This window comes from Primulina tabacum, chromosome 17 (assembly GCF_025594145.1).
Source record: "Primulina tabacum isolate GXHZ01 chromosome 17, ASM2559414v2, whole genome shotgun sequence".
Taxonomy (NCBI): Eukaryota; Viridiplantae; Streptophyta; class Magnoliopsida; order Lamiales; family Gesneriaceae; genus Primulina; species Primulina tabacum.
Window position 1 is genome coordinate 1,724,483 of NC_134566.1, and position 72,089 is coordinate 1,796,571.

Consider the following 72,089-nt stretch of genomic DNA (forward strand, 5'->3'; position numbering starts at 1 on the left):
AGCTTATCAGCTACATCCTATCAGTTGATCTTTCAGCAGTACACGTCATCAGTTAAGGAAAAGGACGTTCAACCGACAACTATACAAAAGCTGACTGCAACAAGTAGTGGGATCGCCGTATTTCAGAAAAGCTGTAGTGTACGAGTGTCAGAAGAATGTTGACGTGGCAAACAACGGATAAAAAGTTTCAAATCGTATTCAATATCACCGTTGGAGGCAAAGCCTATAAAATAGCAGAGAAGGGCAGCTGAGAAACACTCCGAATCTGAATCAACCCGATCGATATACTATTCTATCAACTGAGCTGTTACTCTGCTGAAATCTTTGCAAATTTCAAAGCTCACGCTTATTGTATACATTCATAGCATTCAAGGCTATACTTCGAGCTTACAAGTACAAACTGTTATTATTATAATACTTGATCTTGAAGAGATCAGTTGTGCTAAATTGTATCAGTCCAATTGAGTACTGTAAACTGGTTCGTAACTAAAAGTTTTAGTTTGGCATTGTTAAGTCCAAAACTGAAGTGGGTTTGTATAACTCTTTCTATCGATCAAAGTCTTTTAGTGAATATCATATCTTTGTGATAGAAGGGGTGATGTAGGAATGTTTGAAATCTCTGAACATCCATAAAATATTGTATCTTCTTATTTCAGTTTTATTCCATCTATCAATCGGTTTATTTTCGAACTTTTATTGTTAACTGATTGATATCGAGATTCCCGAGTATCAGTTTATCACTACACTGACTCATAAAAAGAGAAAAGGTTGTGAAAATTGTTAGTGTTTATTCAACCCCTCTTCTAAACACTCTTTCATATTTACCCGATCATATCAATATATCATTGAACCGATAGTTTTTCGAACATTGAAAAAAGATTGCTACCATATAGATTACATACGACACAAAATATTTTTCAACTTATATTTGTTATTTTATAAGAATATGATTTAACTTCTCAAATTTTTTCAATTTGTTTTAATAATGCTAGTGCAAATATTTCTAGTGTTATTGGGCTTATTAAAATGTTGAAACCATCACTATGTCATAACTTTTTCATAATAGGTGAACATGTCATATTTTAAATTTTTATGTTTAAGATGAACTAAAAAACTTAGAATCATATATTAAATCAATGGTATGAGGCCTAAGCTGTTTGCACAGGACGTCCAACACGTTGTAATTCAATAAAAAAATTTTATTATCATCTTTTGAATATAAAATATTTATTATTTTTATTTTTCATCAACATGTTCAAGCTCGTGATATTTATTTGTTTGCAAATGAATGAAATATATGCTCCAGTATTTGTAAAATTTTAATGTGTTTAATGACGCTAATGACCAATTATTTGTTGTTTGTTATCCAAATTCTCATTTAGTGTTATCACATTATTATAATATTGTATATATTTTTAGTGAATATATTAAATTTGGTGATGATGCTTTAGTTCAATATATTTATGTCGTGAAATCAAAACGAGACAATTAGTTTTTGAAATCCATGAAATCTTTTTATGTGCTTTTGTTTTAGATCCTAAACTTAAATTAGGTGGTGTTTGCAAGAATTACTAATATTATACTATAATTATTTAGGCCATACCACATAAACTGTTCCATATGTCTCATTGATTTTGTTTAACATTAGAATTCATTTATATGATATTTATAATGAATATAACATCTAATATGATTGACAAATTGTTTCACATGAATCACAATCTATTATCACTAGTCCGAACCATACTAGGAATGGACCCAGGCCCATGGCCAAGTCTATCGTAGGCCCTTCTATTTTTTAAAATCGTATGTTTTATCATAAAAATTATTTGAAAAGATTATAGAATTAACTTGCTCTATAGAAAATTCTCTTAGAACATACTATATTAGAACAATATATAATAATTTAAATTGACTTTATTCTATACAATAACGATATACATAAAATTAATTTATACTATTTGTTATATTTTTTTAAATAATGACGATAGTAGCAATAATAGTAAAAAAATTAAAGCAACATATTTCATAAAATATTTTATATCCAAATAAAATAAAGGGCTCAACATCTTGAAATAATATATGAATGTTTGGGGTATTTTTAATTTGACGGCAAAAAAATTTAATTAAAAACATAAATAAATATCTTTTGAATAATTAGTCATAAAATACTTTTTATTATATAAAATCACTGGAAAACATAGTTTTTTCATTTATTATATTTTTAAAATTAAACAAAACTAGCTAATAATATATTTAGCATAACAAAGGCGGTGATATTTTTACTAATAAACATATAATTACAAATAGGAAAAAATATCTAAAATAATATGTTTTTAAAAGGCATAAAATTTGATAATGTAATTTTTGAAGACTATATTTGTATATTTATTGCAAGATTTTCGCTTGCAATTGGACGATATCAAGTTTTAATATATGATGAGTAAAATATCGTCCAATCGAGGATTGAAATTTATACTCGCATTAAATACTATAATTAGAATAATACTAATTTTATTTAGAGAATCGAATACTGAGTGTGACAACCACTTTATAAGTAAAAACAACTAACAAGATGATAAATAAAGATGGATAAATTAATAGGAGACCATTTCAAGATATTCGATTTCATTTGATCATTCACTATATCTTGTTTATCTTAATTTCCATATAATGAATATTTCTAGTTTATCAGTCAGGAATCCGTATTTATTTTCTACTATATCTCCTAAGTTTTGAGTAAAAGTTATTATTCAATATCAATCTCGATATTTCTACCAAAGATCAATGATCAAATAATTTAGTTGACATAATGATTTTTCAAATGAATTCAATGGAATGACAGACCTCCTAAACTCTATTTTATGGATTTATTGAGGGCATTCTTTATTTCTCACTTTGAACATGACTCTTTTACCTCAAATATTATTTGTTTGGGAATCCAATATATTTTCATAATTTTCTTCATATTCCTCTCATTTTTTGTATGTTTAACTAGGGATGATATTTTTCAAAGCACCCTATCGAATATCTGTTGGTCAACTCTTCTTCCATCGTTCATTGCTTTAGCAAACAAACTTCTTCCAAGGTACTGGTTCACCAGACTTTTGGCCATGGATCTCTCATTATACCTTGTATTCCTCCAACTGTCAGGTGTCATCCCCCTACAATAATGATGATCCTCCATCTTTAATCATTCCCCCTTTCTCTCTATGGCTTCAAAAATCATATTACTGGATACCTAACACTTGTTTATGACTCCTGGATATGATTCTTGTTTTGTACCTTTAGGAACGAGTGTTTCACATCAAATATCACTTCTTTGGTAATCCAATACTTTTTCATCGCATTTTTCTTCATTTTTTCTTTATTTCCTTTATTAATAAATAGTTTGTGTTCCCCTATTTTGCCCCCGAGCTATCCATATCACCCAATAATGTTTTGAAAACATAAAACTCTTCGTCTTTATTCATCAAACCATATTTCTGGCCAAAATCTTCTTTCATATGAACACATTCTGAATTTTGGATATCGTCCTCCACGTTTGAGTGACCTGGAAATGCATCAAAATAGTGGTGATGAGAATTCTCCGATGATTATCCAACCTCGGCATTTTCTTTGTGGTCACTATTTTGGCTTTACCCCTCGGCCAGAATTATGCTGATATCCTACGACTTCTATCGATCCCCTCACTGTGGTCGACATGATCTTGTCACATTTTCTTTCATACAACTCATGACTTTTTCTATACACCTTATGACACTTGACATCATAAAATTCAAATTTTCTTCCTCATAATCCATGTCTGAAGTAACCTGAGGAACCAAGGGTTCCTCATAAATGTATTTGGGGTGCCCTTTTTAGTTTTTCCGCGTTTTATGAAAGAATCTTCCACTTTCTTGTTTTTCAAATCATTGCTCTATTCCTTCACGTGAAACTCGTGTTACTTCTTTTGAAACATAATCTATGGATATAGAAAATCATATATCATTATTCCCCGGTGTCAAATAATGCATTCCATTTTTGTGAATGCATCCCTCTGCTGTAGCTTTTACGTACATCTTGCATTGTTTTCTCTGAAAAAAATACTTGAGGAATTTGCTTTTCATGTGCAGAAACACCATCAGATAAATATGAAGTGTAACGTTCGAAAAATCAACTTACGTAAACCGCGTGCATGCAAATTATTTTAATTGCTTAATTTCTTTATTTAATTTGTTTTAAATGCTTGCATGATATTTATTACATGATTAAATATATGATTGCATGATTAAATGATAATATGACATGATTTCATGAATTAAGGATTTTATCCGAATATTCGATACTAGGCATGGAAAAGGAGACCGGGGACGACCAAGACAAGAATATTTATTTTTCATTAAATAATGGCAGGGCTTCCTAATATGATTAAAATGATTTAATTTTTCTAAAAATGTTTGAGTTCGAATTATTTTACAAATCGAGCTCGATTTTTTCCGAGAAGCCGATTTTGGGCAAACAAAGAGTTTTAAAATATCAAAAATATTATTATTGGGAAATTATTTTATAAAATTTTATTATTTAATTAAATAAGTGTTATTGGGCTCATTTTAATTAATTTAAGTAGGCCCAATTAACATTAAACTTGCAAGCCCAAAACCAAAGCCCATTTAACTTGTTAATTAAATTATAAATAAGTATCATAGGTCTTTTAAACACCTTATTCCACACCAATCAGTTGTGAAACACACCACACTGAAAATTCAGATTTTCGAAAATATTGGGGAAGAAAAAAGGCATGTGTTCTTCGTCGTCCGGTCGTCCAACGTCGCACCCTCTCCGAAGATCGTATATTCGAGCGTTATAAATGCAAAAGGCACGTTCCTAAACTCTTTTAAAACATCATACAAATCATAATATGTTTGATTTAATTGTTTATGCATGAAAAATATTGGGTTCGATTATTTTACGGTATGACACCGATTTTCAACGTTTTTACGATTTTACGCTTGTTTCAAAAGAATCGTTATGAACCCAACGGATACGCTGCCAAAACATGATAAAATATGATTTATTATGAACAAAACATGACAAAATTTAAAGGAAATAAGCTGAAACAATGGAGAGAAAAGAAACGTAGGAACAATGGGTTTTATTTTGGTTGCACAAGAGTCATGTGGCTCGTTTCTTTGCATGGGGACATGGGGCTCGACCAGGTCTCGAGGAGGGCTCGTGCTGGACGTGGGTCAGGGTCAGGAATGGTCCTAGCATGGCTAGGACCCCTCGTGCACAGCTTTGGAGGAGTGCCATGGAGCAGGGACTCCTCGCACGGCCTGGTGGAAGTGACATCAGCCAAGGGGGCTTGCTGAAGAGGATGGGTGGCTAAGGGTAGGTTCATCAGGGTCCTAGGGTCATGGGAAAGGGTCGGGCCAGGGGCTGGAACTGCTGGGCTCGCTGCTGGCTCGAGAGAGTAGTAGCATGCAGGTTTCTGGTGTGGCTGAGAAAGGGGGCTCGCGGCTGGCCTGGTGGCGAGCCAAGTGTGTCCTATAGGGTCTAAGGAAGTTGGGTAAGGGCTGGGCTAGAGGCTGGTGCGGCTGGGTCGCTACTGGATCGAGGAAAAAGATGAAACCGTGAGAGAGCTTAGAACGCGCAGCTTGTGTCTTCTGAATTCAGGTGTTTCGTGCTTGGGTTCAAGGGCCTGGGCTGGTCTGGGTTGGGTGTGGGACTGGTCTAGGGATGGTTAGGGTCGTGTGGGCTCGGTGGTTAAGGGCTGGAAGTGTCCTAGGTTTGCTAGGAGTCTTGTAGCGTGGAACATCTAGTGCACAGAATTGTAGGGCTCGTTGCTGGGCTTGTGTGCGACTTAGGGGCTGGTTCTATGTGCTGGGCTTGGTCAGGAGGGTGCCTAGATGGGTTGGCTCAGGTTTGGCTTGAGGTGGATCGGCCGTGGCTCGAACAATTAAGGAGATGGCTCGGGTGGTTCGATCAAGAGTCAAATTCGAGATTTAAAGGAAGAAAATTGGAACCATGGGTCCAGGGTTGTGGTTCATAGCTCACAAGGGTAGAATAAATAATAAAAATTTTATGTTTAAAATTTGGGATCAAAATAATGAGTTTTGGATTTATCCGGGATTTAATCGCCTCATGAGACGTTAATTAAATAATTAATTGAAAAGCCTAGTTTAAGGCTTTATAAAATTATGAAAAAATTATATTTAAGCTTAAATAATTATTTATAATAATCCCACGTCATTAAAAGTAATAAAAAGATAAATTCGAGAATTTTTACGTCCAGGGGCAAAATGATAATTTTACACTTAGGAAAATACGTAAAAGCTTGGCAGCATCCCGAAGGATCATAATGCATGTAAAATGATATTCTATGATTTAAAATGATGATTTTGATGATAATATGTATTTTTATGATTTCTGGTAAAGCTGTTCAATTTATACTTTTTAAAATGATATTTTTGGAAAGCTGTCTTATTTTATGATTTTTTAAAGAAAATGAATAATATTTTTGAGGGATATGAATTGACTATGACAAAAGATATGATATATGATATATGATTTTGTGGGGATGACATGAAGGCCCCAAAGGGAACCCATATACTGGCCAAGGCCCCAGAGGGACCCCGTGTATGGGAAAAGGCCTCAGAGGGACTCTGACGATCGTATTTCCACGGTGGAACCTAGTGCACACCCCCATGGACCATGTGGAGCTAAGACTGCATTCGACCAAATGATAAAATTTAGTCACTTTAAAGGATCAAACTTCACCCAAAATGATATATGATTGAAAGTTTATGATAAAAATGATTCTTATGATATATGATTTATGACGAGGATTAAAGCTATTTTTAAAATGAATTATTTATGTTTAAAGCTTATTTTAAATTATTTTTGAAGGATTTATTTATACTTAAAGTTATTTTAAAATGATGTTACGATTTATGATTTAATTATGCTTAAATGATTTTAAATGGTTTATTTATGTTTAAAAGATATTTTAAATAAAAATAAGATTTTAATGCATGTGAATGTATATGTATTATTTGCTATCCATGTTTAGAACGTGTTGAGTCTTTAGACTCATTATATTTGTATGATGCAGGTTTGGATGATTTGTGGGAGGTGCTGACGCTTGAGTGGATCGAGTGCAGCAGTACACACCCGAGGGTTTTTATGTTTCCGCACTAACTTATTAGATTAAGGATTTAAAGATTATGTTAATGATTTTTATTAGAGATATTTTATGCATTATTTTATTGTTAGTTGATCTTCTAAAGGCCAATTTATGAAGTTTTGGTTAGGTGATGATTTAGGATTTATTTTATGCACTTGAGATTTCATATGTTAATTTATTATGAATGGTTGGAAATGTTAAGTTTATTTATTTGGTATTTTTGAGTTATGATTTATGCTTTAGTATAAAAAAATCGAGGTCGTTTCATGAAGAATTAAGATTAACATATTCTCCATGTTTCCAATGATTTATTTATGCCTTCAGTTAATGCAATAAACCTCTCCAATAGTACTCATAATCTAATTTCTTCAATCTTTTAACGAATAAAGTTGCTTGAGAAATCCAAAGCTTATTTTTATTGAAATATTATCATATGAATCAGAAAAATCAGAAGTCATATGTTTTTCATTCCATGTATCCACTTAGCACATTCCTTTCAAGTGGTTCATAAACCTATTGGACTTAACCGCATTCTTTTGTTATTCTCACTATTTCCTTGCTTCCTTGATGGCATGGTCCCATTGGATGTGTCAATTTGTTTATTACGAAATTTTTTTGGCGTGCACAGACACATAGTCGTTCCAAATGTGAAATCTGTTTTCTAAACCAAATGATGTGAGCCTCAAATCAGTCGTTAGTTATGACTCCCTCTGTAAAGCATAAAAAACCGGAAACTAATTTAGAAAAACAAAATAAATTAAAAAAATATCTATAAACATCAACAAAACAAATTATGCTTTCATGGGTCGACATTTTTATAATAAAAATTGAAAATAAAAGCTGAAGTAATATGAAAAAGTTAAGGAAAACTAAATTCATAAAAACTGAAAATGAACTAGAATTAACGAAATTTTCACGACATTTTTGATGTTGTTTATTAATGAATTGATGTGACAGTTCTCTTCTGATCCTTGTTGTTGGCTTTTTGTTCAACTTCTCTGAGTAGTTCCAGCCACCTTCAACGATTATCAATCATGGATCAGCTCCTTCAATCGTGCAAACTAACTGACTTTTTTACGAGTTTGTGGAATGAGATTTTCACATTTAATAGACTTTTATTGCTGGTGGACTTTGCAAAATTTGGGTTTTTTTAGAATTTGAGCTCAATAATAATAATAAATACGTGTTCGAACCACTTCCAGCCTGCCCTGATACTATTTTTTAAACGAAGACGAGCTGGAAATGGGGATTTGTTCCTCGTTCGATTCGAGCTTCAAACCCGAAAACATGAATGTCGGCAAGTCAACAAAGGTGGGCAGCTGAATTTTAAACGTGGTGATTGGCAATTGATTTGTCAAAGTTGGTGCAGCAGAAGGAAATTCAGACTGAAATATGAATACGCGTTTTTAACGCGTATTTACACTGACAAGGGGCTCTATAAATAGAGCTCCCCCTTCATTCTGAAATCATCCCTTCTTCGAGTTTTCTCTCATCTTATAAGCATTTGAGTGCTTAGTTCTATAATATTGTGAGGTGTTTTGTTCTCCTGTATTAAGAGAGTGTGTGTTCTCTTTGGAAACACAGTGAATGAGTTGTACACCACAAAATATTATAGTGGAAATCTTTTCATCTTGTCCGTGGTTTTTACCCTAATAATTTTTAGGGGTTTTCCACGTAAATCTCGGTGTCCAGTTTATTCTTTATTTTCGGATTTTATTATCTCAAATTCCGCACGTGGGACCAACAAGTGGTATCAGAGACTTGGTTTAAAATTTCTTAAAATTCTGAGTATGCTCTGTGGTTGCAGCCTAGACTGATCTTCCACATCAGAAAAGATTTTTTGAGATTTTTTATTTAAGGCGGTATTATTTTGTCCAGTCTACTAAAATTATTGTAGACATAATGGCGGGAAGGCACGAGATAGCAAAGTTCAACGGAAGCAATTTAATGCTGTGGAAAATAAAGATACAAGCAGTTTTAAGAAAGTAAAATTGCTTGACGGCTATTGGAGATAGATCTATGGAAATTACGGACGATGGAAAGTGGAACGAGATGAATGATAATGATGTTGCCAATTTACACTTGGCTATAGCTGACGAAGTTTTGTCAAGTATCTCTGAGATAAAAACAGCCAAAGTTATCTGGGATACTCTGACAAAGATGTACGAGGTAAGTCGCTACACAACATGATTTTCATAAAGAGAAGGCTTTATACTCTTCGGATGGCGGAATCCTCATCATTGACCGACCATATCAACATATTAAATACTCTATTTGCCCAACTCACTTCCATGGGGCATAAAATAGGGGAAAATGAACGTGCGGAGCTTCTACTTCAAAGTCTATCAGATTCATATGATCAACTTATAATCAACATTACCAACAATATTCTTTTGGGATTTCTAAGATTCGACGATGTCTTAACTGCGGTTCTCGGAGAAGAAAGCCGGCGCAAGAATAAGGAAGACAGGTTGGTAACATCGAAACAAGCAGAGGCTTTGCTGATGATAAGAGAAAGATTTATGGACCGTGACTCCAGTGGGAGCCAATGGCGAGGTAGATCAAAGTCGAGAAGTAAGAAGAAAAATATTTACTGCTTTAAATGTGGCGGTAAAGGGCACTTCAAGAAAGAGTGTACGAGTATCGATAAAAGTTCTCAAGGAAAGGTGGCCAATACTTCAGGCAGTGGTGAAATATTATTCAGCGAAGCAGCAACTGTTACAGAAGGCAGACACAAATTTTGTGACACATGGATTATGGATTCAGGAGCGACGTGGCACATGACGTCTCGGAGATAATGGTTTTATCATTATGAACCAGTCTCAGGAGGATCTGTATTAATGGGAAAAGATCATGCCTTGGAAATCGCTGGGGTCGGTACTATCAAAATTAAAATGTTTGATGGCACTATTCGCACCATACAGGAGGTACGACATGTGAAGGGACTGACGAAAAATCTTTTGTCCTTGGGGCAATTGGATGACATCGGGTGCAAAACCCGTATCGAAAATGTGATCATGAAAATTGTGAAAGGCGCGCTTGTGGTTATGAAGGCAGAAAAGGTTGCTGCAAATCTGTATGTACTTTTAGGAGAAACGCACAAAGAGGCAGGACTAGCTGTTGCATCAATTGGTTCAGGAGAAGAATTAACATTGTTATGGCATAGAAAGCTCGGGCATATGTCAGAACGAGGGTTGAAAATTCTCTCAGAACGGAAGCTGCTGCCAGGACTTACAAAAGTGTCACTACCCTTTTGTGGGCACTGTGTTACCAGTAAACAACACAGATTAAAGTTTGGCACTTCAACTACCAGGAGCAAAAGTATATTGGAGCTTATTCATTTGGATGTTTGGCAAGCACCAGTTGTATCCCTAGGAGGAGCGAGATACTTTGTCTCGTTCATTGATGATTTCTCTAGGAGATGTTGGGTGTATCCAATCAAGAAAAAATCAGATGTTTTTCAGATCTTCAAAGATTTCAAAGCGCGGGTTGAACTTGATTCTGAAAAGAAATCAAGTGTTTGAGGACTGACAATAGAGGAGAATATACCAGTGATGAGTTTGATGCATATTGTCAACATGAAGGCATCAAAAGACAATTCACGACGTCTTACACACCTCAACAGAATGGAGTGGCGGAGCAGATGAACAGAACCTTGTTGGACAGAACAAGAGCTATGTTGAGGACTGCAGGTCTAAAAAAGTCATTTTGGGCGGAAGCAGTCAAAACCGCTTGTTATATTATCAATCGTTCTCCTTCAGTGGCGATTGATCTGAAGACTCTGATGGAAATGTGGACTGGAAAGCCGACAGATTATTCTCATTTTCATGCATTTGGAAGTCCTGTGTACGTTCTATACAATGAGCAAGAAAGATCGAAGTTGGATTCGAAATCCAGAAAATGTATCTTCTTGGGTTATGCTGATGGAGTAAAGGGGTTTCGCTTGTGGGATCCTACTGTTCACAAGCTTGTCATCAGCAAGGATGTTATCTTCGAGGAAGATAAATTAAAGGGAGACAAAGGCACATTGAATTCATAAACTACTATATTTCAGGTAGAAAATAAGACGGACGAAGGTCAAGTTTCTTGTGAAGCAGTACCAGGGCACGAAGAACAAGAACATGTTGAGTCTGAGATTTTCAATGTGAGGCAGTCAACTCGAGACAGAAGACCACCAATTTGGATTTCAGATTATGTCACTGAAAGCAATATTGCATATTGTCTATTATCAGAGGATAGTGAGCCATCGAGTTTCCACGAGGCTACTCAAAGCTCGGATATATCCCTGTGGATGATAGCAATGCAAGAAGAGTTGGAGGCATTAGACATGAATAAAACATGGGATCTTGTTACATTACCACGAGGGAGGAAAGCCATTGGTAACAGATGGGTCTATAAGATCAAGCGTGACGGCAATAACCAAGTGGAGCGGTATCGTGCTATATTGGTGGTAAAAGGGTATGCTCAGAAAGAAGGCATTGACTTCAATGAGATATTTTCTCCTGTGGTTCGGCTTACAACAGTCAGAGTAGTGTTGGCATTGTATGCGGTGTTTGACCTACATCTAGAACAGTTAGATGTGAAAACAGCATTTCTTCATGGAGATCTTGAAGAAGAAATCTATATGCTCCAGCCATAAGGTTTTGTAGAAAAAAGCAAAGAGAACTTGGTCTGCAGGTTGAACAAATCTCTGTACGGTCTCAAACAGGCGCCGAGATATTGGTACAAGAGATTTGATTCCTATATCATGAATCTTGGATACAACAGACTGAGTGCAGACCCTTATACATATTTCAAGAGGTCTGGTGATGATTATATCATTTTGCTGTTGTATGTGGACGACATGTTGATAGCAGGCCCCAACAAAGATCATGTCCAATGATTGAAGGCACAGTTGGCCAGGGAATTTGATATGAAGGACTTGGGACCAGCAAACAATATTCTAGGGATGCAAGTTCACCGAGACAGAAGTAACAAAAAGATTTGGCTTTCCCGGAAAAATTATTTGAAAAAAGTCTTGCAACGCTTCAACATGCAAGATAACAAGCCAATATCGACCCCTCTTCCTGTTAACTTCAAATTATCCTCCGAGATGTGTCCTAGCAGTGAAGCAGAGAGGATGAACATGTCTCGAGTATCATATGCATTAGCAGTGGGAAGCTTGATGTTCGTCATGATCTGTACAAGACCGGACATTGCTCAAGCAATGGGAGCAGATAGTCGGTATATGGCGAATCCTGGACGAGGGCATTTGAGCACTGTTAAGAGGATCCTTAGATACATTAAAGGTACCTCGAATGCTGCATTATGTTATGGAGGATCAGAATTTTCACTCAGGGATTATGTCGATTCAGATTATGCATGTGATCCTGATAAGAGAAAATATACTACTGATTATGTGTTTACAATTGCGAGGGGAGCAGTAAGCTGGGTTTCAAAACTGCAGACAGTTGTGGCGTTATCTACAACAGAGGCAGAATATATGGCAGATACTCAAGGTTGCAAGGAGGCAATATGGATTAAAAGGTTATTGCAGGAGATCGGACACAAACAAGAGAATGTTCCTTTGTTTTGTGATAGTCAGAGTGCATTGCACATCGCAAAAAATCCAGTCTTTCATTCCAGGACTAAACACATTGGAGTACAATTTCACTTTGTGCGGGAAGTAGTACAAGAAGGAAGTGTGGATATGCAAAAGATTCCTACAAAAGATAACATAGCTGATTTTCTGACCAAGCCAGTGAACACTGAAAAGTTTGAGTGGTGTAGATCCTCAAGTGTTCTAGCAGAAACGTAAGCAGCAGGTAATGGCAAGATTGAAAGGATGTGTGAAGATGTGCTTGATTCTCAATCAAATCTTCAAGTGGGAGAAATGTCGGCAAGTCAACAAAGGTGGGCAGCTGAATTTTAAACGTGGTGATTGACAATTGATTTGTCAAAGTTGGTGCAGCAGAAGGAAATTCAGACTGAAATATGAATACGCGTTTTTAACGTGTATTCACACTTACAAGGGGCTCTATAAATAGAGCTCCCCCTTCATTCTGAAATCATCACTTCTTCGAGTTTTCTCTCATCTTATAAGCATTTGAGTGCTTAGTTCTATAATATTTGTGAGGTATTTTGTTCTCCTGTATTAAGAGAGTATGTGTTCTCTTTGTAAACACAGTGAGTGAGTTGTACACCACAAAATATTATGTGGAAATCTTTTCATCTTGGCCGTGGTTTTTACCCTAATAATTTTTAGGAATTTTCCACGTAAATCTCCATGTTTAGTTTATTTTTTATTTTCGAATTTTATTATCTCAAATTTTGCAAGTGGAATCAACAACGATGATCAAGACATATATGAAGCCGCGAATAGAATTCGAGAAGAGAGATGGACAGGACAAAGCAGGCCCGCCCGTCGCATCCCTAACCTCTAGCTATCCAAGATAATTTTCAGTTTTCTACGGCGTTAGCCTGAAAATTATGCAGGCAAGGCTTTTCATTTTCCGATTCCGATGGTACGAGAAGACAAAATCACAGTGCAACACCAAGAGCATCGTCTTGGCCTTTTGAAATGATCGAAATAAGGGTGTGTAAGAATCGGACATGCAGAAATTAAGGCTCGTTGGATGCGTTGCAGGTGCTTTCAGGAATTGCCTCTCCGTCTGTTGTGGTGAACCCTTGCGGGTGTCTGGGGAAGTGCGGGATGTGCCCGAATATCGTAATCTTGCCGGAGGGAGTTTTTGTTGGGCACAGCAGGATCCCCGAGTAGGCGGCGAAAACGATGTACTATGTTTGCGGGATTGGCGATGATGAGGTGGATAGTAGCGTGAACAAGTGTTTAGAAGCTTTGGCGTTGAGGAAGAGAGCGGAGGCTGAGATGGAACGGGGCGATTTCTATCAGGCTCATACTTTGCTCACACAGGTTCCATTTATAGCACACATGTATTGCTTTGTACAAGTTGGGATTTTCTTTGGTATGAAGATTAAAACTTTATCTGTTTTGCAACATGATGCTTGTTCTACGGTCCTTGATACTCCTACGTTTAAATTTGCAAATATAATAACTAAGGAATGAGGGTGGACTGTCTATTCGAGTAAGATAAGTAAGATAAGTTTATGATGTATTAACAGCTCAAATTTTCTAGTTGGTTGGTTCTTGGTTCTGTGTCATTGTCACAATCAATGGTGTATTTCCTTTCGAAAATACAGACTGAAAATTCAAACATATATATGTTTGAAAATCAATGGTTGATTTGATAATAAATTTTCGGTGCTGGAGTTGGTGGAATAAACAAAGATGATATGTCACTGCTCAATAAACTGCTGTGCTGATATCACAGTTGGCAAGTCTGTGATATGATACTCTCTTTTCATAACTAATTGCTTGTATGTTTTGTTTTGGTGATACACACTTGATATAGAACCTTAAGTTTGTGTGGGGATATGTTTTTCTGTTATCATTGGTTTTTATAGGATTATAAAGTGAATACTTAGGCTGTAGATCTATTTGATGGTTCCCATGTCCTTTACAAGAACAGGTATGTGTAGCTTTCATTTCGATCCAAAGAATGATGGAAAATATATCATTTTCGGAAATGCTTTTATTGGCATCATTGTTGCAGCCAACGAGTTCCATCAGAAGAGCTTTAAATTCAAACACCTTGTTTTTCTTATTTTCGATTGATTCCTGCATCATGACGTTAACCTGTTGAAACTTACTACACATTTCAACTTACTGGAAGAGTATTTTGAATGCATTAGAAAACTCATATGACAATGTGTTCTTCTCCAGGTCTGCAGCAAGGCTGGCAACAGGAGAAAAATCTGGAGCACTTGAGGATGCTGAAGAGGCTTCGACTCTTGCATCCCACTACCCTCAGGTTTGTGTAAATTTTAAAGATATTATCAGAGTTGAGTAATCATTGCTTCAGTTTCGAAATTTCCATCAGGATCTCACTGCCTGTATTTCTTTGCTGTACCCATTGAAAATGTCGAACTTAACAATTTTCTGCTGCTGCGCTGATTGATGGAATTTACCCAAAAAAATTCCTGCATTACCTTGTCTTAACAGCTCCTCGAGAAAAGAACGGCAAGAAATTTACTCGATTTTATCACCCTCAATTTTCTACCCAGTTTTTTAACATCCAGCTTGGCCCCCAAGTTATACGTGAATGAACCTGTTAGTCTTTCTCTCGTTTTGCTTTATACTTGTCTTCTCTTCAATATGATCATATTGTCATTTGAAATCTTAGTGACCATTTTGTTATTTAACATGTACATGCATATATTTGTGAAGGTGATGTTTTCATTGCCAGGACAGATTTTACGCAGCTGAGGAATCCTACTCAATTGCTTAGAGTTAGACCCTCTATTCGTTGTTCCAAATCATTCAAGGTACTATCGACATCTACATTCCTCTGACGTGATATGCTACCTGCCACCTGAAACTAACCGCTGCACTTGAAGCTTTAGTAATAATCTCTATTAGCATCCTATTAATCTCACCTCTTCGAAGCATTCTATTTTTATTATTTTTCTATTAAAGTTCTCTTTGGATTGGTTGAGTTTGAATTTTTAGTTTCCGACATACTTCGTCTTCTGTCTTTTATTATTTTGAGTTACTTATTCACCGCTTCAGTTGCCAATAGGACATTTAGGAATTTGCTAATCTTGTAGATTATGACATGCTGACATATATTCCATTATTTTGATGTCAGGCTAAAATTGCAAAACTTCAAGTGAAACTATCTCCTGCAAATTCGGGATGATATCTATCTTGATGACATAGATAGCTTTAACACACTAATGGTAGGCTTCTCTTGTATCTCTGTATTACTAATTTTCCATTTGTTTTGGCCTGTATAGATGTTTTATGTGACCAGCTAGTGCGTCTCTCTTGTATTCGATGCAGCCACTGTTTTAAAAAATTTCAAGGATGGGACTCCCATTGCACCTCTTTCATATGTAACCTAAGACCTGATGTTAATATTTTCCATCAGTTGTTGGCCTTCTCGTTCTGGTATATTAAGTATCCATACCTGAGCTTTTGTCACATAATATATTATGAAGAGTAAAGACTTGTGTTGTGTAATCAATAATTGCCCATGCAGGAGAATAACCGACGCATGCTACTTAGAACCACCAATCATAATCACATATTTAATTTTCACGAGCTATAAGGTATCAAAATGTGATGTTAAATTGTTGTCTCATTGAAACAAATCAGAGAGATCAATTGAAATCTTCACTCTTTTCTTCTATGTTTGTTTTCTACTATATTTGTAGACATCGAAGAGATATATCGAAAATTATTGAGTTGCATAGTTAATACCACTTGCATATTTTTAGTAGAATACAATTTTGCTCAATCTACATAACTTTGGTGTAGAATAGGCATGTGAGAGATTTATTCAGGTAGTACCTGCTGCCCTATCAGAATGAGAATTAATATTCAATATGTATGTATTAGCATCAGATTACTGCTGAAATTGGTAATATGTTATATTTGATTAAAGAAAAATAGCAGATACTTTACTAATATTTGGATCTTAAATTTTTTTGACATGGTTAAATTTTCCTCAGCAAGTAGCAGAATTGAAGCGAGGACCACAGAGAAAGGAGTCAAACTTCTTGACCTTATCCCACAACTTAGAAACCCTGCCACCGCCACCTTCACCTTCAACCCCAGGATTTTGATTCTGATCACCAACCTTTTTCACATTTACAGGAAAACAATTCATGAAACCCGCAACACCGATACCTCCAACATGAGCTTCGAAGAAGTCTTCCAAAGTCACCTGTTCCCCCTCCTTATTTTTTGTTGTCTTCACCTCGCTTTTCTTTTCTTGTTTCATAATCCTCTCATAATAGTCCTTGTTCCTCTTCTCCAACCCGTAAATCTGCCCCTGTAGATCCTCGATTTTCCGGCTCAGCATGCAAACCCTGTTATCCTCCCTTGACTTCAATACACACCTTGCAAGCTCAGCAGCCTTCCTTTTCAAAAAGAGTGATTCAGAAGCCAATCCTTTGTTCTCTTCCACCAATGCAGCCACTCTATACCCCAACATAGCATTGTCGTTCAGCAGAATCAACCGTTCTGAATCCAGCACATCCAACAGGTTCTTCTGCAGATCCATTTTCCTCATTGTCTCACCAGACCTCTTCTCTGCTAATGCAAGTTCACTCAAAACAATCTCATATTCCACCGTCTTTATTACCAAGTCTGCAATCATCAAATCAGCATCATTCTCTTTTGCTTGTACGACGGATACACTCGGAGGCTGGAACGACAGCGAACTTTCAGCATCTGAATCAATGACTTCTCCGGTATCTCCTTCATCAATCAACGAAGTTCCATCAAGTTTCAGTGAAGGAGCTGGGGACGAGCCTCGGCTGTGCTGGTGTTTCTGTTGGTTCTTGGCAAGTGCCTGACAGTATCGGTCGGCCAACGAGAGGTAACCATTATACAAATCCTGCAGTAAAGCCAGTAACTGTGGGCGTTCATGGTAGTAAGAATTGGCTCTTGCCGCAAAACTGTCACCAGCAGCAGCACTGTTTTCTTTTGGTGTTTTGCGTGTCAGCATCAGCTTCATCCGATCGTCAAAGTCTGTAAAAGTTGAAAATGAAATGCATTAAATGTAGATATCGGCATTATTTGGTTCACTAAGAAGTTTCAAATTTGAACTGTGCAAAAGAAATTTGAATGCCAAATGGACCACTGCAGGATGCTGCTGCCTATCCTTCCAAATTCAAAAGTATCATCAACACATTTGTATCGTTTACCAACTTGTTTGACACTAATTTATTACAGCATACGTATATATATCTGAATTTTAATGCCAGTCAAATTTAAATAATACGAAACATCATTTTATCCATTTGCAACTGTATAATATATTTATCGGGTTGATTACTGGATTACACAACGTAGCTATAACTGGTTGAAACTTAATTGGGGTAGTTGACAAAATAACATTGGTCAAAAAAAATATTTTGATAACTGGATTACGGAATGTACTACTGGTTGAAACTTAATTGGAGTAGTTGGCGAAATAACATTGGTCAAATATATTTTTTTTAAAAATGATATTCTTACGTGTATTTGAAAACACTCATACATTTAGAAATGAAGTTTGACTAAGATTATTATACCAAATATAACTTAAACTTAAGTATACATACATTTATACTGTAGACAAGGTTCTAGTGTAGAAATTATATAAAATTATTACGTATTAATCAATCTATGGTACACAAAAATGTTAACCAATAAATGGAAAGAAGGTGAATTCCTGAATCAATCAAGAAAACAAAAGATAAAAGTGTACTTTGTGCAGAAGAGAAGACAGAAGAACCATGTGAGTATCACCAGTTTTCTCAAAACGTGAAATCAGAATCAAATCAAAATACATCTATGACACTCCAAAAATCAGGGCAGAATTTTTTGACTTTTAACAGATTTTTGTTTAAATTTTGAACGTAAATAAAAAATAAGTATGCAAGAAAATAGTAAAAAATACAGCTTTTTCGAGGAAAAAAATTAGTGGGTCCCCTAATTATAAAGGATTGAAAATGACTTGTCATTGGATTCTTCACTCAAAGCCAAGGAAGGGGAAATAATGTGAGGTCTCAATCTAAATTCATACCTCAGTCATGGTCCCACATAACAATCGAATTTCAAAACTTGGGTCTCTTTTAAATTTTGTATAGGAATCGAGTCCCACTCGAGTTCAATAAAGAAAAAAAAATTGTGTAGGAATCTGTATAAATGATACACACAACCAAAAAAAAGAGAGAATTTTTAATAGCTTGAAACTAATTTTCGAACTGGCCATTCTTGAAATAATGAATTCAGAGAAAAGATGTGAAAAATGATCGCAGCAGTGGGGAGTTTATGGTTTATACCAGCAATGGAGCAAAGAAGCCAAGAGGGCTTGTTGTTGAAACTTCTGGTCCGCCGTGGCCCCGCAGCAGCACTAGCGACCGCGTCTCTGCCGCCGCCGCCAGTTTTCTCAGCCTTTGCTACCATTTTCGCGGACAAGGAATACCCTACATCACCGCAAGTTCAAAGAAGCATTAACAAGGGCAGGTGACCATTCATTAACTGCGGCATAATTCAAAATTTGACACAAATTCATGTGATAAAACAGTGTATTTAGTGGGACATCACCAATAAATAGATGGAGATAAAGCTACAGAATGCTACAATTCCACACAAATAACCAAATTGGAAAACAAAGAGTATGCCTATCTCATGTAATAAATACAACCGAAAACAAATAGAGAAACCAAACACACAATAATTATTAGCTTCAAAATCCATACCAAATCGACAAATCTCTCACAGACACTAACATAACCATCTCTTGACACTTAACAGCCACATTATTCTATAACTCCCACTCCTCAGAAAAATGGTCTTTTTTTTTGGCAGACAAAACATAGTCATCACAGCTCTTTTGAAGGAACTGCTCAAGAATTTGGTGTTTTTCTTACATGGGTTATGATTTTAAGAATGTAGTAAGTAGTGAAGAAGACAACAAGACAAAAAGAACAGCAGGGGAAGAAACTGACAGCTGCAAGAAAAAAAAAGAAGGAGAAGTACCTCAAGTTTTCAGCTCAGGATCTGGAAGTCTTCCTTCACAATGAAGCATGAAAAGGGTGAAAAAACACAGTGTGTGTGTGTGTGTGTGTGAAATTCGAACATGGGATTGTGTCAATTTAGAGGGATGATATGTTGAGAATGGAGTAGATTATTGTAATAAAACCAACCAGGCTCGTCGAAGGGAAGGTGAACCCCCGCTAAGAATGATTTGAGTTTGGCCAATGAATGAACGACATGTGTCTCCAAGGAAGTTACAGCATTTAATGCTGCAGGGCTATGCTTTTTCTTTGGGAAATGGAAATTTAAGTAAAAGTTATTAATATTAAATTTAGTTTATTTAATTTTCTAAATTTATATTGATTTTTTTTTATTTGTCCTGAATTATAATAGAGAGATCAGTTTAAATTAACAAAATAATTTTTTCGAAAACTTTTATTTAATAAATTTAAAATTATAATTATTATGTCTCTTAAATATTATGTTACTTAATATTTCTAATTTATTTTTCTTCTAGAATTGGTTTCCCAAAGTATGATAATAATAAAATTTATTAAATATTGTAAATGATGAGTGTTTATTTGTGCATCAAAAGATTCGAAGCTGCGACCACTTAGTGCAGATTGAAGTTAGGCATGGTTAATATTTTGATAATTTATCTTATTCAATCTCATTATTATTTTGGTCATATTATTTATTTATATTAGTAAACAATGTACACGTGTGATGCGTGTATAAAATAACACTTATTACGTACATGAATAATGAACATTAATAAATTGAGTTGATTTATAAAATTTTATTATAATTTTTAATTATTATTTGGATAAGAATAATAAAATTTTCTTAAATATGTAGTGTTTAAATATAATATGTGAATTTTTGAATATTAAAATTAATTAGATATTGTATTTATAAGTAAATTATATGAAAAAAATTAATATTTAAATAGATAAGTTATTTTCATAAAAATTAATTGATCTAACAAAGTTAGATCATTAAACGTTTCAATCATTATATATAGTATAGATATTAATTATTATTCTTATATCAATAAAATCATTAATTATTTATTTTAAATCAATAAAATCATTGAATTTAAATTACAATATTACCCTAAACAACTAATATTATTGATATTTTATTAATTAATTAAAAAAATGGTAAATTATCAACTTATCTTAAATTTAATCAATCAAACTAAACAAATTATTAGTCATCAATCAAAGTAAATATTATATTAACATTAATTTTTTAATTTTTTTTCCTTATTACATTATATTATTTATCTACACATTATTGTCTTATCTTTAACTTAAAAGAGTATCTTAGTGACAAAGAATATCATCTGGTGTCATAAACATATCCCGATAGATCAAATGTGTGAAGAAACGTGAATTCAAACTCACATTAAAAACTAACTTATAATTAATTTTTTTGAAAAAAAAGTTGTATTTTTTCAAATCTTTAATTACTATTATATCTTATTTATTTACTCATTATAAATATTAAAAAATATCTTTTCATTTTACTCAATTCATTTGTTTGATTCATAATTAAAGCATTTTGGGGATAGCAACGGGATGAGACGGAGGTGGGTTTGTCACCCTCATTTTCATACACCGAAATATATATATACTCGTCCCAATACCTGTTTTTTTCGGGTTCGAGGAATCCCCGAACCCGAACCTGCGGGGATCAAATACCCATCTCCCTCTTTGTTTTCTTCGTTGTTTCAAAAATGTTAATGAGACGACCTGAACCCAAACTTATGTTTAATATCAATATTATTATTAATAATATTATTATTACTATTATTATTGTTAGGTTTAGAAACTCTAACAATCTTGATTTTGATGATATAATAAAACTTATTATTGTGTTTCTAACATATTTATTCAAATGTGAAATTGTTAACTCAAGATGGAAACTGAAACTTGAATTTAACCAAAATGAAAACTTGGCAAGCTTCGTTTTTTTGATGATATCTCACAGCTCCTTAATCCAAATGACCAACAACTAAGACAAATGAATATAAAACTCAAATTCAGGATTAGTCTTACTTCACATCAGTTGGACTAAATAGGATGTTATCTAGGCAAACTGATGGTCGCAATATCAAATTGGTTGCACGAAAACAGCTATCAGTTGAGTGAGGAATTTTGGTCAACCTGATCAGCTCGGTTATCCAAATAAAACGATTCAGTATATGTTACGAAGCTAAGACAATGATCTACAAATCATATTCACTGGTCAAAGTCTGAATTGGAGTGTAAGATATTGATAAACGATGATGAAAGTACTGGTTCTTCACATGATGAAACCAGCAAGGTTAATTTGAGTATATTTCATCAGTTTGGTTCAATTGAGCAAGTTCAATTAAGCAGATTCAGTTGACCAGATCAGAACTAAACCAATTGACCAGAAACGAACTAAACCAATTGACAAGGAGCAAAACAGAATGAGTTGTTTAGGCTCGGGAAAATGTCAAGCAGGGAAGAATTGACTGTTTTAATATCAGAAACAGTACAAAAACTTTCCAATCAGCGAGATTATTGTATCTATTGTATATATCATTGTTGGAACCTATAAAAACAACATCTTGAAGATCAAATGCAAGCTTTTGAAGGGGATTCAAAGCATGAGCAACCTACATGAAGAAATGAGTTAGAATGAGAGCAAGTCCAATGTGTGGAGATATATTTGAGAGATAAATGTACTGTAAAGAATTAAATCCTCACAAACAATCACTCACACATATACATGAGACTTGAGCTCCAAATTTTAGTCGAGTTACTCTTCACACAAATAAATTAAAGATTGTATTTGTAGTCTTGACATAAAAGACGTTGAATATTCTGCAGATTGTGAGGTAGTGGCCTACAATCGAGTGTGCTAGGAGTTTCAATTAGTAATGAATAAGTCCTAACTTGAAATGATTTTGTAGAAGGTGTTGTATAAATCAAAGTCTTCTAGTGGATCTTTCCCAATGAGAAGAAAGATTGACGTAGGAGTTATTAATTTTCGAACATCCATAAACAAATTGTGTCTATTTATTTATTGCATTTACTTATCATTTCTATTGTTTTAAAGATGCATTGTTGAAGAATTTTATGTGTTATTCAAATATCAAAATATTTCTTATCAAGTGTTTGATAAAATACCTCAACCAAAATGTTTTTACTCGTTTACCTTGCATATATTTTAAATGCTTTACAAAAATGTATAATCGATTTCTACGAATGATTATTTTGATTGTCTTCCGCTTGATTTGAAAATCGAACTCGATTTAATTCATCGATGTTCAATATTTCAAAAATCAAGTTATTGTAGCTCAACGACTATCCCCCAAATAGATCAAATCAATTATTATCGGGGATGAGAATGGAGAAATAACACCACACCGTCCTAAAACTATTTCGGGATTCAAAAAAAAAACTATGAACTAGAAAATTAGTCCACAAACCCGCCCCGTTTCAGTTTTTTCGTTGGGTCCCGAACCTGCGGGAAAGATTGTCGTCCCTATTAACACTTATTCATATTTAACTAATTAAATCGCTAAAAAAACACATGAAAATTGAGTTGACTAATAGTATAAAAATTGAATCTTAAATTCACTTTATATCACAGTAAGTTATTAATCTACCCGATTAATAATTCATGATCTTTAATTGATAGAATTTATCTGGTCCAAATATTTTGAATTTTAGGATTTTTTTTATCGATTTTAAAACTTTAAAATTACAATTTACTGTATATGTATGTAATATATAATATAACAAGGAAAGCCCTTCCGACAAAAATGTGTAAATAAAAGTTGCAAAATTAAAGAGAAACAAGTTTTGCACTTCGGAGGTTCGGAAATTTTCCAAAAAAGGAAACTGAACACTGCCTGATTTTTTTAAGAAATTAATTATTTTATTAAATGCTGAAAAAATAAGAACGGAGATTTTTAAAATTTTAAAATCAAGATAATTTATTTTAAGAAATTAGGTAATTATAATAATGAACGAAAATATACATAAATAAAAGCATATATCACTTTCCTTTGTCATTCTAAATTGGATATGTGGGTATAAAGTTCTGTTTTCATTTGAAAATGGTAATCCATAGAATAAAAAGAATAGTGACTTTAATGTTCGTATTCAAATTTTAGCGCTTTTTTTAAAGATTCTCTCGTTATTACTTTTCTTTACTCTTTTATTTTGAATTGCGGTCTCTTCTGGGTTTTCTTCCTAATCCACAAAGAAACCCTGACAAGGGTTGGTTCCCTGTTGGTTTGTAGGTCTTCATCACCTCGTCGGTTCTCGGGCCTAGGCTTAGGTGGTTACATATATACTTTTTTTTAGAGTAGTATCCAGCTCGTCAACTTGTGGCTTGAACTTTATTGACTATTATGTAATAATAATCTTTATTTTCATTTTTTTTATAGTTTTATCGAATTATGACATTTACTCTATCTATATACCAATGCAAGCTGCATTGATAAAGTTTTTGAACATGCAATAGGTGCCATGAGGTCTGTCTTGCAACGTAAAATCATGAAATTCATTAAGAAATATGTCGTATATTCTAAATTGGTTCATAGTCGAATTGACCGCCTAAAATAAGGATAAATGACATTTGAGCTTGAGACTAAAATCTGTGATGTAAACACCATGTTTAATTGGTAAGAGCATGAAGATGTCCATTCATACAGATTGGTGAACATATGATGATGCGCTAAACAACCCTCCCTTGGACAGTCCAAGTGGTTATCACTTATCGAGTGAAATAGTCCGCGGTTATGATTGTATAACATTAGTCCTTAGGCCCGTGGCAACGTAGAAGGTCTACATACTAACATGCACTTTGATCCGTTTACCGACTTCATTGAGGGTCATCAGGTGACGAGGTTCGGTGTAGTTTCGAAATATATAAGAGTCAATACTTTGTAGTTAGATATTCACGGTTTGCCTAGGAGTGAAGATATCCTATGTGATTTGATGAGTTAATAGTGCAAGAGGTCTCTGGCTAGAGAAAGACATGTGCTTTAAAGAAATGTGTTTTCCTAGTTGCACATATCATGTCACTATTATTACTCAAAGATACATCACATTGTTGTCGTATTCATTTGCAACTCCTGATATACCAGTGGATAAAATTTTACAATTTTAAAATTTTATCAAATTATGAAATTTACCCTATCTATATCCTCATATAAGCTGCATAGATAAAGTCTTTAAACATGCAATAGGTACTATGAGGTCTGCCTCGTGAGATAAATTTTACGGTTTTATTGATATAATATTTGAAGTTAAATAAATTTATTTATTTCTAATTATGTCAGTTAATGATAATTTACAAGAAATGTGATTTGTTGATAATATATGATATTATATATTTAAATATAATATCTGATATTATATGGTAAAATGATGATCGAGAGCCGTGAAAAATTTGCTTTGTATATGTTAGGATGTTTTACATGTTATTTTTTTAAAATTATTTGATAATTATTTAAAAGGATCTTGGTTTATGGCTCGTTCTCATCCCTAAATTTGTACCACAATGTGCCATGGAAGTTTAATTTAAATGTTACATTTAGTGGGAGAACAAAATTTGAAGATGGTGAGCCCAGATCCTCGAGAGTTTTGAAGATAGAAGATATGTAAAATATAGAAAGCTTATGTAATATTGCATTTACATCTCTGAAGGATCGATTGCTCAGCATCTTTGGGATGCTTCAAACAAAATATTCTCCAATGAGATGCAATAGCTCTATTATAAGAATATTAACACCGATGAATTAAATCGAGTTTGGATTTAGAACCAAGCGGAAGAAACTCGAAGTAATCCTTCGTGAAGAATACTGATATATTTAGAAAATATTTTAACTTATGTAAACTGACTAACTGAAATAAGACAGATTAGTTTTTGCATTCTTCAGTTCAGTTACGATGACAACTGAACTGACGAATACTCCAACTGATCAAAACAGTTTGAAAACAATAGTTAAGCAGTTAACTACACAAGATATGTTTATGGATGTTCGGAGACTTCAAATGCTCCTACGTCACCCCTTATATCTCCACGGATAGGATTCACTAGAAGACTTTTGTAATGCCCGGTTACTCGTAAAAATGATAATAATACGTTTATATCATTATTAGATAGTTATTTAGCTCATTATGTTTTACATATTGATTGAGGTATCAATATTGAGATTGAACATGATTTTTATCTTGTCCATGGTATAGTGAGAATCAATTTGTGTATAAATAGTGATAGTAAGATGTGTAGGCAGAAGTAGTGTAATGAAGTTGATAGGAAATGAGATGAAATTGTGGTAGTTTTGAAGGGTTTTAGCATAATGATTAGAATATGCATCCAAATTATGTGAGACTATGACCATTAGAAAGCTAAGATACAATACTACAACTTTCATGTTTTGAGTTTTGTTCAAATCATTAGGGAAGATGAGCCAAAAGTGGCCCGAAGTGTGTCGTGTGTATCGTTGTTCCTGCACTGACATTGGGAGAATGAGCATAAATTTTTACTCAGACCTTCAAATGACATGAGGCCAATTGGAGATGCAAGAAAACATATAGGGCTACAACTTAACTGACGAATACTCCAACTGATCAAAACAGTTTGAAAACAATAGTTAATCAGTTAACTACACAAGATATGTTTATGGATGTTCGGAGACTTCAAATGCTCCTACGTCACCCCTTCTATCTCCACGGATAGGATCCACTAGAAGAATTTTGTAATGCCCGGTTACTCGTACAAATGATAATAATACGTTTATGTCATTTTTAGATAGTTATTTAGCTCATTATGTTTTACATATTGATTGAGGTATCAATATTGGGATTGAACATGATTTTTATATTGTCCATGGTGTAGTGAGAATCAATTTGTGTATAAATAGTGATAGTAAGATGTGTAGGTAGAAGTAGTGTAATGAAGTTGATAAGAAATGAGATGAAATTGTGGTAGTTTTGAAGGGTTTTAGCATAATGATTAGAATATGCATCCAAATTATGTGAGGCTATGACCATTAGAAAGCTAAGATATAATACTACAACTTTCATGTTTTGAGTTTTGTTCAAATCATTAGGGAAGATGAGCCAAAAGTGGCCCGAAGTGTGTCATGTGTATCGTTGTTCCTGCACTGACACATGTTAGGAGAATGAGCATGTAGTGCTCAAATTTAGTACACGTATAACCCTTGCATTTATTTAATTATTAAAGCATTTATTTAAGTTAAATTGAGTTTTAGCCATGCATGATTTATTTAAATGCCTTATTTTAAATTAATTATGTTTATGTGATGCACCTTAAAATGTTTTTTCGAGTTTCATGTTTCAGGCGATTATTCGAGGCGGGATCGAGGAAAAGACCGGTGACGATTTTGGCAATTTAAAACATGGTATTTTTATTTTAAGATTGAGGATGATGCATTTTAAAGGATTTACTAAGTTTTAGTATTTTAAAGTCTTATTCATGTAATTAGCGATTTAAGAGTTTAAAACTTTTAAAGTCTAGCACTTGTACCTCTTTATTTTTAATTAGAGATTGTGTTAAAGTTAAAGGAGAGTTAGTATTTTAAATTAGTTGTTAATTATTAATTAAGCAAATTTTACTCTCCCTAATTTACTAAAAAACACGCACACACACACTTTTACACACACCTGTACATGACTAAACACACACACTCACTTCACATTCAGATTTTTGTTATTTTGAGAGTGTAAACCTAGGGTTCTTCATCTAGGAAGCGGCCGCCCCTCCCCTTCGAACTTTCCAGCAACTTTTCTTTAATTTCGTTGCATGATTTTAGCGCCACGTTCGTCCCGGATCAACCCTCACTCCGTCTCCGCTTCAGTATCGTCGTTACGGTATTTAAAATTATCAAAAGGCACGTATAATCTGTTATTCCTGTGTCGATCTTGTCATAGTATAAATTTTGATGCGTTTTGTATGAAAACATGTGAATGTTAAGTAGTAGTTTGAGCAGAAATTTTATTGGATGTGCTTTGAAGAGAATTTTAGATCTGAAATTTCGAATCCTTCTGTATTTTGAATTACTGGGATTTTTCGGTACATATTTTGGCAAAACTTTCAACACAAAAAACGTAGAATTTTTTGATAGCTTCGATTTGATAAAAAATTCGAAATTTTTGGATGAAAAATGAGTGAGTTATAACGTTTTTCGTGGAACTGCTCAAGCTGCGACTTTTACGAAAAATTGTGTTTTTGAGGTTATTTGTTTCAGGCTTCGTTGGGAATCAATGGGTGATCGCTGCTGCATTTAGGTAAGTCAAGATTGATATTGGGAGTATTATGTGGTGTCTTACTTTGTGTCGTTAGGCACCAAGTTGAATCAATAGTCGTAGGAAGAAAAATGGTGTCGAATTTCGGGTTGTATCGTTGGTTGTTGCTTGTCGCTCTTGGGAACAATTTTAATGATTTACTTGGGTTTGGTACAATGTCGTAGCATCCTAGGATGTGTCTCGAGGTGTCGATTCATAGCCATTTGGGTTGGTTGGAAGAAAGAAATGTCATGTTAAGTTTTTCACGCAGGTTCGTCATACAGTGCCTTGCCGGACCCCTACACGGACCCAATCACGGGGTCCGTGCCTTTATTTCTTCTTGGTGCCATTTTTGACCGAGGCTACACGGACCTCCAGACAGACCAGGGCACGGGGTCCGTGTCTTCCCCCTTCCGTACGACAAAGTTTACCGAGTCTACATGGACTCGGAGCCGGACCTGGGCACGGGGTTCGTGTCCTTACTTCTTCCGAGTGTTCCTTTTTGCGAGCCTACACGGACCCATACCCGGACCCATGCACGGGGTCCGTGTGCACGATATATGTTTGGGAAATGTTATTGTGTCTTGGAGTTTCATGTCTTGGGTTAGTACGATGATTAAAATGAGGTCAAGTCCCGAGCGTTTTAGGATGCCTTAAGCTATTTAATTGATTCGGGTGAGTACGATTACCTACGTCTAGGTTATGTAAGTTAAGCTTAAATTCATGTTAGCATGTGCATCAGTGGCCCCAATCGAAGTCCAACGAATCCCTCAACGCCAAGTAAGTATGTTGACGTGCAAGAAAATATTTTCAAGTTTTGAGGTATGCTAAATGTCTTATGACCAATGTATGTATGAGGTTGGAAAGGGTTAAATCATGAACGGGGACCAACCCACCCCGTTAAAGCATGAACGGGTTTAGATCAGGATTGGAAAGCGTTAAAGCATGAACGGGGACAATCCACCCGTTAAAGCATGAACGGAGATCTCATGTATGTGGCAGTGGGTTCGCCCCTGTCATCCCAGTACTGTGGTTTAGTCTGATCAGGCTATTATGTTATGGGTCACTTGCATTGAAACATATATCTACGCAAAATAATGAAGTTCATGTATGTTTATGTATGTACAAGTATGCAAGTATGTTTATGAAAGTTTTCACGTTATGGAACGTCTAAGTTAAGTACGTAAGTTCAAGTTTAAGTGTAAGTTCAGGTTTCAAGTATGTATGTTCTATTTCAAAGTTGCATGTGATTTTATTACGTATTATTCGTTACTCCCAATTTATACGTGTTGAGTCTTTAGACTCACTAGACTTGATTGATACAGGCGTGGATGATCATGAGGAGACGGGAGGTGGTGACCAAGGGGTAGGCTTGGACTGAGTAGGAGGCTAGACCCGAGGACCGCCAAGTTTTAGTTTTATGAAAATGTTTAATTACTCTGATTTTGTGTTACCGTTTGAGGTTCGAGCAAATACTTTTGGTAAACATCATTTTGAGATTTTTCTGTTGCAACAATTTTGAGGACGAACAATTGTTTTATCAAACTTTGAAGGTTCACGATTTATTTAAGAAAATTTTTAATTTTTCCGCAAATTTTAAGTAATAAAAGTACGGTACGTTACAGTTGGTATCAGAGCGGTGTTCTTGTAAAGGGTTACGCCTACTGCTAGCCGCAAGAAGCTCACGAAGTCACACCTCAAGTCTGTAAGTTTTAAAGTTTCAATTTTGAGTTATGTAGTAAGCATTGAGTTCTGATTTCAGCATGTGCTGTAATGACCCTAAAACTCCTTGCTTGAAAATTTGCGGAAAATAAAAAATTTTCTTTTTTAAAATAAACGGAGTGCCTCATTCATAAAATCAACTGATAACTCAAGTTCAATGTTTAAAATATAGCAGCGGAAGAAAATAAAGTTTGCCGAAAATAACAATTTAAAAATATTCAACAGCTGATAAAATGTCTGAGCATAAAAAAAGTGGCAAGTGCTGAAACTGAGGTCCTCGGGTGCCACTACTGCCGACCCAAGCTGGCTCACTGGTCCCCGCCCTCGGCCCTGGCCTTATCAGTACCTACAACAATCAAGTCTAGTGAGCCTAAAGACTCAGCATGCAAATATCGTAGGTAACGAGTAAATACTGAAGTAAAATGTGCATGGGATAAAATATCATGTCATGAGGCATACTGAAAATAACTTGTACTGAGCAATTATAATACGTGCATAAATGAACTGAAATCACAGTAAAAATGTTTGCTCCTTGGAGCCCTGTACTGAAATAACTGGTAAAAATTTTCTGTTGAGATTATGGTCTACGCCTGTGGCCCCTGCACTGAACTGAACTGATCGGTAACTGGCTACCGGGGAGTATCAAACTGAACTGAGCTGACCGGTCACTGGCGACCGGGTGGTACCAAACTGAACTGATCGGTCACTGGCGACCGTATAAAATAATGCTCCCAAAATAGTGAATTGACCACAAGCCATATCGCATAAATCTCAAAAATAAGTATTTTCTATTTTCATGCACGTAATATAATTAAATGGCATAATGAAAATATCCTGTATATTTTACCAACTGGATTGGATCGCTCCCAGGCTCGCTGCAACCTAAATATGCCATGAAAAATATGCAATAGCTTATACTTGACCAAACTATGCAATTAAGTTTGAAAATGCGACAATTACGTCTAACGACTTCGTATTTAATCATGACTCCGAACCAACCCGAACCGACACTGAACCGACGTATAGTCATGATTAAAATACGCTTAAAATTATGAACTAATGCTCCTAAAATGATGAGGGTCGAAATCTAGGTGAAATGGAGGCCAAAACAAGAAACGCTCTTTCGAGAGTTAATTTGGCACATCGCACCGTAAATTCTCGTACGACCTCAAAAATGATCCGAATCACGAACGGTCAAAAACACAACCTTCCTAACTCGATGAGGCACTGTCTAGTCCAAGGCCACAGGCTAAAAGCCAACCAAGAACTCAAACAAGCCTCCGAACCAACACAGCAACTTGCTGTAAATTTCCAGCAGCTATACCATCGCGTATCTTGTGTTGTTTTCGAGACTACCGGCCATTGGTGCGTGAACCACCTACCAGAGACTCTTAACAACATCCCAAGGAATGATTTGAACCATGGCTAAGGGCCCTAGGCCAGCCACAATCCTCACCATTCCAGCAACCAACCAAAAGCTCTTACCGAGGGCCCTCATGCGTGCGTGTGTGGTGTTGTGCTTCGCTTGCTGTCTCGACTCGTTCCAGTGGCCATTGATTGACCATGGCACAATCTAGACATCTAGGGGCATGGTATGAACCGTGGCTAAGGGCCATAGGCCAAACAAGATCCACACCAAACCAACCAACTCGAAGTATATGTGTTGTCAAAACCGAAGGGGCCGAGAGGGGAGGGGGCTGTTCTTGATGTTTTATGTAAAAACCGATGAGCCATGGACCAAGCCACCAAAAGGGCGACTTAGTCACGTCTTAGAAATGCTAGGGGAGTGATCTAACCATGGCTATAGACCCTTGGGGTAGCCAAGATCATATTCAATCCCTTGACAGAAAAATATGAAATTTCGAAGCACAAAATGGCAGTGGAGGAATGCTGCTGTCATTTTCGGTTCCATCATGCATGGGGCTGATTTGAATGGACCAACATGGTCCTAATGCACCCTATTACGTGTCTAGATGTCGCCTTGGGAGCCTGGAGTCGAACCATCCACCTGAAACCACTAAACAAGAGGAAACGTGAAGCTTGCCAAGGAAAGTAAAAAAAAATCTGCACCATGGTTTCGAAAATATTTGGACATGCATCTCGATTTTTTCTTGATAAAACATGATCACATACTGAAAAATAATTGCTAATATGACTTGATTGAGGTTTGAAAGAATCTAGACATGCCTTGGCTATCGTTTGAAATAAAAACGAAAAGAAGAGACGATGCGGCGCGGAGGAGTGGATCGCTTCTCTTGTTTCCTTGCTCTCGATTCTTTCCTCTTTTTTTTTTTTTTTTTGGCTATGAAACTCACGTTTTTCACTCTGAAAAGGGCTCTGATTTTCGAAATAATGGAGGGGGGAGTGATGGTTAGGATAGTGAGGGGGAGATCCAATAATAAAGGGATGCAAAGGTATGACCAAGTCTCCCTCAAATTCAAAATTTGAATTGTGGTTTGATATCAAATGGGTTGATGGATGCATCTAGAAGGTGATGGCCGATTTTTAGCTTGCTAATGTAGACTAGGATAAGCTCTAATAATTAATTAATTAAAGTTGATTACCAATAGAAAAGGTTAGCATGCTAAAAGATGACAAAGAATTGGTCAAATGATGAGTTGGCAAATGAATTATTTGATCAACAAAAAGGGGTGGCCGAAATTTAACAATTAAAAGGGAAGGGAAAAATGTTATCTAGCTAGTAAATTTATAATCCTTAAAAGCCTCACTAATCCCTAATTAATTTAGTGAATTAACCCTTAATTATTGGAACTTAAATGAACTTATTTCTTAATCACCTCAAGTAATTAAATTAAATCCTCAAAACATCCTTTTTAACTTAAATGAACTTACTTGCTAGCTAAATTAACTTCTGGAAATATTTCTCGAATCTTAAATTCTATCTCAAAACTCCAACTCCAGTCCGGCCTCACTGAAATAACTGAAATGCTAAAAATCAAACTACTGCATGAAATAATAAAATAATTAACTTCAAAGAAATGCCTTTAAAATAATCATGCAATGAAGTCAATTAAATTTTAAAAATTTAGAATTATGCATGGCTTATACGTAGACTGATTTATGGGTTCTACAATCCTTCCCCCCTTAAAAGAAATTTCGTCCTCGAAATTAGAACTCACCGAATAACTCGGGGTATCGACTTCTCATCTCCGGCTCAGACTCCCACGTAGCTTCCTCCTCTGAATGGTTGAGCCATTTGACTTTGACTCGCTTAACCAACTTGTTCCGAAGTTTCTTCTCCTGCCGGTCTAGGATCTGCACTGGTCTCTCCTCATAAGACAGGTTCGGAGTAAGTTGCAACGGCTCAAAGTTCAGCACATGCGAAGGGTTCGCCATGTACTTTCTCAGCATGGGGACGTGAAAGACATTGTGTACTCCGGCCAGATTCGGCGGAAGAGCCACACGATAGGCAAGCGTCCCAACTCTGTCGAGGATCTCAAACGGTCCAATGAATCTCGGACTGAGCTTCCCTTTCTTCCCAAATCTCATGACACCCTTCATAGGTGCCACTTTCACAAATACATGATCGCCCACTGCAAACTCTAAATCTCTCCTCCGCTGATCGGCATAACTCTTCTGTCGGCTCTGAGCAGTCCTCATCCTATCATGGATCTTGACTACTACATCGGCTGCCTGCTGAACAATCTCTGGACCCAACTCTGCTCTCTCTCCTACTTCATCCCAATGGACAGGAGATCTGCACTTGCGGCCATACAGTGCTTCATACGGAGCCATACCAATAGAAGACTGGAAGCTGTTGTTATAGGTGAACTCAACCAATGGCAAGTTCGACTCCCAACTCCCTGAGAAATCAATGACGCAAGCACGGAGAAGATCCTCTAAGATCTGAATAACTCGCTCTGACTGCCCATCTGTCTGCGGATGGAAAGCTGTGCTAAACAGCAACTTCGTACCCAAAGTCGAATGCAAACTCTTCCAAAATGAGGAAGTAAATCTGGGATCTCTGTCAGATACGATCGAAAGTGGAATACCATGGAGTCGGACTATCTCTCGGATATACAGCTCTGCATACTGAACCATGGTGAAAGTCGTCTTAATAGGCAAGAAGTGCGCTGATTTGGTAAGACGATCTACAATCACCCAGATAGCATTCGATCCTCTGGCTGACCTCGGCAATCCGGTCACAAAGTCCATGGTAACATTCTCCCACTTCCACTCGGGAATAGGGAGAGGCTTGAGAACCTGCTGGTCTCTGATGCTCGGCCTTCACTAACTGGCAGGTCAGACACTCGGACACAAATCGTCTGATGTCCTTCTTCATACCAGGCCACCAATACAATAGCTGCAGATCTTTGTACATCTTCGTACTCCCTGGATGAATAGAGTACGGCGACGTATGGGCTTCTGATAAGATATCTGCTCGGATAGAATCACTGCTAGGAACCCATATCCTGTCTCGGTATCTCACAATACCATCACTGACCGAATACAAGACACTGCCCTTGGCTTCATCTCTCTTCTTCCACTGTGCCAATTGCTCATCTGCTGACTGACCACTGCGAATACGGTCCATAAGGGAAGACTGAATGGTAAAGGTAGATAGACGAGGAACTCTACCTCGAGGATAAGTCTCGAGATCAAACCTCTGTATCTCAAACTGAAGAGGTTTCTGAATCGTCAAATGAGCCATCACTGCGACTTTTCTGCTCAATGCATCTGCAACTACATTAGCTTTACTTGGGTGGTAGCTAATGTCACAATCGTAGTCTTTCACAAGCTCCAACCAACGCCTCTGACGCATGTTCAGCTCCTTCTGCGTAAAGAAATACTTGAGGCTCTTGTGGTCGGTAAAGATCTGGCATTTCTCTCCATACAGATAGTGCCTCCAAATCTTCAAGGCGAAAACTACGGCCGCTAACTCCAGATCATGGGTGGGGTAGTTCTTCTCGTGGATTTTCAGCTGTCGAGAAGCATAAGCTATCACTCTCCCATGCTGCATCAAAACTGCACCTAAACCGAGCTTTGAAGCATCGGTATAAAGGACAAACTCGCCGGGCCCTGATAGCATGGCCAAAACTGGTGCTGAAATAAGAGCTTGCTTCAAAGTATCGAAGCTCTTCTGGCACTCATCGCTCCACACAAACTTCACATTCTTCTTTGTCAGTGCTGTGAGTGGAACGGCGATAGAGGAGAATCCCTGGATGAACTTCCTATAATATCCTGCCAGCCCAAGAAAACTGCAGATCTCGGATGCATTCTGAGGCACAACCCAATCTCTGACTGCTGCAACTTTTGCTGGGTCTACCTCAATACCACTGCTAGAAACGATGTGGCCTAAGAACGCCACCTTCTCTAACCAGAATTCGCATTTACTGAACTTTGCGAATAATTTGTGCTTCTGCAATGTCGGCAACACTGTGGTCAGATGTCTGCTGTGCTCTCCCGACTCTTGGAGTAGACGAGAATGTCATCTATGAACACTATCACAAACTGGTCAAGATACGGCTGAAATACGCGATTCATGAGATCCATGAAGATCTCTGGCGCATTCGTCAGTCCGAACGGCATCACAAGGAACTCATAGTGGCCATAACGAGTCCTAAAAGCAGTCTTGGAAACATCAGGATCTCTCACCCTCAATTGGTGATAACCAGAGCGCAGATCAATCTTGGAGAAAATCGAAGCTCCCTGCAACTGGTCAAACAGATCCTCAATCCTCGGAAGTGGGTATTTATTCTTCACTGTAACCCTGTTCAACTCCCGATAGTCAATACAAAGTCTCATAGAGCCTTCTTTTTCACAAATAAGACCGGCGCGCCCCATGGTGAAAAGCTCGGGCGAATGAACTCCTTGTCGAGAAGTTCCTGAATCTTCTTCTTAAGCTCTGCCATCTCTATCGGTGCTAGTCGGTACGGCGCTTTAGATATCGGAGCCGTACCTGGCATAAGCTCAATGGAAAACTCCACCTCTCTCTCGGGTGGCATACCAGAGACATCTTCGGGAAAAACGTCTAAGAAATCTCTGACAATTGGAACATCTGAGGCTGACTGGCAGGGTTCCTCGGGGACAGATAATAAGGTCGCTAGAAATGCCCGACACCCTCTATGCACGAGCTTCCTGGCCTGAACATAAGGAATAATGCGCGGTAAAGAAAAGTACCTGTCCGGCTCAAATAAGAACTGCTCCATTCCAGGCGGTCGGACAAGAACAGATCTCCGCTGGAAGTCTATCAACACCCTGTTCCTCAATAGCCAGTCCATCCCTAGGATAATGTCAAATTCCGGCATCGGTAGCACAATCAGATCCGCATAAACAAGATTACCGTGCAGCTCAAGGTCTATATCTCGGATAACATTGGTGGCTGCCATCTCCTCGCCTGACGGCAACACTACTGAAAATGCTATGTCTAGCCCAATGGTCTTGATCTTGAGAAAGTTTGCAAAGACCTCCGAAATAAACGAGTGAGTGGCCCCTGAATCTATCAAGGCCTTGGTAGCGGAACCAGATATAAAAATTCTCCCTGAAAGAGCGGAGCTCTAAGTTGAATCCAGTAGCTACAAGAACTAAACTTATAGACATGCAATGGTCAAAGTTCTTCTAACTTAAATCTCCAAAATACTACTGAGTAGAGCATGCAATCCTATCACAGTTCTAAGTTCAATCTTAATCCTTATTCCCAAAACACGGAAATTCAAATAATAACTTAAAGTTTAAAGGTACCTGTCAACAACATAGTCTCCGGGTTGGTTTCCGCGGCATGGAGAGCAAAAACTCTGCCTTGGGTAGGCAGATTCCTCTGAGGGCACTGCAGCAACATGTGGTCTGGACTGCCACACTTAAAACACTTTCCTGAGCCAGACATACATGCCCCAGGATGGCGGCGTGAGCACTTGGGACAGACTGGGTGCTCATAAGTCCTCGGGGCTGGGCGTCCCCGCTGCTGCTGCTGCTGCTGCTGGCCTCTGTTTCTAGGCGGTCCATGAAAAGGCCTCTTGTTCTGCTGCTGATGCTGATGAGGAGGAGGGCGGTGTGGTACCTGGACTGGGCGCTTGCCCTGGCGATCCCTCTCGATATCCCGCAGATCCTGCTCTGCGGCTAGGGCTTTGGAGACAGCAATCTCATAAGTAGCAGGGTCAGACACCCTAACATCCCGGCGCAAGATCGGCCGTAGACCCACCAGGAAATGCATCAACTTGGCTTTGGCATCATTCGCGATCAGGGGCACAAAATGATAGCCCCTCTCGAACTTACGGATGAACTCCGTAACCGTCATGTCTCCCTGTCTCAGGCTCATGAACTCAGTGATCAACCTGGTGCGCACTTTCTCGGCAAAATATTTGGAGTAGAAAACCTCCGTGAAGCGTGTCCATGACAGTGTAGCCAAGGTCAGGGCTACCGACGCTCCTTCCCACCATAAGCGGGCGTCTCCAGTGAACAGATAGGTGGCACATCGGATTCGGTCTGCGTCTCCCAGCTCCATAAACTCGAAGATGACCTCGAGGGATTTGATCCATCCCTCGGCAATCATGGGGTCAGACGTCCCAGAGAACTCCTTCGGACGCATCTTCATGAATCGCTCGTAAACAGCCTCGGGCCCTGTCGGCCTAGTCACCACAGCATTGTTCCCCGCAAACTGTGCGAAGAACTGCGTCATCCCAGCTATCATCTGGGCACTCATGTCAGGTGGGGGCGGTGGTGGAGGTGGAGGAGGAGGAGGTGTCTGCCTCTCTTGTCTCCGATCGTCATCGTCCTCGCGACGGTGCTCTCCACTACCTCTCGGGCGTCCTACTTGACGTCTAGGGGGCATACTGTTCCAACATAACCCATACGTAACTAACATGCATAATTCCATAATTTATTTTTTTTATGAACACTGAAATACTGAAAATCTGGTCGAAATTATTTCATGGAAGCATGCTGACAAAATAATTCATGCATTAAATAAAATGCTGAAATGTAAAACTTACAGACCGAAGGCGTGTCTTCGTGAGCTTCTCGTGGTCAGTAGTAGTGTAACCCTATACAGAACCACCGCTCTGATACCAATTGTAATGACCCTAAAACTCCTTGCTTGAAAATTTGCGGAAAATTAAAAATTTTCTTTTTCAAAAATAAATGGAGTGCTTCATTCATAAAATCAACTGATAACTCAAGTTCAATGTTTAAAATATAGCAGCGGAAGAAAATAAAGTTTGCCGAAAATAACAATTTAAAAATATTCAACAGCTGATAAAATGTCTGAGCATAAAAAAAGTGGCAAGTGCTGAAACTGAGGTCCTCGGGTGCCACTACTGCCGACCCAAGCTGGCTCACTGGTCCCCGCCCTCGGCCCTGGCCTCATCAGTACCTACAACAATCAAGTCTAGTGAGCCTAAAGACTCAGCATGCAAATATCGTAGGTAACGAGTAAATACTGAAGTAAAATGTGCATGGGATAAAATATCATGTCATGAGACATACTGAAAATAACTTGTACTGAGCAATTATAATACGTGCATAACTGAACTGAAATCATAGTAAAAATGTTTGCTCCTTGGAGCCCTGTACTGAAATAACTGGTAAAAATTTTCTGTTGAGATTATGGTCTACGCCTGTGGCCCCTACACTGAACTGAACTGATCGGTAACTGGCTACCGGGGAGTATCAAACTGAACTGAGCTGACCGGTCACTGGCGACCGGGTGGTACCAAACTGAACTGATCGGTCACTGGCGACCGTATAAAATAATGCTCCCATAATAGTGAATTGACCACAAGCCATATCGCATAAATCTCAAAAATAAGTATTTTCTATTTTCATGCACGTAATATAATTAAATGGCATAATGAAAATATCCTGTATATTTTACCAACTGGATTGGATCGCTCCCAGGCTCGCTGCAACCTAAATATGCCATGAAAATATGCAATAGCTTATACTTGACCAAACTATGCAATTAAGTTTGAAAATGCGACAATTACGTCTAACGACTTCGTATTTAATCATGACCGAACCAACCCGAACCGACACTGAACCGACGTATAGTCATGATTAAAATACGCTTAAAATTATGAAATAATGCTCCTAAAATGATGAGGGTCGAAATCTAGGTGAAATGGAGGCCAAAACAAGAAACGCTCTTTCGAGAGTCAATTTGGCACATCGCATCGTAAATTCTCGTACGACCTCAAAAATGATCCGAATCACAAACGATCAAAAACACAACCTTCCTAACTCGATGAGGCACTGTCCAGTCCAAGGCCACAGGCTAAAAGCCAACCAAGAACTCAAACGAGCCTCCGAACCAACACAGCAACTTGCTGTAAATTTCCAGCAGCTATACCATCGCGTATCTTGTGTTGTTTTCGAGACTACCGACCATTGGTGCGTGAACCACCTACCAGAGACTCTTACCAACATCCCAAGGAATGATTTGAACCATGGCTAAGGGCCCTAGGCCAGCCACAATCATCACCATTCCAGCAACCAACCAAAAGCTCTTACCGAGGGCCCTCATGCGTGCGTGTGTGGTGTTGTGCTTCGCTTGCTGTCTCGACTCGTTCCAGTGGCCATTGATTGACCATGGCACGATCTAGACATCTAGGGGCATGGTATGAACCGTGGCTAAGGGCCATAGGCCAACCAAGATCCACACCAAACCAACCAACTCGAAGTACATGTGCTGTCAAAACCGAAGGGGCTGAGAGGGGAGGGGGCTGTTCTTGATGTTTTATGTAAAAACCGATGAGCCATGGACCAAGCCACCAAAAGGGCAACTTAGTCACGTCTTAGACATGCTAGGGGAGTGATCTAACCATGGCTATAGACCCTTGGGGTAGCCAAGATCAGATTCAATCCCTTGACAGAAAAATCTGAAATTTCGAAGCACAAAATGGCAGTGGAGGAATGCTGCTGTCATTTTCGGTTCCATCATGCATGGGGCTGATTTGAATGGACCAACATGGTCCTAATGCACCCTATTACGTGTCTAGATGTCGCCTTGGGAGCCTGGAGTCGAACCATCCACCTGAAACCACTAAACAAGAGGAAACGTGAAGCTTGCCAAGGAAAGTCAAAAAAAATCTGCACCATGGTTTCGAAAATATTTGGACATGCATCTCTATTTTTTCTTGATAAAACATGATCACATACTGAAAAATAATTGCAAATATGACTTGATTGAGGTTTGAAAGAATCTAGACATGCCTTGGTTATCGTTTGAAATAAAAACGAAAAGAAGAGACGATGCGGCGCGGAGGAGTGGAACGCTTCTCTTGTTTCCTTGCTCTCGATTCTTTCCTCTTTTTTTTTTTTTTTTTGGCTATGAAACTCACGTTTTTCACTCTGAAAAGGGCTCTGATTTTCGAAATAATGGAGGGGGGAGTGATGGTTAGGATAGTGAGGGGGAGATCCAATAATAAAGGGATGCAAAGGTATGACCAAGTCTCCCTCAAATTCAAAATTTGAATTGTGGTTTGATATCAAATGGGTTGATGGATGCATCTAGAAGGTGATGGCCAATTTTTAGCTTGCTAATGTAGACTAGGATAAGCTCTAATAATTAATTAATTAAAGTTGATTACCAATAGAAAAGGTTAGCATGCTAAAAGATGACAAAGAATTGGTCAAATGATGAGTTGGCAAATGAATTATTTGATCAACAAAAAGGGGTGGCCGAAATTTAACAATTAAAAGGGAAGGAAAAAATGTTATCTAGCTAGTAAATTTATAATCCTTAAAAGCCTCACTAATCCCTAATTAATTTAGTGAATTAACCCTTAATTATTGGAACTTAAATGAACTTATTTCTTAACCACCTCAAGTAATTAAATTAAATCCTCAAAACATCCTTTTTAACTTAAATGAACTTACTTGCTAGCTAAATTAACTTCTGGAAATATTTCTCGAATCTTAAATTCTATCTCAAAACTCCAACTCCAGTCCGGCCTCACTGAAATAACTGAAATGCTAAAAATCAAACTACTGCATGAAATAATAAAATAATTAACTTCAAAGAAATGCCTTTAAAATAATCATGCAATGAAGTCAATTAAATTTTAAAAATCTAGAATTATGCATGGCTTATACGTAGACTGATTTGCGGGTTCTACATGTGCATATTTTAAAAGTTCAAGTACGTGCATCTTATGTTGTTTATATCATGTTCATGCATGTGGGGCTTACGTGTTGGGTAATTTATTGAAACAATATGCCTCCTAGACGCTTGATTAACCGAGAAGCAAGGGAAGAGGACAGAGAGGCCCGAAATGAGGAGGGGGCCAATCCTCCACCTCCACCTCCACCTCCACCTCCGGATATGCAAGCTCAGATGCTTGCAGGTATGACGCAGTTCTTCGCACATTTTGCGAGGAACCAGTCTGCAGTAGATGCGGGGGAGAGGACCAGACCGAAATCAGTTTACGAGTGGTTCAGACATATGAGCCCAAAGGAGTTTTCGGGTACCACTGACCCGATGGTAGCTGAAGGATGGATTAAGTCCATCGAAGTAATCTTCGACTTCATGGAACTGGCTGATGCAGACAGGGTCAGGTGTGCCACGTTCCTTCTGACAGGGGACGCCAGACTATGGTGGGAGAGTGCGTCAGTGGCAGTCAACTTGCAGGTACTGCCTTGGAATGAGTTCAAAGAGGTTTTCTACTCAAAGTACTTCACTGAGGAAGTACGCTCTCACCTAACCAGAGAGTTCATGACGTTGCGTCAAGGGATATCAGCGTGGCGGAGTTCGTAAGGAAGTTCGAGAGGGGTTGTCACTTTGTACCCCTGATAGCTAATGATGCCCAGAGTAAGCTGAGGCATTTCATGGATGGATTGCGGTCGATTTTGTGCCGTGATGTCCGAGTTGCGGGTCCTACTACTTATGCAGTCGCCGTATCTAGAGCATTGGCGGCAGAGAAGGATCAGAAGGATATCGAGTTGGACAGGAAGGGCAAGAGGCCCTATCAGGCACCACCGCAACACCAGCAACAACAACACCAGAGACCCCAGTTTAAGAAACCGTATCAAGGGCCGCCGGGGAAGAAGCCTTATCAGGGACCGTCGAAGGGCAAGGGTCCAATTCAGCAGCAGGTGGTGCCTCAGAAGCCCGGTACTTTCCCAGTGTGTCCTAAATGCAACCGCCAGCATCCAGGGCAGTGTTTGTATGGGACAGACAAGTGTTTCAAGTGTGGAGCTAGTGACCACATGCTAAAGGAGTGCCCACAGGGGAAGCACCCAACCCAGGGCAGAGTGTTCGCCATGCATGCACAGGAGGCGAACCCAGATACTACCCTGTTAACCGGTAACTTGTTTAATTCGGTACAGTTTTAAATTCGTGCCTTGCATGTTGAAATTTTATTTGGAATTATTAGTGTGATAGTGATATTTTTGTGTGATTTGAGATATTAATTTTCTGCTATGTTGAGGTTAATGTTAGAATAGTGGGGTATAAGTTTTGTGTTGTGCTAACGTCCCTCAGGAAATATTTTCATCAAGAGGTTATCCACGAAGGCCCTGATAGATTCAGGGGCCACTCATTCATTCATCTCGGAAACCTTTGCTAATCATTTGGACATCAAGTCCATCGGCCTTGATGTGAATTATTCGGTGACAGTCCCATCAGGGGAAGAACTGGTAGCTACCAGGGTGGTCAGAGACATTGATCTAGAACTGCAGGGCCACCTGGTGTATGCAGACCTGATAATATTGCCGATGCCAGAGTTATGACATTATATTGGGTATGGACTGGTTGACAAAGAACAGAGTTCTGATTGACTTTCAGAAGAGATCAGTGTTGGTCAGACCGATGGGAATGGAGCAGTTTCTATTTGAGCCAGACAGGTGGGGAAGTTTCCCGTGCATGATCTCTTGCATGCAGGCATGAAAACTTATCTCCAGGGGTGTTAGGCTTTCTTGGCCAGCATCATTTCAGCACCTGAAGCACCCTATCCGTCACTATCAGATGTGTCAGTAGTCAAAGACTTTCCAGACATCTTTCCTGACGACGTCACAGGTCTTCCACCAGAGAGAGAGGTGGAGTTCGCAATCGATCTTATGCCAGGTACAGTGCCAATCTCTAAGGCACCATACCGATTAGCTCCAGCTGAGATGTTAGAACTCAAACAGCAGATACAGGAGCTTCTGGACAAGGAATTCATCCGCCCCAGTTTCTCGCCGTGGGGCGCCCCAGTGCTTTTTATGAAAAGAAAGATGGGAGCATGAGGCTGTGCATCGATTACCGGGAGTTGAACAAGGTAACGATAAAGAACAAGTACCCACTTCCTAGGATCGAAGACTTGTTTGATCAGTTGCAGGGAGCCACTGTGTTCTCTAAGATAGATCTTCGATCAGGCTATCATCAGCTGAAGGTGAAAGAGGCAGATGTGCAAAAGACAGCCTTCAGGACCAGATATGGGCATTACGAGTTCCTAGTAATGCCGTTCGGACTTACGAATGCTCCAGCAATTTTCATGGACTTGATGAACCGGGTCTTTCAGCCTTACCTTGATCAATTCGTCATAGTGTTCATTGACGACATTCTTATCTACTCGAAGAGCCATGAGGAGCATAGCCAGCATTTGAAGACAGTTTTGCAGACCTTGCAGAGTCGCAAGTTATTTGCGAAGTTTAGTAAGTGTGAATTCTGGTTGGAAAAGATAGCGTTTTTGGGGCACATAGTGTCTAGCAGTGGAATTGAGGTGGACCCAGCAAAGGTAGTTGCCGTTAAGGAATGGGTTGAACCGAGGAATGCTTCTGAGATCCGCAGTTTTCTGGGTTTAGCTGGTTACTACCGTAAGTTCATTCAGGGGTTTTCTTCGATAGCAGTGCCACTCACTTCACTGACCAAGAAGAATTCTAAGTTTGCGTGGAGTGACGAGTGTCAGAAGAGTTTCGATACTTTGAAGCAAGCTCTTATTTCAGCGCCAGTGTTAGCCATGCCAACAGGGCAAGGAAATTTTGTGCTATACACCGATGCATCTAAGCTCGGGTTAGGCGCAGTGTTGATGCAGCATGGTCGGGTGATAGCTTATGCTTCCAGGCAATTGAAGGTGCATGAGAAGAATTACCCGACTCACGATCTTGAACTAGCCGCCGTTGTCTTTGCATTGAAGATTTGGAGACAATACTTGTACGGCAAGAATTGTCAGATATTCACGGATCACAAGAGTCTCAAGTATTTCTTCACACAGAAAGAACTGAATATGAGACAGAGACGGTGGTTAGAGTTGGTGAAAGACTACGACTGCGAGATTAGCTGCCATCCGGGAAAGGCTAATGTTGTCGCAGACGCATTGAGCAGGAAAGTTGCAGTCATAGCTCAGTTGTCAGTGCAGAGACCTCTTCAGTCTGAGATTCAGAGGTTTGGTTTAGAAGTTTATCACAAGGGTAGAGCTCCGAGGCTGTCTAACCCGACAGTCCAATCTTCCTTGCTTGATCGTATTCGTACAGGCTAGCCTTCAGACGAGCAACTGCAGAAATGGAGGCTGAAGGACGAGGCTAAGGGCAGTGTACTCTACGCGTTGTCAGATGGTATTGTGAGATACAGAGACAGAATGTGTGTGCCTAGCGTTGATTCGATCAGGGAGGGTATTCTGTCATAGGCACACGCATCTCCGTATTCCATTCACCAAGGAGGTACCAAGATGTACAAAGACCTGATTTTGTATTGGTGGCCAGGGATGAAATGAGACATCCGCAAATTTGTGTCTGAATGCCTCACTTGTCAGCAGGTGAAGGCAGAACATCAGAGGCCACCAGGATTGATTAAGCCACTCCCCATCCCAGAGTGGAAATGGGAGAATATTACAATGGACTTTGTGGTTAGTTTGCCGAGGTCAGTCAGAGGATCGAATTCTATTTGGGTTATAGTGGATCGACTCACTAAGTCAGCGCACTTTTTGCCAGTGAAGACGACTTTCTCCGTGACGCAGTACACGGAGCTTTATATCAAGGAGATAGTTCGATTGCATGGGATCCCAGTTTCTATTGTGTCCGACAGGGACCCGAGATTTACATCGTCCTTCTGGAAGAGCCTACATGCAGCCATGGGGACGAAGTTGCTTTTCAACACAGCTTTTCACCCGCAGATAGATGGCCAATCTGAGCGAGTGATTCAGATTTTGGAGGATTTATTGCGAGCGTGTATGATCGATTTCCAGGGGACTTGGGAATCGAAGCTACCTCTAGTGGAGTTTACATACAACAACAGTTTCCAATCATCTATAGGTATGGCTCCCTACGAGGCTTTATATGGAAGGAAGTGCAGATCATCAATTCATTGGGACGAGGTTGGTCGAGATCGAATGAAGACCGCCCAGAGTCGTCAAAAGAGCTATGCTGATAAGAGGAGGAGAGATCTCGAGTTTGCCGTTGGTGATCACGTTTTTGTAAAGATAGCACCTATGAAGGATGTTATGAGATTTGGGAAGAGAGGCAAACTCAGCCCGAGGTTTATTGGACCGTTTGAAATTCTGGACAGAGTTGGGGCACTAGCTTATCGTGTCGCCCTTCCGCCGAGTCTGGCCGGGGTACACAATGTGTTCCATGTCTCAATGCTGAGGAAGTGCCTAGCTAATCCTTCGCACGTATTGAGCTATGAACCGTTACAGTTGGCTCCAGACCTGTCTTATGAGGAGAGACCTATCCAGATCCTAGACAGACAGGAGTGTAGACTTCGGAACAAGGTGACCAAGCTGGTCAAACTCCGGTGGTTCAATCAATCAGTAGAGGAAGCCACTTGAGAGACTGAGGCAGATATGAGGAGCTGATACCCGGAGTTGTTCGGTAAGACTTAATTTCGAGGACGAAATTTTTATAAGTGGGGGAGGAGCTGTAGTGCCCAAATTCAGTACACGTATTAAATCATTTATTTAAGTTAAATTGAGTTTTAGCCATGCATGATTTATTTAAATGCCTTATTTTAAATTAATTATGTTTATGTGATGCACGTTAAAATATTTTTTCGAGTTTCATGTTTCAGGCGATTATTCGAGGCGGGATCGAGGAAAAGACCGGTGACGGTTTTGGCAATTTAAAACATGGTATTTTTATTTTAAGATTGAGGATGGGGCATTTTAAAGGATTTACTAAGTTTTAGTATTTTAAAGTCTTATTCATGTAATTAGCGATTTAAGAGTTTAAAAATTTTAAAGTCTAGCACATGTACCTCTTTATTTTTAATTATAGATTGTGTTAAAGTTAAGGGAGAGTTAGTATTTTAAATTAGTTGATAATTATTAATTAAACAAATTTTACTCTCCCTGATTTACTAAAAAACACGCACACACACACTTTTACACACACCTGTACACGACTAAACACACACACTCACTTCACATTCAGATTTTTATTATTTTGAGAGTGCAAACCTAGGGTTTTTCATCTAGGAAGCGGCCGCCCCTCCCCTTCGAAATTTCCAGCAACTTTTCTTTAATTTCGTTGCAAGATTTTAGCGCCACGTTCGTCCCGGATCAACCCTCACTCCGTCTCCGTTTCGGTATCGTCGTTACGGTATTTCAAATTATCAAAAGGCACGTATAATCTGTTATTCCTGCGTCGATCTTGTCATAGTATAAATTTTGATGCGTTTTGTATGAAAACAAGTGAATGTTATGCAATAGTTTGAGCATAAATTTTATTGGATGTGCTTTGAAGAGAATTTTAGATCTGAAATTTCGAATCCTTCTGTATTTTTATTACTGGGATTTTTCGGTACAGATTTTGGCAAAACTTTCAACATGAAAAACGTAGAATTTTTTGATAGCTTAGATATGATATAAAATTCGAAATTTTTGGATGAAAAATGAGTGAGTTATGAAGTTTTTCGTGGAACTGCTCAAGCTGCGACTTTTACGAAAAATTGTGTTTTTGAAGTTATTTGTTGCAGGCTTCGTTGGGAATCGACGGGTGATCGCTGCTGCATTTAGGTAAGTCAAGAATGATATTGGGAGTAGTATGTGGTGTCTTACTTTGTGTCGTTAGACACCAAGTTGAATCAAGAGTCGTAGGAAGAAAAATGGTGTCGAATTTCGGGTTGTATCGTTGGTTGTTGCTTGTCGCTCTTGGGAACAATTTTAATGATTTACTTGGGTTTGGTACAATGTCGTAGCGTCCTAGGATGTGTCTCGAGGTGTCGATTCATAGCCATTTGGGTAGGTTGGAAGAAAGAAATGTCATGTTAAGTTTTTCACGCAGGTTCGTCATACAGTGCCTTGCCGGACCCCTACACGGACCCGATCACGGGGTCTGTGCCTTTGTTTCTTCTTGGTGCCATTTTTGACCGAGGCTACACGGACCTCCAGACGGACCAGGGCACGGGGTCCGTGTCTTCCCCCTTCCGCACGACAAAGTTTACCGAGTCTACCCGGACCCGGAGCCGGACCTGGGCACGGGGTTCGTGTCCTTGCTTCTTCTGAGTGTTCCTTTTTGCGAGCCTACACGGACCCATAAACGGACCCATGCACGGGGTCCGTGTGCACCATATATGTTTGGGAAATGTTATTGTGTCTTGGAGTTTCATGTCTTGGGTTAGTACGATGATTAAAATGAGGTCAAGTCCCGAGTGTTTTAGGATGCCTTAAGCTATTTAATTGATTCGGGAGAGTACGATTACCTACGTCTAGGTTATATAACTTAAGCTTAAATTCATGTTAGCATGTGCATCAGTGGCCCCAATCGAAGTCCAACGAATCCCTCAACGGCAAGTAAGTATGTTGACGTGCAAGAAAATATTTTCAAGTTTTGAGGTATGCTAAATTTTTTGTGACCAATGTATGTATGAGGTTGGAAAGCGTTAAATCATGAACGGGGACCAACCCACCCCGTTAAAGCATGAACGGGTTTAGATCAGGATTGGAAAGCGTTAAAGCATGAACGGGGACCAATCCACCCATTAAAACATGAACGAGGATATCATGTATGTGGCAGTGGGTTCGCCCCTGTCATCCCAGTACTGTGGTTTAGTCTGATCAGGCGATTATGTTATGGGTCACTTGCATTGAAACATATCTCTACGCAAAATAATGAAGATCATGTATGTACAAGTATGCAAGTATGTTTATGAAAGTTTTCACGTTATGGCACGTCTAAGTTAAGTACGTAAGTTCAAGTTTAAGTGTAAGTTCAGGCTTCAAGTATATATGTTCTATTTCAAAGTTGCATGTGATTTTATTACGTATTATTCGTTACTCTCAGTTTATACGTGTTGAGTCTTTAGACTCACTAGACTTGATCGATGCAGGCGTGGATGATCATGAGGAGACGGGAGGTGGTGACCAAGGGGCAGGCTTGGACTGAGTATGAGGCTAGACCCGAGGACCGCCAAGTTTTAGTTTTATGAAAATGTTTAATTACTCTGATTTTGTGTTACCGTTTGAGGTTCGAGCAAATACTTTTGGTAAAAATCATTTTGAGATTTTTCTGTTGCAACAATTTTGAGGACGAACAGTTGTTTTATAAAACTTTGAAGGTTCACGATTTATTTAATAAAGTTTTTAATTTTCCGCAAATTTTAAGTAGTAAAAGTACAGTACGTTACAGAGCATAACGTTTTACTCAGACCTTCAAATTACATGAGGCCAATTGGAGATGCAAGAAAACACATAGGGCTACAACTTTTATGTTGACCACTTTTTCTAATTCGGAAGTTAAAAATGAGTTTTTCGGCAGAATGTGGCGCGCATATGCACCAGAACTCGCGCATATGCGCCGGGTGGGCAGAACGGGCCGCGCATATGCTCCCGGAAAGTTGCGCATATGCGCCCAGTAATGTATAAAAAGATAAGTATCGAGTTTTCTAAGCACTTTCCACCATTCTCACCTTCTCTAACAGCATAAACTCGAAAGAAAACCTAGAAAACTTCCTTCAAATGCTTTCTTCTTCATTCTTTTCATCATTTTGAGGTTAGAACTTAGTTCTCCATCCCAAGAGCTTCCTAAGGGTGTAAGTTTTCTTCTCTTTTAGTTGTTCTGCATGTAGAGGGGTAACTTTCACTAGTATAGACATAGTAATTAAATTATTGATATGTTTGACAGTATAGGAGCGAGAATCATCGTCTCAAACCAGTATTCGTACGCTTGGACAGTAAGTTGGCATGTTCTTGAAGTAATATATGAGTAATATTATGAATTTCAAATGCTTCTCATTTTCTATTCCTATATGTACATTGTTAGTATGTTTATTGATGAAAACATAGCACCATATTCCATTGTTATGTATTAAATATGAAAGAAACTCATGAATATTGAAGATGGGTGCTATGTCATGAACATGAACATGGATATGAAAGGAAAATGACTGATTTTACATGATATAGAGCTTGTTGACATTATGTAGGTTTTAAGTCCACCAAACCTATTGGCCAATATATGTTCATGGGGTGTGGGGTTGCCAATGGTTGCTCCCTGACGTCCAACACAGTAGTAGCAATATAATAAAGCAAGCACGGTAGTACAGGTCAACTAATGAGGCTCAAGTACAAAAATGAACATGAATATATGCTATGGTATGATATGGTTTAAAGATTCATTGTTGTCACGACTTGATATGTATGTTCCTTCGACGCATATTGATACGTACAAGTGCCAACTTATTGAGTTTTATAAACTCACGTATCTCATGTATTACAGGATCAAGTAGTGAAGAGACGTAGGATGCCGGTTCGCCAATGGATGCTTGTGACGTGCCTTACCTCGACAAGAACCGGGACATCTTATTGTATAGCTTCCGCATATATATTGTAGTAAATTTTATGTCAGGGTTTGAAACAAGTTCCATGTTATGTAAGATGATACAAAGTATGTTTGTATATGAGAATATGTTTATAAGTGTGTATAAATAGTATTGCTTGAGTTTTTGGTGTATACAAAATAAAGGGACATCATGACAAAATTTTTATAAACCGTCAAAGTGATGCCTCTTGTTTGATTTGCTTAATACTATAGTTATATCATTCAAACCTTATTTTGATTATGGTAATTATGCTAAGTATAGAATAAGGGCGTGACATTTTATGGTATCAGAGCCCACGGTTCTTCGACAAGGAAGACACTGCACTTCATTCATACATGGGGAACTCGGCAAGTAAGTATTTTTGTATCCCATAGTTTATGCTAAATTATGTGTTTCTACGTGACCTATATGTAGGTTAAGATAAAAGACCATGCCACCTAAACGCAAGGTACATGAAGGAGAGTCATCTAAGGGCAAGGCCCCAGCAGTCGAAGGTGAGGGCAGTGCGCCATGATCTATGGATGATTTTGCTCAGCTGCTCCAACAAGAGAAAGTTCATGGGGAGCAGATACAACAATTATTGGAGATGCAACGGACTACTCATTAGCAGGCACATGCACAAGCCATGATACCCAGACAAGGGCATGTTCAAACAGATGTATATGATCGATTTCGACATCTGAACCCTCCTGAATTCATGGGAAGCACCGATCCGGCAGTAGCAGAAGAGTGGATTAAATCATTGGAGTCCATCTTTTCCTACCTTCATATGGAAAATGCAGACAAAGTAACTTGTGCCATCTTTTTATTAACAAAACATGCAAGGATATGGTGGGAGAGCGCAAAAGTTGCATTACCGGTTGAACCACTGACATGGGGAACTTGCAAAACTGTGTTTTACAACAAATATTTCAGTAAAGATGTACGAGCCAAGAAAGCCAGTGACTTCCTGAATTTGAAGCAAAGAACCATGTCAATGACCGAATATATACAACAATTTGAGGCTGGAATCCAATATGTACCATATATTGCACAGGATGACACAAGTAAGGGCGAACACTTCATGAGGGGACTTCGCTCTGAAATTAAAAGAGATGTACGAATGTCGAAGGTTGTTACATACGGGGAGATAGTGGAAAGAGCACTTTTGGCAGAACAGGATGAGCAAGACATTGACAGAGATAGGCAACAGCGAAGGCAACTGTACTTTCAAAAAAGCCAAGCAACAGGACAAGGCAAAAAGACCGATAGTAAAGGTACTCGACTAGAAGAACCCCGTGACAAGGGTCCCCCTCCACGTAAGGAACAGGAAAAACCACCTTGTCCTAAATGTGGCAAACTTCATGGCGGGGAATGTATGCAAGGTTCCAATATTTGTTATCGTTGCAAAAAGCCAGGACATCTCGCCAGGAATTGTTCAGGAAGTTCTGAAAAAGTACAGGGACGCCTTTTCTCCATGACCAAAGAGGAAGTAGATGCGGATACATCGATGATCACTGGTATGTTCTTGATTTCTGGTATTACTGCTATTGTTTTACTAGATTCAGGAGCCACGCATTCCTTTATTTCGGAATCATTTGTAAGGAGACTGAGCATTACAGCAAGTACAACAGAGACACAACTCGCCATAGCCTTACCTTCTGGGCAAGAATTACAGACAGATCAGATTGTGCGAGGGTGTCCAATATATGTCCAAGGCCATCAGATGTATGCTGACTTGATAGTTCTGAGGATGACTGATTTTGATGTGATATTGGGAATGGATTGGCTCTCGAAGTACATAGTTACTATTGACTGTGGCATAAAGATGATCAAATTTTCACCGATAGGAGATGAACCATTCACAGTAGAAAGTGCATGTATATCCTTATCTCTTCGGATAATCTCTTGTATGAAGGCTTGTAAATTACTACAGAAGAGGTGTCAAGGATATTTAGCATTTGTGTTAAGTATTGACCCACCTTTTCGTGAATTAAGAAATACAGATATTGTTTGTGAATTCCCAGAGGTATTTCCTGACGATGTAACAGGCTTACCCCCTGATACAGAGATCAAATTTGTGATTGATATTGTGACAGGAACTCAGCCGATCTCGAAAGCTCCTTATTGATTAGCTCCTACAGAAATGAAAGAATTGAAAGAACAGTTACAAGAGTTACTTGAAAAAGGGTTTATTAGATCGAGTTTTTCACCGTGGGGTGCACCTGTTTTATTTGTGAAGAAGAAAGACGGTACTCTTCGTTTATGTATTGATTATCGGGAGTTGAACAAAGTGACAATCAAAAATAAGTATCCACTCCCCAGAATTGATGATTTGTTTGATCAATTACAAGGAACTGCCATCTTTTCGAAGATTGATTTACGATCAGGCTATCATCAACTAAAAGTGAAATCAGATGATATCTCAAAGATTGCATTCTGAACGAGGTATGGTCATTATGAATTTCTTGTAATGCCATTTGAATTAACGAATGCACCAGCTGCTTTTATGGATTTAATGAACAGAATTTTCAAGCCATTTTTAGACAAGTTCGTGATTGTGTTTATAGATGATATTCTCATCTACTCACGAACTACAGAGGAGCATCGAGAACATCTGAAATTAGTTTTGCAAACTTTTAAAGATAAACATTTATATGCAAAATAGAAGAAATGTGAATTTTGGCTTGAACAAGTATCATTCTTGGGTCATATCATTTCAAAAGAAGGCATATCAATGGACCCAAGTAAGATTGAAGCTGTTAATAACTGGCTACGACCTACCACTGTTATCAAGGTACGTAGTTTTCTTGGGCTAGCTGGATATTACCGTCGGTTTATAGCGGATTTTATAAGATAGCATTGCCTTTGACTGCGTTAACACGAAAGAATGTGAAATTTGTATGGAATGAAGCATGTGATCACAGTTTCCAAGAGTTAAAGACAAAATTGACTTCAGCACCGGTCCTTGCTATTCCAGAAGGATCAGGAGATTTTGTGGTATACAGTGATGCTTCAAAACAAGGATTAGCCGCAGTTTTAATGCAGCATGAGAAGGTCATTGCTTATGCCTCAAAACAATTGAAAGAATATGAAAAGAACTATCCCACACATGACTTAGAACTGGCAGCAGTGGTATTTGCGTTGAAAATATGGCGCCATTATCTGTATGGTGAACGGTGTGAAATTTACACGGACCACAAGAGTTTGAAATATTTATTCACGCAAAAAGAACTGAATATGAGACAATGACGTTGGTTGGAATTGGTGAAAGATTATGATTGTGTTATTAATTATCATCCAGGTAAAGCCAATGTTGTTGCAGATGCGTTAAGTCGAAAGTCCAGTTCTATTGCCTCAATGCAAGTACAAGAACAAATCTTATGAGATTTACAGAATTTGAAGATTGATGTTATGCCAAAGGGAACTGCAATCCAATTATCGTCTCTCATGGTTCGACCAACACTTTCAGATAGAATCAAGGCCGAACAAAGTGTAGACAATGAATTACAACAACTGAGGCAGCGAGATGAAGAAAAAAGCAATTTGAACTTTGAATTGAATGGAGAAGGAATGTGGACATATCGAGATAGATTGTGTGTGCCAAACCAAGGAACAATCAGAAACGACATTCTTATAGATGCACATGCTAAACCCTACTCGATCCATCCAGGAGGCACGAAAATGTACAAAGATTTGAAACCATTATTTTGGTGGCCAGGTATGAAAAAGGACATTGCTCAATTTGTTGCACAATGTCTAACTTGTCAACATGTCAAGACTGAACATCAAAGATCAGCAGGACTCCTGAAACCATTACCCATTCCTGAGTGGAAGTGGGAACATATCACGATGGATTTCATTCTTGGTTTGCCAAGAACACAAAGAGGGTTCAATGCTATATGGGTTATTGTTGATCGACTTACGAAATCAGCTCACTTTCTTCCGGTGAAGACCACATACACGATGAATCAATATGCTGAAGAATACATCAAAGAGATAGTGAGACTTTATGGCATTCCAGTGTCCATTGTATCTGATAGAGATCCCAAATTTACGTCTGCATTTTGGAAAAGTTTATATCATGATATGTGAACTCGATTGTCATTTAGTACGGCGTTCCATCCTCAAACTGATGGACAATCAGAATGAGTGAATCAGATCTTAGAAGATATGTTGAGGGCCTGTACTATTGACTTTCCAGGTAGTTGGGACAATAAACTACCGTTGGCTGAGTTTACATATAACAATAGCTATCAGTCAAGCATTGGAATGGCACCGTATACTGCATTATATGGTAGAAAATGTCGCTCTTCAGTACATTGGGATGAAGTAGGAGAAAGAAAGTTATTAGGCCCTGAATTGGTACAACAGACAGCCGAATTGGTAACCCAGATTAGAGAGAGAATGAAAACTGCCCAAAGTCGACAGAAATGCTATGCTGATGTGCGACGTCGTCGATTGGAATTTCAGGTCGATGACCATGTATTTGTAAAAATATCACCACTGAATGGCATTTTGCGTTTTGGTAAGAAAGGAAATATATCGGTCCATTTGAAATCTTGGAAAGAATAGGAGACAGAGCCTACCGAGTTGCATTACCACTGGGTTTATCAAACGTTCATAATGTTTTTCACGTTTTCTTGCTACGAAAGTATTTGGCCAATCTTTCTCACGTTCTTCATTACAAACCGTTGGAGCTTGCATCGAATCTCTCATATGAAGAACGACCGGTCCAAATCCTCGACAGGAAATCAAAAGTGTTACGAGGCAAGGAAATACCCTTGGTGAAACTATTATGGCGAAATCATGCAATTGAAGAAGCAACTTGGGAGCGAGAAGATGAGATTCAACAGAGATATCCTGAACTATATGGTACGTCAAATTTCGAGGACGAAATTCTTTGAAGGAGGGAAGAATTGTAATGCCCGGTTACTCGTACAAATGATAATAATACGTTTATGTCATTATTAGATAGTTGTTTAGCTCATTATGTTTTACATATTGATTGAGGTATAAATATTGGGATTGAACATGATTTTTATATTGTCCATGGTGTAGTGAGAATCAATTTGTGTATAAATAGTGATAGTAAGATGTGTAGGGAGAAGTAGTGTAATGAAGTTGATAGGAAATGAGATGAAATTGTGGTAGTTTTGAAGGGTTTTAGCATAATGATTAGAATATGCATCCAAATTATGTGAGGCTATGACCATTAGAAAGCTAAGATATAATACTACAACTTTCATGTTTTGAGTTTTGTTCAAATCATTAGGGAAGATGAGCCAAAAGTGGCCCGAAATGTGTCGTGTGTATCGTTGTTCTTGCACTGACACATGTTGGGTGAATGAGCATAACTTTTTACTCAGACCTTCAAATTACATGAGGCCAATTGGAGATGCAAGAAAACACATAGGGCTACAACTTTTATGTTGACCACTTTTGCTTAATCGGAAGTTAAAAATGAGTTTTTCAGCAGAATGTGGCGCGCATATGCGCCAGGTGGGCAGAACGGGCCGCACATATGCGCCAGGAAAGTCGCGCATATGCGCCCAGCAGTGTATAAAAATATAAGTATCGAGTTTTCTAAGCACTTTCCACCATTCTCACCTTCTCTAACAGCATAAACTCGAAAGAAAACCTAGAAAACTTCCTCCAAATGCTTTCTTCTTCATTCCTTTCATCATTTTGACGTTAAAACTTAGTTCTCCATCCCAAGAGCTTCCTAAGGGTGTAAGTTTTCTTCTCTTTTAGTTGTTCTTCATGTAGAGGGGTAACTTTCACTAGTATAGACATAGTAATTAATTATTGATATGTTTGACAGTATAGGAGCGAGAATCATCGTCTCAAACCAGTATTCGTACGCTTGGACAGTAAGTTGGCATGTTCTTGAAGTAATACATGAGTAATATTATGAATTTCAAATGCTTCTCATTTTCTATTGCTATATGTACATTGTTAGTATGTTTATTGATGAAAACATAACACCATATTCCATTGTTATGTATTAAATATGAAAGAAACTCATGAATATTGAAGATGGGTGCTATGTCATGAACATGAACATGGATATGAAAGGAAAATGACTGATTTTACATGATATAGAGCTTGTTGACATTATGGATGGTTTTAAGTCCACCAAACCTATTGGCCAATATATGTTCATGGGGTGTGGGGTTGCCAAAGGTTGCTCCCTGACGTCCAACACAGTAGTAGCAATATAATAAAGCAAGCACGGTAGTACAGGTCAACTAATGAGGCTCAAGTACAAAAATGAACGTGAATATATGCTATGGTATGACATGGTTTAAAGATTCATTGTTGTCACGACTTGATATGTATGTTCCTTTGACGCATATTAATACGTACAAGTGCCAACTTATTGAGTTTTATAAACTCACGTAGCTCATGTATTACAGGATCAGGTAGTGAAGAGACGTAGGATGCCGGTTCGCCAATGGATGCTTGTGACGTGCCTTAACTCGACAAGAACGGGGACATCTTATTGTATAGCTTCCGCATATGTATTGTAGTAAATTTTATGTCAGGGTTTTAAACAAGTTCCATGTTATGTATGATGATACAAAGTATGTTTGTGTATGAGAATATGTTTATAAGTGTGTATAAATAGTATTGCTTGAGTTTTTGGTGTATATAAAATATACGGACATCATGCCAAAATTTTTATAAACCGTCAAAGTGATGCCTCTTGTTTGATTTGCTTCATACTATAGTTATATCATTCAAACCTTATTTTGTTTAGTAATTATGCTTAGTAAAGAATAAAGGTGTGACAAATTTGATTTATACAACTATTTGTACAAATCCACTCAGCTAGGACTTACACTACTGCCTAAACTGAACTCCTAGCTACGACTGAAGGCAGCACCTTCCAGCCAACACTTCTTTAACGTCTATGTGTCAAAGACTACATACACAGGTTTAACGTCTTTGTGCAAGACTTTATTTGAGTGGAATAGAGTGTTTGTGTGTGAAAACTGAACAAGGATGTTCTCACACACTGAGGGAAATATGCTTCTAATCTAAGCTGATATATTTGTTAAGAGTTCCCTCGACTGGGCTGAATGGTTCTATCTTTAAGCTGATATGACTTTTAAGAGTGCCCCTTTCTTTTCTCTCTTGTATTGTATATTATTTGAGTCTTCACTGATCTTCTCTTTATATAGGCGGGATAACTGATCGTACAGTGAGAATCATCTACTGTATCCATTGCATCTTGAATTCGTTTCTTGGACTTTGTGTCTCTACTTTTCGACTGCCCTTCTGAAACGTTTTGTCTTTAATGCACTTATGCAACGTCCATTATTGTCCTTTGACTGGATAATAGCTTTGTATCTTCACGTACAGCTGGATTCCACTTGAGAGAGTTCATTCATAACTGAAGGATTCTAACTGATGCTTTGAACTGGTCAGTTAAACTGGTCTTTCAGTTGAGCTGGTGGAATCAGTTGACTCGTCAGTTGAACTGATCTCACACTAGTTCAGTTGGACTGATCAGTTGGGTTTCTTTATCAGTTGAACACTTATTCGGCTGGCCAGGCTTCTGAGGTTTTCCTGCTGAATTACCTATCAACTGGAAAATCAGCTGGACTGCTCAATTGACGTAACCAGTTAGACTGATTCATTTTGGGCGATCAGTTGGCTCTTTAGTTTTGTGACGTAAACGTCTCGAAAGAGATCCTAGATGCTGCACAATAAGATAGATTATTAGTAACATAATTAACAGGTTTTGTTATCACCAAAATTAAGATTGCGAACTTGAGAAGTTCCAACAATCTCTCCCTTTTTGATGATTACAAAACCTGAGCAGTTAAGCGCAATATATTCAGTTTAAGGATTAGCAAATTCAAATATTATTAAAGGCTCCCCCTTTTAACTGAATTTAATAAATAAGAACTCCATCTCCAAAGCTGAATTAAAACCTTTTAATAGAGATGGACAGAATTAAGAAACTACTTTTTAGTTGATGAATAGGAAAGAGTTTTTCCTGAAAACTGAGTTTTAAAACTGATTGATAATATTTTTAGATTGAGAGAAAGACAAAAAGCTCCCCCCTCAGAAATTGAATAAAATCCCGTATCTGAAAAATAGTTATATAGTCATTCATTCAGAGATTATAATCATTCAAGCAATGTAGACAAGAGATCTGAAAATATCTATTCAGTTACAGTAAAACACAGCTGAACAAATACGATGTTTATTTAAAGAAATTTCCTTGTATTTACATTTGAACAAAGTTGAACAAGAAATATTACTACAAAGGTAGCATATTTTAAACAACATCAGATATCAGTTGGTTTGTGTGACAGAACTGGATATACCATCAACTGGTTGCTTGACTGCTGCATCGGTTGTGAGTTTATCTTGCTAGCGAAACGAGTTAAACTGCTTGAACTTTCATTTTTAGCAGACTAACTGGACGAGCAGACTCTGACTAAGTTCAACTGGAACGCAGCTGGTGATTTTAATCATCCAACGTCCCAGCATGGATGAGTTTCGTCTGAAGAACAGCTGACCTGGTAGGCTTGCAACTGAGGACTTGTTCAAGGAGCAATTTAGCTGTGCATCTTTGCAGATGATTCTCAGTCCCCTGCAGGCTAATTAAAAATACCTAGTAAGGAGTCTAAAGAAATGGCTGCAATATTAGTCGCAGAGCCAATCCTCTCAACTCTTTACTAAAGAGCGGCATATAAATATTTTCAAATAGTTTTGAAAGTCGTATGAGATACTTTTAAATAGATTTTAACACTATTTTAAAGTGATATTTTAAAACATAGTTTTCTTCAAATGTTCTTCTTAGAACACCTGCTCTGATACCAATTGAAAGATCGATTGCTCAGCATTTTTGGGATGCTTCAAACAAAATATTTTCCAATGAGCTGCAATAGCTCATGTTCTAAGAATATTAACACCGATGAATTAAATCGAGTTTGGATTTAAAACCAAGCGGAAGAAACTCGAAGTAATCCTTCGTGAAGAATACTGATATATTTAGAAAACATTTTAACTTATGTAAACTGACTAACTGAAATAAGACATATTAGTTTTTGCATTCTTCAGTTCAGTTACGGTGAAAACTGAACTGACGAATACTCCAACTGATCAAAACAGTTTGAAAACAATAGTTAATCAGTTAACTACACAAGATATGTTTATGGATGTTCGGAGACTTCAACTGCTCCTATGTCACCCATTCTATCTCCACGGATAGGATCCACTAGAAGACTTTGATTTATACAACTATTTGTACAAACCCACTCAGCTAGGACTTACACTACTGCCTAAACTGAACTCCTAGCTACAACTGAAGGCAGCACCTTCCAGCCAATACTTCTTTAACGTCTATGTGTCAAAGACTTCATACACATGTTTAATGTCTTTGTGCAAGACTTTATTTGAGTGGAAAAGAGTGTTTGTGTGTGAGAACTGAACAAAGATGTTCTCATACACTAAGAGAAATATGCTTCTAATCTAAGCTGATATATTTGCTAAGAGTTCCCTCAACTGGGCTGAATGCTTCTCTCTTTAAGATGATATGACTTTGAAGCGTGCCCCTTTCTTTTCTCTCTTGTATTGTATATTATTTGAGTCTTCACTGATCTTCTCTTTATATAGGCGGGATAACTGATCGTACAATGAGAATCATCTATTGTATCCGTTGCATCTTGAATTCGTTTCTTGGACTTTCGACTTTTCGACTGCCCTTCGAAACGTTTTGTCTTTAATGCACTTATGCAACGTCCATTATTGTCCTTTGACTGCATAATGGCTTTGTATCTTCACGCAGAGCTGGATTCCACTTGAGAGAGTTTGTCTTCATTCATAACTGAAGGATTCTAACTAATGCTTTGAACTAGTCAGTTGAACTGGTCTTTCAGTTGAGCTGGTGGAATCAGTTGACTCGTCAGTTGAACTAATCTCACACTAGTTCAGTTGGACTGATCAGTTGGGTTTCTTCATCAGTTGAACACTTCTTCGGCTGGCCAGGCTTTTGAGGTTTTCCTGCTGAATTACCTATCAACTGGACAATCAGCTGGACTGCTCAATTGACATAACCAGTTAGACTGATTCATTTTGGGCGATCAGTTGGCTCTTTAGTTTTGTGATGTAAACGTCTCGAAAGAGATCCTAGATGCTGCACACTAAGATAGATTATTAGTAACATAATTAACAGGTTTTGTTATCACCAAGATTAAGATTGCGAACTTGAGAAGTTCCAACAATCTCTGCATTTACCTATGTTTTGGACATGGATCCATATATGACTCAGAAAGATTAATTAACTCTCAGTTATCGATCATCTTTTTTTATCTATAATGCATGTGATATATTATAAGTAATCAGTATGTGAGTTATTATTAATATAATAAAAAGAGTTGTATAAATCCGGCAAACATACAGCCATGACACGAGATTTTAAAACTAACGATGAGACAAATTTGCAAAATTAAAATATCTCATTTTGGATAATATTCAAAATTTAAATCAAATCAATTAAAAAGAAAATTAAAATAAAGTTTAATATTTTATTGCCTTCTATCCATGGTGTATGCATGATGAACACTACTCGCGGTTAGAACTTGACCCAGATAATTGGGGAGGTCTCGACGCCGGAAAGCTGTGACTTTCACTGACATGCTTGATGTGAATTATGTGGAACTCCCATGAATTTGGCCTATATAATTTGGGATCTCATGACGACTGTCCACTAAGATTCAACATTGATGAGCTGAGCTCGACATGTAAATATAAACAACACCATATTAGTGGGCTCTTATCAAACGTAAGGCAAAACTACGTAAGGGTTGCAAAGTGTTGCAATTGAGCTCTACCTTTTGGAAATAATGATTTGCCAAGATAATTGAGATCATAATTCAGCAATTGGGTTTCGCATACTCAATAAGGAAATTGGATTTTCCGTTTTAATCAGAGAGTAATGAAAATATTAAAATAGTGATAGGAAATTCATAAAAACAAAAGTCCATATTTTATATCTTACAAAATATTTTAAATAGTCGATAATGATTATATGTTTCATACTCATTATATTTACGATTTCGGTCAGTAATCCTTTTATGTTATTCTCAATTAAAACAAGCTAACTGAACTCAAATTTCCAAGATTGGCTGAGAAAAATTGTTTTGTATTTGGAGAACATGGCACAAACACTAATGTCAGTCGTGTTGAAGTGGTGAAGAATACGAGATGATGGGACCATAGTATGTAAGCTAAAGTGTAATATACTCGCTTTTGTGTCAAATTAATTGTGGAGATAATTTGAGGAAATAATGAATGGTGCTGATATTCGAATGCACATAGAAGAGTTGTATGATGTTGAAACTCGTACAACGATGCACTGTCACGGCCCAGCCCACTTGTGATATTTTCCGTTTTAGCCCAAGGCCTCACGAATTTAAAACGCGTCACAAGGGGTTGCTACACGCTAATTTAAATGCCCAGCATTTCTCCCGTTGTTTAGGGATGTGGGATTTTGTCTATGGGCCCTCTCACCCCCCATTTCGGGACTCAGCATCCTCGCTGAGGTTTGCCTCACCATCCGAACTCACGCGAAGTCGCTCCGATACCAAATGTCACGGCCCAGCCCACTTGTGATATTGTTCGCTTTGGCCCAAGGCCTCACGGCTTTAAAACACGTCACATCGTGCGGCTCCACTCACACTGGCTCAAACCTTGCTCTGATAGCAAATGTCACGGCCCAGCCCACTTGTGATATTGTCCGCTTTGGCCCGAGGCCTCACGGCTTTAAAACGCGTCACATCGTGCGGCGCCACTCACACTTGCTCTGATACCAAATGTCACGGCCCAGCCCACTTGTGATATTGTCCGCTTTGGCCCAAGGCCTCACGGCTTTAAAACGCGTCACATCGTGTGGCGCCCACACACTGGCTCAAACCTCGCTCTGATACCAAATGTCACGGCCCAACCCACTTGTGATATTGTCCGCTTAACGCGTCACAAGGGGTTGCTACACGCTCATTTAAATGCCCAGCATCTCTCCCGTTGTTTAGCGATGTGGGAGAGATGCTGGGCATTTAAATGAGCGTGTAGCTACCCCTTGTGACGCGTTTTAAAGCCGTGAGGCCTTGGGCCAAAGCGGACAATATCACAAGTGGGTTGGGCCGTGACATTTGGTATCAGAGTGACTCCGCGTGAGTTTGGGATGGTGGGGCAAACCTTAGCGAGGACGCTGAGTCCCGAAAGAGGGGGTGAGAGGGCCCTTAGGCAAAATCCCACATCGCTGAAACAACGGGAGAGATGCTGGGCATTTAATTGAGCGTGTAGCTACCCCTTGTGACGCGTTTTAAAGCCGTGAGGCCTTGGGCCAAAGCGGACAATATCACAAGTGGGCTGGACCGTGACATGCACACTACTTCAAGAACCTCATGGTTGCACACATGCAAGATTGGGCTTCGGCCTGTTAGCATTGTGTGCATATGATTGGACTTATTAAGAAAGTGGTGGACCTAGAATTGATGATTCTCAATGAGTTATATGATGACATCATCTTGTTGTCAATATCTAACTCATTTGACGGGTTTGTGTTAATAAGTTAGAGGCTAGCCTTGAAGAGTTAGTCAATATGCTTACAACTTACAAGGCCATCATAAAGAAGGAAATTATTGTTTTCTAGAGGGATTCTCGTCAAGGACAAAAAATGACCCATAAGGTAAGGGAAAGAAATATTCTGCCCCCTTATAAGAAAAACAAGCACAATAATAGGCAAGCTCCAAAGAATACATAAAAGGCCCACAAAACCCGATAAGTCGAACATTGCAAAAAGTGTGGACATAAAAAATTATCTGGGCTAGAAATATTTTGGCAATGATAAATGAATGTCCAAATAAACAATATATCAACAACAAACAAAAGAAAACAAGATAGTCTAAATCAAACATACTTGTGCATGCTAGTCTAGGGCATATTTCCCAAAGAATGATAAATAAGCTAGTAGGAGAGAGCATGTTTGACATGTCAGAGAATAAAATTATTGAAACATGCGAGTTTTGTTTTAAAAGAAAGACGACCAAATCCTCTTCCTAGGGAAAGTGGAACATGTACATAATCTATTAGATTTGATCCATACAGATGTGTTTGGCCCACTAAATGTTAGCACAAAATATGACCAATATTAATTCATTACCTTAACTGATGATTTCTGATGCAAACGTGGTTGGTCAAGCACCAAAGAAAGCATAGGAGTCGTTGGAGTTGCCCGAAGATCCTATAACGAGGGGACGTAGCAAGAAGTTTAAAGAAGCACTTAAAGGATTCATGGTGAGCAACCAAGCAAGTCATCCAAATTGGGTGTCTAAATTAGAGGAGCTTGAGGAATATGGACACAATGATGGAAGTGTTTGGAATGTAATTCAAGTGCTAAATGACCATGAGGACAGCAGCACACGCGCACCCGCGCCAGAAGCGGCGTAGCTGCGCGCGCGCATGCGTGCCTGAACCGGCGCGGCCATGCGCTCCGCGCACGCCATCGCGCGGGAATCGGCGCTGCAGCGCGCCCCGGGCTGGTACAAGGCAGAATGCCGTGCGCCATCGTGCGAGAAGTCGCGCCACTGCGCGCACTGCCGTGTCAAACTTGCTAGACAACTTTTGTTATGACTTTTTACACTACTTTTTCATGTTTTATTGATTATATATGCATTGTATCAGACCCTGAACGAGATAATTCAGAGATAAAAGAAATTTTTTGAGGTTTCTCTCAATATTCAAGGCTATTTTAGATTTGTACTTCACAAAATCAAACTTATTAAAGATTGCATCTTTGTGGCGTTTGTCAATTGTTTTTGCACGGATTGTCAAAAACAAGTTCTTTGAAGGTTCGTATGAAATTCGATTGTTATTATCATTGATATTTGTTGCTAATTGTTGATCGCTTAGAGGTGAATATCACAAATTGTTGCTTGTTTCAAAAGATCGGGACAACACAATCGATCCTTGTTCGTTATTGAATTGAGGGCGTGATTTTCAAATAATCGTGTTTGCTTTTAATTCGTACGAGGATTCGTATCATTTGGTACCAGAGCTTTTGGTTCTCTTTGATTAAAGTAAGTTATCGTTGCTTGTTTCAAAAGATCGGGACAACACAATCAATCCTTGTTCGTTATTGAATTGAGGGCGTGATTTTCAAATAATCGTGTTTGCTTTTAATTCGTACGAGGATTCGTATCATTTGGTATCAGAGCATTTGGTTCTCTCTGATTCAAGTAAGTTATCAATGCTATTTTTAGATCTGTCTAAAAATTTCGTTTTGTTCTCAGATCTGTGTTATCCTTTCGTTTTTTTTATTTTCAGATCTTTCTAAAATTTTGTTCTGTTGTCAGATCTATGTTATACTTTCGTTTCTGTTTTCAGATCCATGTTATCCTTTGTATTGTTGTAAGATCTACATTTTTTTCTAGCATTCTTGGTTTTGCGCAGTCCAAGTGAGACAGTTGCGAGTGTACACGAGTTGAATCTTATTAGTTTGATATACAAATATAAAGATTGATCACATTTTCGAGAGAACTATCACATTCGAGTGAAAACATTTGAGTGCGAGCGTTATTTCTTTGGAGTGATCGTGAGAATTTGGGTGAGAAATATCTTTTATTTCTACTAACATTTTCTTGCAGGTACAAAATCTGAAAGTAAACTGGAGATGGAGATAGGAGATAGTACGAACCAGGGGTTGTCTAAGGTCCAAATGGAGGCGTTATTTGGTCATTTTAGTAGGATGATGAGGGCCGAGTTGGATCCTTTACATGAGAGTTTGGATAGGATTGAGGTTAGTAATAGCAAAATAAATCTAAGCCAAAAGGTTTGGGTAGAGGCGAAGAAGAAGAGGATGAATATGATTTGGGAGGAGAAGCGGAGAGTCAAAACGAGAACTGGGGTAGGAACGGAAGAGGTAGAGGGTTTGGTAGAGGAAGAAGAGAAGCCGTACGGGGTAGGTACGATGATGGGAATAGGGAAGATGGTAACATAGGTAGCATTAAGATGAAAATTCCGTCGTTCCATGGTAAGTCAGACCCAGAGGCTTATTTAGAATGGGAAAAACGAGTTGAATTTGTTTTTTATTGTCACCACTATTCTGAACTCAAAAAGGTTAGGTTGGTAGTGGTTGAGTTTGTTGATTATGCACTTATTTAGTGGGATCAATTATTGACCGCTAAGAGAAGATGCAATGAGAGGCCTATAGAAACTCGGGCTGAGATGAAGAGCGTAATGAGGAAGAGGTTTGCACCAAATCACTACTATAGAGAAATGTTTAAGAGGTTACAAACTTTGAGACAGGGTGTGAAGAGTGTTGAGGACTACTATAAAGAGTTGAAAGTTTTCATGATTAGAGCAAACATAGAGGAGGATCGTGAGGCTACTATGGCTCGTTTCCTGTGTGGTTTGAACAGGGAGATTCAAGACCAAGTGGTGCTTAGGCACTACTTGGATATAGATGAGATGGTGTAGATGGCGATAAAAGTGGAGCAACAACTCAAGAGGAGAGGAGTTGGTCGCACCACTCAAGTGGGGAATACATCAACACCTTGGCGTTTGAACGTTGTTAAACATGAAGAAGGCAAGGTTGTGGCAAGGCCAAAGTTGACCTTAAACAGGAGGCACCTAAGCATGGAGTGCAAGGTAAATTCGAAACTCCTATTAATCGTTCTAGAGATATCAAATGTTTTAAGTGTCAAGGAGTTGGACATATTGCTAGCCAATGTTCCAATAAAAGGGTGATGGTGTTGAATACTTATGGGGAGTATGAATCTCATAGTGAGGGAGATGATGGAGAGGATGAAGATGAGATGCCTGCGTTAGACGACCTTGACGAGGGATATGAGGCAGTTGTAGGTGAGGCTTTAGTGACTAGGCATATCATGAGAGCCCAAGTCAAAGAAGAGGAGACTAACCAGCGAGAAAACTTGTTCCATACTAGATGTTTTGTCAGTGGCAAGGTTTGCAACATTATTATAGATGGAGGAAGTTGCACCAATGTGGCTAGTATTGAGATGGTAGAAAAGTTGGGTATACCTACGTTAAAGCATCCTCAACCATATAGGCTACAGTGGTTGAATGACTATGTTGAAGTGAATGTAAACAAACAAGTCTTGGTGGCGTTTTCGATTGGGAAGTATGTTGATGAGGTGTTGTGTGATGTGGTACCAATGCATGCTTATCATATTTTGCTAGGGAGACCATGGCAATATGATAGACAAGTTACACATGATGGGTTTAGGAATAGATATTCTTTTGTACTCAAGAAAGAAACTATTGTTTTACTTCCTTTGTCCCCAAAACAAGTGTTGGAGGACCAATCGAAAAAAAAGAAGTGAGAAGAGGCCGAAAAAAAGAGTGAGAACAAAAGTGAGATGGCCCTTGAAAGAAAAGATGAGATGGCTGAAAGAAAGAGAGATCAAAATGGTGAGATAGCCATACAAAACAAAAAAGAGAGGAAAGAAATTGAGAGGAAAGAAAATGAAAGGAAAGAGGCCAAAAAGAAAACATATATGGCCCAAAAAGGTGAGATGAAACATTTAATGAAAACACATGAACCACTTGTGTGATTCTTTACAAGGAGATTCTCCTTAACACAAGTGACATAGCCGGGTCCTTTCCGAGCATTGTTGTTTCACTTTTGCAAGAATTTGAGATGTGTTTCCGGAATAGTTACCTCAAGGCTTACCACCATTGAGGGGAATCAAGCACCAAATCGATTTCGTGCCGGGGAGTGCATTGCCAAATCGTCCAGCCTATAGGAGCAATCCGGAGGAGACTAAGGAACTTCAGCGGCAGGTAAGTGAGTTGTTAGATAGGGGTTTTGTGCGTGAGTCCATGTCACCTTGTGCTGTACCTGTTTTAATAGTTCCTAAGAAAGATGGCTCATGGCGTATGTGTGTAGATTGTAGAGCAATCAATAACATAACCATTAAGTATAGGCATCTGATACCTAGACTAGATGATATGTTAGATGAATTGCATGGTGCTTGTATCTTTAGCAAAATTGATTTGAAGAGTGGTTATCACCAAATTAGGATGAGGGAAGGTGATGAGTGGAAAACTTCATTTAAAACCAAATATGGGTTATATGAGTGGATGGTCATGCATTTTGGCTTAACTAACGCTCATAGTACCTTTATGAGGTTAATGAATCATGTTTTGCGTGCACACATAGGAATGTTTGTTGTGATTTATTTTGATGATATCCTAGTGTATAACAAAAACTTGGATGAGCATGTTAACCACTTGAAACTTGTGCTAATCACACTAAAGGCTGAAAATTTGTATGCTAACTTAAAGAAATGTGATTTTTATACAAGCAAGCTTGTCTTTCTTGGTTTTTTGGTAAGCTCACAGGGAATACAAGTGGATGAAGATAAGGTAAGTGCTATTCGAGATTGGCCAACTCCTGCTACTGTTGGTCAAGTCCGAAGTTTTCATGGTCTTGCAAGCTTCTATAGGAGGTTTGTAAAGGATTTCAGCACACTGGCAGCACCGATGACGGCGGTGATTAAACAAAAATGTTCCATTCCATTGGGGCGAGGAGCAAGAGAAGTCTTTTAATATTATTAAATAAAAATTAATTAATGCTCCTTTACTGGTTTTGCCTGATTTTTCTAATAATTTTGAAATTGAATGTGATGCTTCAGGTGTAGGTATTGGTGGGGTTTTGATGCAAGGAGGACGATCAGTGGCGTACTTTAGTGAGAAACTCAATGGAGCAGCACTGAACTATCCAACGTATGATAAGGAGTTGTACGCGCTTGTGAGGACGTTGGAGATGTGGCAACACTACTTGAGGCCTAAGGAGTTTGTGATCCATACGGATCATGAGTCTCTAAAGCACCTTAGGGGACAACAGAAACTGAACAAGCGGCATGCCAAGTGGGTGGCGTTCATAGGAACATTCCCCTACATAATCAAGTACAAACAAGGTAAGAAAAATGTAGTGGCCGACGCACTATCATGGAGGTACGTACTATTCTCTACCTTGGAATCGAAAATTTTGGGGTTTGAGCATGTGAAAGAGTTGTATTTGTTGGATGAGGATCTTAAGGAGATATTTGAAAAATGCATGCATAGTCCACATGATAAATTTTATTTGCATAATGGGTTTTTATTTTGAGCACATAAACGTTAAGGCACGCCATGTATCTCTTTTTCTCATTATTTACACCATTTATATGCTAATGTATATGTATTTGCATGAGGAATTCTTTGATTTATCATGTGGTGTCATTGTTGCAAATGTTTGCCATGAAATATGCATTCTCTTGACTCATACTCACGTTTTTCCTTGTATTGGTGTAAGGTTCTGCCGAGCCATGACCCTAGGGGACTGTTCACATCAAGGACTAGGATGTCAAGGGGCTGGAGTCAGCTAGGGGTCGAGAGTTGTGAGGGTCGATCAGTACTTTGTAGTTCTTTGGCTCGGGTAGGGCTAGATCTAAGGATTTGGGTGTGCCACCGTGCATGGTTCGATTACAGCCAGAAAGCTGACTCTCTTGGGTTTTTGATAGGGCTGGGAGAGAGCCGTGAGCAGCTGGTTGTGGTACATAAGCTGATCGAAGGGTTAGGTTGATGGGTGGCTCGGTTGGCTTGATCGGCATGGCTTCGATTGTAACGCGTGAGGACGGTTGCTTGGGTAGTAGGGTCAGCTAGGTTTGGTCAAGGAGAGCCTCTTGGGTTCGGACTTGGTCCCGTATAGGTGGTTAGGTGCTGGTCCGCTTGGTCTTGAGCTAGGGTCGATTATTTAGAGCTCAAGGTGCACTAGGGTTTCGTTCTTCTTGGTGCAGAAATTTTCAGCAAGGGTCAGGGGGATTTGAGGGTTTTAAATGGTGGAAAATGGGTTGTAAGGGCTATGGTTAAGTATTATTAAGTCACTGTTTAAGAAGTGAAAATTTTGGATAGGTTTCGGGTGGATTCGGGTTTAAACCGGGACCCCGATCCAAGTTTTAAAACGAATCATATAAGTTTTTAAACGAGCTCGATTTTACGTCTAATAATTGTTAATAAATATGTTTTGAGGTGTTTTAAGGAGTTTGGTTGGCTTCGGGTCAAAATTTAGAGGTCCAGGGGTAAAATGGTCAAGTTTAGTCCTGGCAGCACCATAAACACGATTTGACATGTTTTAAATGTTTATGTTATCACAAATAAGACTTTTTGAGTAAATATGAAAAATACGTTGCATGCTTGATTTTAAAAAAAATTTACTCATATGAATGATTTTATTAATTGATGAACATGATGACATGTTTTGAAGGATGAGATTTGGTTGTGACTAATACGATGATACAATAATACGATGACATGTAAGGCCAAGACTCAGTGGATGGGTAATACTGTCACTGATGTCCCCGCCACCGAGTAAGACGGTTATATGTAGATGGATCAATCGCCTAATACGATGATACGAAAGTCACAACTAATGAACGCAATTCAAATTAAGGAAATAAACATGTATATGTTGATATGATGAGATAGGTTATGAAAATGTTTATAATTTGACAGGTCATGATTGCGCTTACATTTTTTAAGATCATGAAACGTATTTTATTACGGTACTTTTCACAGTTGGGTGCTATGTATATGTATTTGTTATGACGTTACAGGTGTGTTGAGTCTTTAGACTCACTAGGTGTGAATGATGCATGTGAGCATTTTGATCAGGGAACTGGAGGTGCCGAAGACTGAGCAGGCGGAGTTGGATGTGCGCACGCGAACGTTTCACCTTCGAAGCAAGATTGGAAGCAGAATCACACACTCAAAGGTAAGGTATTGACTATGAAAAATCTTTTTCTCCATTCTTAAAATTCAAGTCTATTAGGATATTGCTAGCCATAGAAACATGATATGACTATGAAGTATTGCAGATGGATATGAAGACAACATTCCTTAATGGTGGCATTAAGGAAGAGATTTACATATTCGAACTTGAAGGATTCACATCAGTATAAAGTAAGCATAAAGTATGCAAATATCAGAGATCCATCTACGGACTCAAACAGACACCAAGTAGCTGGAACCTCATATTCGACAACACTATCAAAGAATTTGATTTTGTAAAAATCATTAGGAACCATGTGTATACAAGAAGGTTAGTTAGAGTGCAATGACTTTCCTCGTAAGATATATTGATGACATACTGCTCATTGGGAATGATGCAGGGATGTTGCAGTCAACTAAAGTATAGTTAGCTAGTAAATTCTCCATGGATATGGGCGAAGCATTCTATGTATTAAGAATACAAATCTATGGGGATGGATCAAAAATGATGTTAGGGCCCACCTAGTCCATTTATATCAATATCATACCGAGGATATTCTCAATGGATCAGTCCAAGAGAGAATATCATCCAATGTATCATGGTGTGACTATGTGTAAATCTCTGTGCCCCCAAGACAAACGATAAGATATAAACCATGAACTGCGTCCCATATGTGTGCTATAGGTTGTATAATGTTTAGTATTACCCCACCTACTTAATAAAAACTAAGAATTTGTTCTTGGTTTACGGGAGTGGAGAAAATTTTAAAGCCTATACTGATTCTAACTTCCAATCAGGTGTGGATGATTTGAAATCAACCTCTGAATTTGTCTTCAAGAACAATGTTGGTCCTATCTCTTGAAAGAATTCCAAGCAAGACTCCTCGGCGGATTCAACCACTGATATCGAATATATAGTTGCATCAGCTGCATCAAATGATGTTGTTTGGATGAGGAATTTCATTCAAGAGTTGGGTGTCATTCCTCAAACAGTTGATCCAGTCCCTGTCTACTGCGACAACACCGGTGTCATTGCGCAAGCATAGGTGCCGATGTCTCATCAGCGATCCAAACATATACTGGGGCACTTCCACATAATCCAAGAGATTGTGGGAAGAGACGACATATCCATGGAGAGAGTCGCCTCTGCAGATAACATTGCTGATCCATTGACGAAGCCCCTTCCAGGACCATTATTTGATAAATATCGTGAAGCAATGAGTCTGAAGTCTATGGGAATTTGCCTGTAGGAAAAATGAGATATTATTGGAGTGATGCCCATCGAAAAAAATTTGTGGCTTGGGTTTTATTGACTCTTATTTAAAAAATAGTCTTTATTTTAATAATATTGTACCCGTTTTATCCAATTATGACATTTATTTTATCTGTATATCAATGCAAGGTTCATAGATAAAGTCCTTGAATATGCAACAGGTACCATGAGGTCTGCCTTGCAATGTAATATCATGAAACTCATTAAGAAGTGTACTGTATATTCTAAATAAGTTTTTAGTCAAATCAACCGCCTAAAATAAGGATAAATGCCACGTGAGGTTGAGACTAACATTTGTGATGTAAACATCATGTTTCATAGGTAAGAGCATGAAGATTTCCATTCATACAAATGAGTGTTCAAATGATAATGCGCTGAAAAAACCTCCATCAGACTGTTCAAGTGATTCACTTATCGAGTGTGATAGTGTGCGGTTATGATTGTACACCATTATTTATTATACTTGGGATAACGTAGAAGCTCTACGTACTAGAATGTACTTTGATTCATTTACCGACTCTATTGATAGTCATTAGATGATGAGGTTGGGTGTAATTTTAAAATACGTAGAAGTCAATACATTGTAGTCGGGGATTCACTGTTTGCTTATTGGTAAAGATATCCTATGTGATATGATGAGTAAATAGTGCAATGATTCTCTGGCCAAAGCAAGACATATGTTTTATGGAAATGTATTTTCCTAGTTGCACATACCATATCATGGTTATTACTCAAAGTTACATCACATCATTATCGAATTCATATGCAACTCTCGACATACCAATGGTTGCCGATTCGATTAGGATATATGAGTTGAAGAGACCGTACTGTACTCTAACCATAACTTAAGGTTCTTGCAGGTACTATCAGTGATACCTAGGGGATCATTGAGCAATACTACTATATGCTCTTACCATGATCCGATGGGTGCAATTAGACTTGAGTTATGACATTCTTGATCAAATGGTTAATGAAAAGAATGAGGTTAATTAAGGTAAGCCTGTTAAGAATTCTGATAACACGAGGTTGTGAAACCACAATTAGCTCTATCCCTGAACCATTGAGGGTAACACAAGTATCGGATTCTGTGTTTTCATTGAGATAGTCAAATTCAAAGAGTTGAATTTGACGACTACAGTTTGATGGAGATAAAACAAATTGATTATAAAAGAGTTTATAAGTTGATTCTGTGTATTGAAAGATTTGGAAGTTAGCTTACTAGCTGATTAAGCGAAAGGATTTGAACTGTCTATTTTGTTGAAGAAGTTCACAAAACTGACAGCTGCAAAAAATGAACTATTTGAAATTTCGATATTTGAAATTTTCATTATATGAACAAAATTTATATCCTCGGTACATCGGCTCTTTCTGATCGTCGATCGAGATTCTAATGAGTTCACAATTATTTGTTTAATGAATTTAGAATCTACTAATTAAATAATAATGTAAGTAGTGTAACTACAATATGTACTTGATTCTTATGGAATATTCTAGTACAGTCTACAATTGATTAATTAATTGATTATTTTATTAACAATTAATTATGAAATTAACTAATAGTTATTTAATTTTACATATAT

The 72,089-nt window shown here is 38.3% G+C and overlaps 2 protein-coding genes across 6 annotated transcripts; one reads left to right on the forward strand and one right to left on the reverse strand.

The window, feature by feature from the left end:
• The first annotated feature begins 8,385 nt into the window (after positions 1–8,385).
• On the forward strand, positions 8,386–16,812 carry LOC142531113 (uncharacterized). Of its 5 annotated transcripts, none has more exons than XR_012816207.1 (6): positions 8,387–8,458; positions 13,505–14,127; positions 14,946–15,033; positions 15,474–15,624; positions 15,871–15,961; positions 16,065–16,812. XR_012816207.1 is itself a non-coding variant. In XM_075637144.1 (5 exons), the coding sequence occupies exons 2-4, from the start codon at positions 13,935–13,937 to the stop codon at positions 15,508–15,510; spliced, it is 318 nt and encodes a 105-aa protein (XP_075493259.1). In that variant the 5' UTR covers positions 8,386–8,458; positions 13,505–13,934; the 3' UTR covers positions 15,511–15,547; positions 16,736–16,812. The 5 variants fall into 5 exon arrangements, 1 of the variants encoding a protein (XP_075493259.1); XR_012816208.1 differs by having other exon boundaries at positions 15,474–15,511; XR_012816209.1 differs by having other exon boundaries at positions 15,474–15,511; positions 16,736–16,812.
• Positions 16,592–19,948, reverse strand: LOC142531111 (kinase-interacting family protein-like). The gene is made up of 3 exons (XM_075637143.1): positions 19,758–19,948; positions 19,058–19,201; positions 16,592–17,759 (listed from the first exon to the last, which is right to left on the reverse strand). The coding sequence occupies exons 2-3, from the start codon at positions 19,179–19,181 to the stop codon at positions 16,732–16,734; spliced, it is 1,152 nt and encodes a 383-aa protein (XP_075493258.1). The 5' UTR covers positions 19,182–19,201; positions 19,758–19,948; the 3' UTR covers positions 16,592–16,731.
• Between the last annotated feature and the right edge of the window lie 52,141 nt (positions 19,949–72,089).

Coding starts and splice junctions, on each gene's coding strand:
- LOC142531113 (XM_075637144.1), top strand. CDS start 13,935: ATGTACTATGTTTGCGGGATTGGCGATGATGAGGTGGATAGTAGCGTG. Junction 14,128..14,945: donor ACAAGTTGGGATTTTCTTTG/GTATGAAGATTA, acceptor GTTCTTCTCCAG/GTCTGCAGCAAGGCTGGCAA. Junction 15,034..15,473: donor TTGCATCCCACTACCCTCAG/GTTTGTGTAAAT, acceptor TTGCCAGGACAG/ATTTTACGCAGCTGAGGAAT.
- LOC142531111 (XM_075637143.1), bottom strand. CDS start 19,181: ATGGTAGCAAAGGCTGAGAAAACTGGCGGCGGCGGCAGAGACGCGGTC. Junction 17,760..19,057: donor GCTTCTTTGCTCCATTGCTG/GTATAAACCATA, acceptor CAACTTTTACAG/ACTTTGACGATCGGATGAAG.